A 72089-nucleotide genomic window follows, 5' to 3' on the forward strand; every position below is an offset into this window, starting at 1 on the left:
CACACGTACATGTACATTTTGTACCCCGAGAAAAGATTCGTCACTCAGACTGTGTATAGAAACAGGAACCTGTGCAATGTGGAGGCACTTTAGGCAAAAAATACTATTTCAAAATAAAACTTTTAGCAAACATTTTTAGTTTACTATTAAAGGTACCGACCATTTTTATTATGCGGGAGGGGGTGGGGTTGGGGGGCTCGCATTTGATGCTAGGCCATACTTTTCTATTTAATGAATGAATGAGAATCACAAAATTTGGAACTCTTTTTTTCAAAAAGACACTACGATCTTACCATCCTCAATTATAAAAATGGTGCCGAACAAAACCTTGTGACGAATTTTAACCAGCTTTCTGGGTGTCATAAGCTCGGAACATAACATGTAGCGTCTTAGCATAAAATTTGCAAAAAAAAACCTGTCATATTTTGAGAATCCATTGGTTATTATAATATTCTACTTTAATCTTAAAATTTGATTTTAAGATACGGTTTCCATATTACGATTGAAATAAAGCTATAGCACAGTACAGGTACAACATGTACGTCCTACATTACCACATTTGATCCACTTTGTTTACATTCACATGTATACGTAATAATGTACATGTACGTGTTCTGTGTCTTCAAGTAGAATTGTAAGTTTAAATAGATCACTTCTGTATGCGACATCGGCGGAAAATGATTTTTACTTTCTAGGAAAAAAAAAGAAACACTTACAATGTTATTAGTATGCACGACCCTTTTTAAAAAGACATCCCAGTTTACCACCAGATAAAGAATTTTTCAAAACTGATCCGTCCAAAGAAATCCTCGTTTAACAAATCTGTCACGCAAACCGCACGATCTACACTTGTTGTTTCCCGTTCACCATACATGTAGAAAGAACTTTGCACAAGTCATATGTTATAAATATGTGAACGTCGTTCATAATTGATCATTTTCCGTATCAGAACCACAAACTGTCTATCGCCGCCATTTCCCCAACAGACGAAATTGGGGATAATTCAACTTGGGTAGGTTTCTGCATGATTTTTAAATTTGTTATTTAAAAATCAAAACTGTCAAAAAGTAGGTCTTCCTCGATGAAAAAAAAAACAAACAAAACACCAAACTATTCGATACAACACTCGCACGTTATGAACTTCCCAAAAACACCATTTATGTTTTGAATAAAATGAATATAGCCGTAAATGCCTAACCGCAGTGACGCTTCATAATTTAAATCCTAGTACAACGACATCTACCGTCGATACAGTGTTTGTTGCCTCTGTCACAGTCTGGACAATCACCTGAACCGGTACATGCTGAAAAATAATCAATGATATGGTTTGATTTTGAAATTTTAAGAAGAAAATAAATTGTTTAACTTATATTTTATAATGCATAAGTGATAGTGTAATGCCATGACATTCTAATTTTTCATTAACCTCCACGAATCAACTTTCATTTATTTCACTTCTGGTTAGTCTTGTAAGTTGTCGGAGCCAAACCACTTGGTACAAGCCAAAAAACGAACATGAACCTGGTTCAAGTGGTTCGAACCGAATAAAGGAAAGGGACACTAGATCAGCCGAAATCAGAATCTAAACTAACATAAACGGGAAAATGCAGGAGAACAGAAAGATATGGAATTTGTTCTTATGAAGTAATACTGGTACATGTATGAGCAAATATAAAAGTTCGGGATAATACATAAGAGACCATGTTAAGAGAATCACATGCAAATGTGTAACGCAGTATTACATGTAAATAAAAACATACGGCTATTGTAATTGAGAAATTAGAGAACCTTTTTTTTATCAATCATGAGGAATAAAAGTAGTGTGACCCCCCCCCCCCCCCAAATACAACCAAACAAACAAACAACCGAGAAAAAAACAAAAATATAAAACTTTTAAGTGTCAGAATATCTGAAACAGGTTAAAAATTTCTTTGTATTTTTAGAAAAGAATCATGAAGACACCCCGAGAACTAAACTAAATAGTATAATTGAATTAAATATAGATTTACACGTACAAGATCCACTATCCTGAGTACATGTGCACTCGTGATTAATGCAGTGAACTGAGTAATTATTACTGGAACAAGTGGTCACTCTACAGTCCCTTGTCTCACGGCATGTTTCACTAATTACCGCTGTAAATTAAAGAAAAGGAGTTAAGTTTTAGTTGTGGAAGAGTATTAAAATTTACTGTTAATATTAGATAGAATTATTTCAATTTTACCATGATGAGGTACAATGACCAATATTTATTTGTATGACAAGATTTTCTGACGCATGTATGTTAAAAGGGTGGATGCTATCTTCCCCAAATATAATTAGGTACACAGTGAAGCAATTCAATATTAGGTACATTATGGTTACATTTCCAACGGCACGTATCAACTACTACAAATTTGTACAGTAAAAGAAACTACATCTGGGTTCAGTACAATGTGAATGAAATACGAACTGTAAATGCACTTTGGAAAATACTTTACTACTAACTGTAACCCCATGGATACATGCATTCAATTATTTCGGTTTAAAAGAAATGTATTTATCCATCAAGTGCTTATATGAGATTTCTTGCTTGCAAAACCAAACAATCAATATAAGATCTAGATAAATTGGGCTCAAGGAGGTGTAATTTTATATTAATTAATTAATTAAACCTGTGTATAAAATATCTTTTTTTATTTCAACCAAGATTAATACTGTATTGTTAAGACACAACGGAAAGGTAATACATTATTCTAATGAATTTTCCTAAATAAAACTCTTTGAATATATTGCGTGCTACAGCTGGGAAGAAAATGCATCAGTTCATATAGAACTTTAGATTCGTTGGTATGAGAAATCCAACATACAATTTTAATATGGAAATTCCGTTCACTTTGGTCTGTAAAACTCAGCAAAACCATCAAAATGCATATCCAATTCGTAATGATAGTTTTCACACTCAAATGATGCTAGCATAATAAATACCCGTCACATTCTACTAGTTTGTAAATGAAGGAATAGATACCAAAAAATAACCTTTTTGTCATACCCATTTAAGAACAGCAACCAAAAAAACCTTGCAGTTGTCAATTTATCTGTTCAGCAAAGAGGCAGTGATCACCAAATTTATAATCTTATGTGCCACACATCGGAAAATATAACATCAATTTCCCCTACCCAAGGCGAGCACGCTATCCCAAGACCACCGTTTCGATCATACAATGAAATGCAAAAAATGTGAAAAAAATATGAAAAGTTAAATATAAATAATGTTTAACCCTACAGCACGATATGTTATCACTTATTATTCTAATGAACAAGTTTACCTCAACATTGTGGCTGCATCATAATTGAACGACAATAGTAATATTGCATCAAAATGGTATCGGTTGAGTTTTTATTTATACCAGAACGTTTGATTAAGAAGACGTTTTATAACTTAGAACTGGTTAATAATTTACAAAATTTCTACACATGGAACGTCGAAAGCTTTAATATTATAAATCCACATATCAAATTGTAACCAAATGCATCCAAATTTTTCAATCATAATGAAAAAAAAATGAAAGAGTAATCAAGGGAACCAAGGTTATAGCGATTATCAAAAGAATGTACTCCAGGGACAAAGACCAGACATGGAAAACAGACATAAACAACAAAGAACATAAAGTAACTAAAATCATACATACAAAGTAACAAAAGCGAATGCGCAACTCGGAAAATTGGGAGCATGGAACCGCCGAGTGTCTCATAAAAAGGCAAGTCCGGGGTAGACAAACGAGGAAAGGAAAACTATTACATTCTTTTGATTACCTCTATAACCTTGGTTCCCTTGATTACTCTTACACCTTTGGAAAGATTTATTTAAAAGGAAATAAAAACATATTACATTATATCAAAACAATATTTCAAATACAAAGAAAACAAAACAAAACTGAAATTGCTGTACCAAGTAAAATGTATACTCATGAGTTAAGTAAAATCTGTATCAAATCACAATATTATTTGAACATCAATAAACAAAAGCATATGTATCACTGGAACAAGTTGCATTGCAATCTGCCAGATATGATGCCAAAAGAAACTTTTACTCACAAAAGGTCATTAATGTAATATTATACAACAGTCATAATAAAAACATTGCTCTTCTATAGCGATAACATCATTAACAATTGATTTTGTTCATACGATCTTTTGAAAATAAAACTTGTTGAGTGATTGCATTTATGGAACTGAATTGTAATACGAAAAGACCATGCATTAAAGTAAGCAGGCAAGCCCAAACCAAACATGATGTAAATCAGCCGAAATCCAAACGTATGCAATTGTACTTACCCACACAGAGAGCCATACAAATAATCAAGGACTTCATTCTGTATATAAATGTTCAAATCACTTTTCAGCGTTGAATTGTAATAAAAATTAGCCCCTTTTATACCCTCAGCCGCGTGACGTACAATTGTAGTTTGTGTATCAGACCAGCGAAGGCTAGTTCTTCGATAGAATTAAACAGTGTCTTGGTATGCGAAATAATTGAACTTTTGCTAGAACAAAAGGTCATATCCACTAATCTTGACATGCTTAAGCCATGATCTCTAGACATGATGGGGTGATGCAATCACAATTATGCATTTCTAATGTGGACATGCTTGCCATATTAAGATGACTTGACAATATGTATGAAATAAAGCCTTTTATATATTTTACCTGTATCAAACTAGAATAAAACAAAAAACAAAACAAAACAAAACAAGTCTAAGGAGACAGACCTAGGGAAAAGGACATAACTCTGACAAATCATTGGAACGTTTGTATTTAGCATTTGACATCAATCGCACGTAAGCATCAAAGTAACTTGGATTGATTTCATTCTTTTTCAAATGGAAGCTTGATAGACTTAGGTGAAATATGATACAAACATATCACTGATTTTAAGAGTTGGGTCCATTCCCTAATATACTTTCTTAAAGGAAAATAAAACTTGGTAGAAAAGTTCATACATATCAAGTGAAAATGTCAAAGCAATATCGAGAGAATTGAAAACAATTACAATGTTTCTGAATTGGTACATTGGGGATGATTGGGTATTTTTGCCTCGATATTCTTTACAGTTATCTTACCCTGAAATATTTATTTGCAGCATATTTTGATATAATTATAACTTATTTGCAAAATGATATTGAATTTGTACTTATCCATCATTACGATTGTACAAGTAGTAAAATTACACAGACAAAATGGTGGGTAATACTTTTCAATTAAGACAATATTAGACTGTTACGAAGTAATGCTTTCTATCCAGATTATCTACGTTTTAACCAAGTCCTGATAGCCTATGTATGGACTTACAGCTTTTTTATATATTGCACTTTTTGTCCTCCCCATTCTCTATTGCCCCATGTTCATCAACAAATGTAATTTTGCCCACCAATGCTCCATGGCCATCCACCAATGACCCAATGTCCATCCACCAAAAACCCGCACCCTTCAAATAATGCCCCATTGTCCATCCATCAATGGCTAATGCCCATCAACCAATACCCCATTGTTCACCCATCAATGGCCCGAGCCCTTCAACCAATATCTCGCTATCCATCCACCAATTGCACTTGCCGTTCAACCAAAGCCCCGTTGTCCATTCACCAATAACATATGCCCTTCAACTAAGCCGCATTGTCCATCCAGCAATAACCAATTCCCACCAACCAATACCCAATTGTCCATCCGACAATGGGCCGTGCCATCCATCAATGACCCATTGTCCATCCACCAAAAACCCGCACCCTTCAAATAATGCCCCATTGTCCATCCATCAATGGCTAATGCCCATCAACCAATACCCCATTGTTCACCCATCAATGGCCCGAGCCCTTCAACCAATATCTCGTTATCCATCCACCAATTGCACTTGCCGTTCAACCAAAGCCCGGTATCAATTCACCAATAACATATGTCCTTAAACTAAGCCGCATTGTCCATCCAGCAATGACCGATTCACATCAACAAATACCCAATTGTCCATCCGACAATGGCCCGTGCCATTCAGCCAATGCCCCATTGTCCATCCACCAATAACCCGTACCCTTAAACCAATGCCCCTTTGTCGATCCACCAATGGCCCATGCCCATCAATCAATGACCCATTGTCTATTCACCAATGGTCCATGCCCATTCGTTATTCATATCCAATATTGCTCTTTATATGACAAACACAGATTTTAATGATTAGAACTGGTATTAAATAAATTGTAATATTCATTTAGGTAGTACTTCAGTTTAGAATCATGCAAAATGTGATTTAAGGTTGGAAAGGCTACATATTTCCATTTTTAATAATTTGTTTAAAACGTTATACTAAAGAGAAACTAACACGTGGTTTTTTCATATAACTCCCGATCATACGAGATAAATATTATATAGAATGTACTGTAGAATTCAAAATAAAGGGAAATAACTCTGTAAATGATACTAAAATACAGTATAAACCGTTGGGTGTTCAATTTGAATTATCTCCTAAGAGCAGACAGAGTGGAATGCATTGTTATACATTTCATCATATAGACCTATTAAGCAACTTAATAACAAAAATAAAAATATTTAGTCTTTTTTGGGGCGTATCACATATGACGGAATTTGCTTAATTCGACTCAAAACATTATACATCGTTGTTCCAAAAATATGGAACACCTAGATACAAATATATTTTTCTTGGTAGAGATTCCTCATACTTTCATCTGTGGCAACATCCCTTCAGCACCTGCGTATGGAGTGTTCATATCACAACTCATACGTTATGCCAGAGCTTGTCGAGACTACGCAGACTTTTTGTATCGCGCTAGAACTCTAACAAATAGGCTTCTGGAACAAGGTTATGTTGCTACACGATTGAAGTCATCACTACAGAAGTTTTGTGGTCGTCATCATGAACTCGTGGATGGTTATGGTGTATCCATCTGCACCACGAATACTGATTTTTCAACGGGTCATAGTTTTCCTTTCCTCGTTTGTCGACCCCGGACTTGCCTTTTAGAGCAACTCGGTGGGTGTTTCTAGAAAAGCAGAGGACGCTTACCCTACCGGCGCACCTGGTGCATGCTCCCAGGTTTTAGTGGAGTCCGAGTTGCTCATTTGCTTTTGTTACTTTGTATGAATTATTTCACTTACTTTATGTTCTTTGTTGTGTATGTGTGGAAGAATGAATTTTATAATGAATATACAGATAATTTTATTTTCAGAATTTCCATGATTTAAGATGAGAGATTTATTAATAAAATATTATTTGAAAATCATAATTTGACTTGATCTTTTTAATTATTGAACAATCAGAACTCATTCAGAAATAAAATCAGTCAGTTACCTTGTGTTTATATTTTTTACATTTAAATTAAGTATATGACTTAAGTTCATGAATATGACCATGGATTGTTACCTTATTTGGAATTTCAGTAGTATTGATTATTTGAATTATTTGATATTTAATTGGAAGAAAGTCACATGCACTTTTGGAGGGAAATCATTTTGTTCTTGTTGTCACTCTCTATACATTTAAAGTCTCAGATGGCAGACATTTTTGTAACTCAGTAAAAACTACTGGAATATCCTGGGATATTAATTTTGATGGAAGTCTGATTGTCTACTTTATGTCTATGTCACCATTATTGACTTCTTCTACTTTAAAATGTATTTATTAGTAATAATCTTGCTAATTGTCCCAAAATAACATTTTGAGTGATTTGAGCTGAATGAATGGATGACTGACTTATCAACTTATAAAACAGTAAAATGATATAAGAATAAAGTTAAATAAAATGATAAATGAGTTAATATAAATCAGTAATAAATATAATAAAGTCTAAATGATCAAAATATTATTATTTTGATAAAACATAAATTTTATAAAGTTGATTTAGTAAGTGTTTTATTTGTGTTATGCGTTACATGTAATTGTGCGCATTTTGAAGCACAATAGTTATTATTGTAATCTTGTATTCAGATGTTTTTAACTGATTTTTGTTGCTTTTTTAGACATTTCATGCTAAATTTCATTGCATTTCATTGTGTTTGAAACATATATAGATTTGGAATATTGTACATGAGATTCATGCGCAACAGACAAATACATTATTCTAAGAAAATGCATTATATGAGAACTATCATATTGCCTATAGAATTTATCTATGCTATCAGGGTTATCTTTCTTTACCCAAGTCTTATGAATTGATGTATCGTTATTGCAGGGTCTTTTTGTTTATCCATATAACTGCAATAAATATTGAAACCTAACGATTTGTTGTGGTATATTTTCCCTTGGAGAACTGGCCGGACAACATATGTTTATTTTCCATGTCTGGTCTTTGTCCCTGGATTACATTCTTTTGATTACCCTAGAACCTTGATTCATTTGATTTCTTTTTCAAATTGTCAACTCTTAACCCTTAAAAGAATCTTTACAAATAAATGAATGAAACAACAATAACGCCCATATTCGACATGATTCGCGTACCATCTTAGTGTGTCTTCCAAAGTGCACTGTTTAAGTCAAATTACCCAATATAATGATCGTGTGCCTCATAATTAAAATAGATGTGTGGATAATATTCGAAACTGGAAGTCATTGGTTGAATTTACCCACTTTGATCCTTCAGCTACTAGTATCTTTCACATGTAATTAAGAAACGTGGCAGAAAAGGAAAGAAACTAACCAATAATTATTTGAAATCGTGCTAAGATTAAATAACAAAGTATGCTTTATTGAAGTTCTTAGGTATTGTGTAGCTGCATGTACTTTTGCATTCATAATTTATTTCAGTATCAGATAATAACACATTTTGATCTATAAACGTCGCTAAATATTTTGCTTTTAGGTATTCGTGCAAATAAAAAAAATAAACTGCGACTACTGCTAAACAAATGAATATTCCCGAAATAAACATACATGTAAGGTCCAAACCATCTCCCCACCGTTTGCTGTCTGGAGTATTGTTTACATAATATTCTGAATCTGCATTTTCTACTTCTGATCATTGTAACCAACAAATCATCCATTCCATTATGTACACACACATGTATACATGCATATACTTAAAAAAGAAATGAATTCAATTTCTATAAGCAGTGATTATGTATTTTCCCCTCTTTTCACTAAAATTCAGAATAGAAAAAAAAGTTTATATCGCATAGAAACAAGTACTACAATGAAACTCCCAGTCTAAGCATAAAGAGACGTCAATTTTACACCTCATGGGGCTTTATAATCCCATGATTGTTTGGTACGACAGATTACTTTCTTCTCAATTAAGAAGCGGGTTCGAATTTTATGTTTATCTCGTTAGAATTGTTTTAGCAGAACTTGAGCCGGATTTGAAAACCTACATTGTTGAGTAACGAGGAAAATATTGACGTATATTTCTTTTTTAGATCTGCCAATGCCCCTCCTCACACCTCTCGTTAATAAGATGATTCGTGCATAAACATATAATATACCATTGTAAGAAGAACACGAGAAAATATTTGCACTTGTTCGTTTTTTATTTTATTATTTTTCAAAAATTTAATTTAAATTCTGGTACAGCAACATCTTTGGTCAGAGTGTGGGCAGTCACCAGATCCTTAACATGGCTGAAAAATTATCAAGTACATTAAAGCGAAGGATTCCTCATATTGTATTTTCGGAATATCATATATTTGCGTACTAACTATATTTGTACAATCTCATGCATAATAAGCAATGAAGTGTGACTAAACCAAGAAATGAATAAACTGAAAACCTGTCAAAAACCAGACAATTTAAAGTAGCACTCCAGCTAAGAATCATGCAAAATGGGATATGTGGATGGAAAACTGGTCCAGCTCTAGGACAATTCTAAAAGTGCCATAGAACAGTTCTAGAGCAAGCTCTTATGATAGTTCTACTAACAGAACCGCCTCTACGAAAACAGTTCTACTACTGGAGCCAGTTCTTCTGACAGTTCCGTTCCGGTAGAACAGAAATTTTAATTGAGCACACATGAAAACATATATATAAATCATAAATCGAACCCCCCTGAAAGTACCAAAAAAAAAATCTGTTTAACCCCTTTTTGAAAGTCCACTTTATTAGTTATATATTCCAAACACTTGTATAAACCGAGTATATTTAAAGCCCAGATGAGTTCGGTTTGGACAAGTTTCATTGTACTAAACGAAATATATTTCAGAAACGTGACCTCTGAGTTACACACATGTTTATTTTGTGAAATTTGTCTCAACTGAAACCTCCTTTGAACCTGATAATTATTTGGTTGAGACAAGTGTTTGATTCATTCAGGTTCATAAATACATTTAAACTGAATGATGATTAAGTGTCAGTCTATGTAAGAATTAGGAAGTGAGTGAAACATGGTCAGGAAAAAAACACCATTTTTAGATGTGGCACCACCAAAAAAAAGAAAGAAAAAAACAACAAGATTCTCCATATCACTCCGGTAAATTGAGTTATAATTTCATTGCAATGCACTGAAAATAAATATTTCAAAAGACCTCATTTTTTAAACATGTATACAACTGTAGCATGAACAATTACAATGAAACCATTTAAGACAAATTCTTTACAAACGGATATACATGTATATCTAAACATAGACTGAATGTCATAGATTTGGTATCTTATGTGTACGAAATCAGGTTATCTTCTCTTATCGAAAATTTACAATACGTCCGGTTTAAGAGAAGTTTTATAATAAGTGTAAATTGTACAATGTATAAAGATACATAAATTAAACGTGCACGCTTTTGTAAATGTTCTTGGTTTTAGATGCGTAACATTAAAAAGTGAATTATGTTACAAATTATCCTCATACATGTATATCTGTTAATAGCACAAATACAGGAGATGATCCATATGTTCAGGGAACAGGAAACTCCCTTTTGGATTAATAGTGTATCAGGGGATCAAAGATTCTGGCGGAAATTAAATGAATAAGACCAGACAGGGTAAACAGACACACACAACGAAGAAATATAAAATAACCAAATTTTTTTTCATTTACTAGCAAATTTTGGCAGAAATAGAGAATGCATCCTTGAGTGAAGTTATATTGTCAGATCGGTGGGGTTTTGACATGCATGTTTCTGATTTTTTCCCAATTGCCTGATTCTAACAAATACTTAGACTTAATGCAAAAAAAAAACAATACCCAATAATTTCATGTTATGATATCTATAGATAGAAGTGTTTTATGGAATGTTCCCAGTGTGTGTATTAAGACAAAACACTCATTTAAAAACGTTTACGCGGTGATTAAACGACCGAGAGGTTATCTAATTGAAATCAATGTTATAAATACACACATTTAACACATACGATGACATAAATATACATATTTAATCCAACTTTCATACGTGGGAGGTTAAACGGAATAGCCGTTATTTTGGCTACACCTGGGGAAATATTTGTCACACTGATTTCCGTATTTGTCATATTAGAAATGAAATAGGTCCTTCCGTGGGTAGATTTGAACTAATTTTAACGTAGGTATTTTACACCGAGCGACAGCGAATTATTTCTTAAATAGCTTACTTGGACCAATTGTATGGTCTTGGGTACATGCGCACTCCTGGTTGATACACTGGACGGAGTAGCTGTTGTCGGAACATGTTGTACGCTGGCAGTCACCGCTGTCATTGCATGTTTCACCCATCACAACTAAAGTGTACAATATAAGACCATAATAAAAATGTTTTTTACAATTCACGACGAAATTGTTAATTCATCTGTTCGATTTTTTTTCCATTCCCGAGCAAAACAAAAAACAAAAACAAAAACAAAAACAAACAAACAAACAGAAAAAAAAAACAAGTATATGTACTTCCAGTAGGAGGCATTTAGATGTATCAGCAGTCAACAAATTGTAATTTGTACATAGTAAAAAAAATTATATTTTCCTTAAAATACTGTGCTTAATGATTTTATCTTTCAACTATAAATGTGCCACGAACTATAATCACATGTTTCACCATAAGACATCATCGATACCGTTACATGTATGCTATTATCAGCATTGTTTTACCTCTTTGGGTCACACATATCAAAATATGAAACACTGGTGTTTATTCCGTCGTTTAAAAAAATATACGATTGATATTTCAAAACAAGCGAATTTCCACTCCCGAAGAAAAATAATCTTAGCACCATTATAGATAGCCAATTATTGAATTGTTAGCCTTGTTAGACTTGAATGCACTTTGAATCCTTGAAAACAAAATACAGTATAAATGCATCAAATTAACTTACATGTACGTGTAAGTCATTTTTAGACTGCTTTGTGGGTATTATTGAAGATTTAAGCAGATCATTATGATGCTAACAAAAGAGTATGTCATAAGCTGAAACAATATTTCTGTACATTCCCCCGTTTCTTACATTGAATGCTTTCATTTTATGCTGAACAAACATTTTTCACATGTACATGTAGTGGCGGATCCAGAATGAAGAGTTGGAATGGTGGAACCCCCTTTTTTATTGAAAAAATGGTAAAATTGACAAACCCTTGCAATCATGTTTTGGTTACCGGTTACTGGGAAGGCTCATGGTAACACAAGGCATGAGTAATAAACTGAAACAATTTCATTTCCCCGTCCTTTCGAAATCCGTCGATTCCGTATATTTTCATAAGCCTGTCCAAGCGTTAAGCTTGTCAACTGAAACTGTTTGTTCAAGCTGATTTGAAATAAATATTTTAAACTTTCTTTGTTTTCAACTCTATATGAATTACTACATTTATTATATACATGTACAGATGAGATCAGTTCTAACAAAACTGTCATAGAACTACCAGTTCTAGAGCCAGCTCTTCTGGCAATTCTTACAGAGCTGACTCAACAGGTAGAAATGATTTCAAAGCCATGGCTCTAATAGCAGAACTGTTTGTGTAGATCCGGATCTGGCTGTAGTAGTAGAACTGTTTTCCTCGATCCAGTTCTGCTAGTAGAACATAGCTTGCTCTTTTGTTATATTTTCTGAATACAAGCTTGTATATTGTATAATGTATAATCATGGACGGATCCAACGAGAGAGATCCGGGAATTTGAAACCTTCCTATATTTGTTCGAAAATGTATATACAAATTAATTGTGTGCTTGATTTAAGCAGAAATTATCTTCTAACTTATGAATACATACCAACACAGAGTGCCAAACACAGAACTAAGATTTTCATAATTAATGTATTGTTCAGTTGTAAACTATACACTTGTGCATGTCTACATGTAGTTCTTTTTATACTTGTAGCGTCGTGACAAGATATGTATACTTTTTGACCCAGACATGACTAAAAGTATCCCTATAAAACAAGATACGGACCGAAACATAACAAGACGAAATCATGAAAAGGGACGGAGACTCCAGACCATTACAATATTCGACCGAACTATCTAAACTTTGCACGGATTAAACATATTTTTTTTAACAAAAGGGGATGCGGTTCTCTTCCACCGGACCTCCTATCCCTTAACCACCACCACTACCTCCACAACCGATCCACAATTGCAAAATCCTCTTTTCACTATAATAATGAATAAGACAATAATATTGATGATAATGCAGATATAATAATATGATAACGACAAAAGGGGGTTGTGGTTCTATTCACCCCCCTCACCCCAAAGAAAACTCCATTGTAAAATCCTCTGTTGACTATGATAATGATTTTGACAATAATAATTATGACAATGATAAAATAAATATAATAACAAAACAAAACAAAACACAAAGCCTCAAATTATAGTAAGACCCTAAAGTACACCGTATATTGTTACTAATATTCCTAGTACATAGATTGTTTTTTCAAGAACATTGACATACATGTACGTATTTAAAAACAAATAAAATGTGTGAAAAAACAGCTCAAACGGTCTCAGTATCTCAGTAGTATATAAACGCCTAGGTAGACAGATTTTTTAATCAACATTTCTCTTTTTTCATTCATGTTCTGTTTCGTTTCATGGTTACACGTTCAAGGCACTAGTTGTACAAGGTTCAACACAGACTTGTAAATTCAATCAGTCTGCAAATTGTGAAACTTTGCTTATGTGAAAGCTTGGCAAGAGAATTATCATGCACCAGCCACGTTGGATATGTGAGGTTTGTAGCATGATTATTGTTAATATATCAATTTGTATTTACCGATATTTTGGATTAGACTTTCTACTTTTTTAACTTACAGGTAGCTTCACATTAATTTATGCAATACGATTCTCAATAGATATGTATTCAATATACATATGTTTTTTATGTGTAGCACTACGAAATCATGTATTTTCTTTTAATGTAAAAAAGCAAGCAATAAAATGAATAAAGAACAAAGAAACAAAAAATAAAAAAAGACGTCCTTTCACATTTATTTCGTTCGGAAATTCGTTCAGGACAAGCTTTGCATTACATCAAGGTCAACTAGTTTTAACAGGCGTTTTTTCGGAGACATTGCAATCAGAGTTTAGACGACAAGAATATTGAATTCCTGAAATAATTAGTTATATGATACATTATTATAGAACCATTTCAGATGTTTTTAGGTTTGGAAACTTAATTCCACGTGGTTATTTATGGTCTTGTTCTATTCAAATATTTTTTTTTATTTTGGTCTCTGTTACAACCGTAAACCAGTTTCGCCAAATTGGAAATAAATTGCAAATGTGAATGTCGTCTATAGCATCGAGTTTAGTCAGCACCATACTTGAGTTAATTTCGGAACTGTCTTCCGTTATAAAAAATATAATATAAAAAAAAACTTATACCAAATATCGTTCTATTTTTTCTTCTTAGTAATTCTTAGAGTCTAAAAGTCTTATTAACTTATAAAAAGGTTATTGCTTTAAGGCAACTGCTGCATAAGGTAGCAAATTTTCATAAGTATCAATAGGAAAACCAATATAGTGAATATTACAACTATATTGAAGTAAGTGTATCCTGTAAGACGACGAAAATGCATATGTTTATGCCGTTCACAGTTTTACTATGATCTTTTTTCACAATTTGACGGAATTTTGTTTGGACATTATTTTGTTAAAGATACAAAACTGATAATGATCCTTGCCCTGTTTTACTCTTTGTTACATATTACCTTCCTGTTCGACTGAAATCGCGTTCTCGGTGCTTTTTGGTTATTGGTAAAATTAATATTTATTACTGTTAAGAGGACGTCATCTTCTGATATCAGACCAAAAAACCTAGGTCTTTGATTTCATGAAAATTCCTTTCAAAGTTTGAATATTATGACGTTACAAACACAAATTAAGAAGCAGCCTTCACTAATATCATAAAAAATACCGAAGTGTGAACAAATGGAGAATTCAAATTCGTCAATATTCAAATGGATGGCTCGAACGTGAAAATAGGAAACAAGTACGAAGTACATTTGTACATGTACATATACAATGCAGTAATACGAATACAATAGATACCTATAAAAACTGAGGATAAGGAAAGCAAAACGTGACGCATTAAACTTAAAAAACCGGGAGTGACATCACATGCTTCAAATGAGTATGCATGTCCTGCTCTGCCAACGGTACCATTCATATTGCAAGTGTGTGTTGTCCGGTATTAGTATAGCAACAATCCAGCTCCTTGTCACGAGTCACAAAAGGGTTCCATACACTAAATTACATGTTGGAGGTATCATTCAATTCAACAATTTACGTATGTCAATAATGCAGAATTGGAGAAAAGTTGCCCAAATATCGGCAACAAATATGCTGAAGCGTCTGCAGTGGGATGATTCAAATAAGTCAAACTCATTACCAAACGTGAACTCATGAAACAGAGACGACCTACATACACAATGTAGCGAACCAAATCAAGATAAGTTAAATAAGTCGTAGCCAAAAAACTACCATCTTCAATATGAAATACCACAAAAAAAACAAAAACAAAAACAAAAACAAAACAACAAAAAAAACACAAAAAAAAAACGTGACATCAGGTTTCCCGGAAGGGCAAGTATGTCCTGCTCAGCCAGCGACACCCTCAATATTGTTATAGTGTATATAATCCAAAAATCCAGCAACAAAAATGCAAGTCCGCGCCTTTTATACAAAGACGATATCACTGATTTTTCACTAAGTATCATGATGTGAACGTAATAGATAACTTGGAAGTAGTGAAAAATATCAAAAATTGAAGAAAAAAAATAAATTAAACTATCAAGCAATAAGTCATTTAAAATAATTTATTTCTTAAAACCGCCGGTTTGATTTTGTACTTGATATTAGAAAGCAATAAAGCAATACAAATTAACATGCGGCTTCGAGTTAACTTAGGATTTCAAAGAAATAAAATGTATATCCCTCTGAACGTTCTAACACGATAATACGACGTTTCTTAAGAGTAGTCAAGGGAACCCAAGATTCTAGTTGAATTCAAGAGAATGCAATCCAGGGACAAAGATCAGACATGGAAAACAGTCTAACACAACAAAGAACATATAGCAACTAAAATAATATCCACAAAGTAACATCAGTAAATGAGCAACTCAGACTCCACCAAAAACTAGGAGCATGGACCAGGTGTACCGGTAAGGTAAGCGTCCTCTACTTTTCTAGGAACACCTGACAAGTTGCTCATAAAAAGTCAAGTTTGGCACGTGGTTGATGCACAAACAAAAACATATAGATCGTGTAGGAAACATTTATTATCTTGGTTTGGTTGATTTAAGTGGGAGATCGACTATGTTTAAGGAAAGAACATGGCAGTTGAAGATAAAGCATCATTTGTTCAGTGATTTATTTTGCCTCTTGAATTACATGTACCTCTATAATATTATTGGCCTTGCCTTAATTTTATATGGTTTAGTACTAAGTGTAAATGGTTGTAAGAATCAGGCAAAATGAGAAAAGTCAGAAGCATGCATGTCAAAAACCATCCGATCTGATAATGTAATATCATTCAAGGATACTTTCTCTATTTGAAAATATCACTATTTATTATCATCGTCACTGGCTTTGCTCAGAAATTTTTCAATAGAAAGTTGAAAAAAAATAAGGTTTTTGACAGAGTTATCTGTCCTTGAAATGTTCATTTTCAGTGCAATTAATGACATTATAAGTGAATGGTCCAGCACGAAATGGAAAATCTTATCTGTTTTCCATGATTCTAATGGTGCAAATAGTCAAATTACACTATCAAAATGAAGGTTTTTTTTATACCATGTTTCACTCACTGCCTAATTCTTACAGAGACTAACACTTAAGTATAATATTCTCCAATTTCTAAATATAGGCAAAAATATGGAAGCGTTCGCATTGGGAATCATGTTGTTTATTGTGGTTGCTAATGACCTTAAATACTTTAAGACAAAAAAGTTATTATTTTCATTTTAAATTAGGAATATTGTTAGTAAACATTAAATTATCACAAAAACTCTATAGAAAATTTGTGAGATCTTACCTTGAAGGGATTTTTTTTCAATAGAAAACTGTTAAAGCAATTACACTCTTACGTGCATTCAGTGTATAAGATGCGGCACCGAGAAAACATCTCGATGGCGACATTACTTTAGTTGTTCAGAGGACTACGCGACATTCTTCCAAAATCCCCAATACAAACCTTATTTTACTCTGTTATAAAATTTCAGGAAGATCAACCCAGTATGGGGTAGATCTGAATCTTTCTGTATAGCAGAAAACATGCAACTTTGTCTTCCGTAATAAATTTTTTGTATATATATATATATATATACATTGTATATTATCATAGTACATGTCGCAGTTATATATATATATATATATATATATATATATATATATATATATATATATATATATATATATTTACAAACTGTTAGCTATTTTAACTAAATATATGCAATACATGTGCATACTATTTTCATTAATACAGTCGGTGCAAATGTTATTTTACAGAGAAAATACAGATAAGAGTGATTGAACACCTAATGTCGGATTGGATCAACATGTGTTTCTACCTAGACGAAAAGCATTAGAAGGAACACATTTATCAAATGTGTGAAGAAGTCAACAACTGTATAAAACGAAAAATGTTTAAAAAACAAAACTAATTCAGTATTATCATACTGCTTTTTCTATGAATTCCACAATGATCCTGGTTATATTACTGTCAACAAAATAAAATATTTAGAGTTGAATCAAACGTGAATGTTGAGTTAATACTTTCCCAAATGATTGAGGGTCCTTTCTCGGCGGTCGTATCAAACGTCAAACCGAGAAGCTGTTCATCCCCTAAAGAATTTGTATTGGTTACTAAATGTGCTTAAGGTAGCATTATACTTGTAAATAAGATACACAACATATACTTTCTACATTACCTTATTTGATCCACTTCGTTTACATTCACATGTATACGTAACAATGTATGTTTTTAAGTAGAATTGTAAGTTTAAATAGATCACTTCTATATGCGACATCGGCGGGAAATGATTTTTGCTTTCTAGGAAACAAGGAACACCTACAATGTTATTAATATGCACGACCAAATTTAAAAACACGGCACCCAAGTTTACCACCAGATAAAGAATTTTCCAAAACTGATCCGTCCAAAGAAATCCTCGTTAAACAAATCTGTCACGCAAACCTAACGATCTACACTTGTTGTTTCCCGTTCACCATACATGTAGAAAGAACTTTCCACAAGTCATATGTTATAAACATGTGAATGTCGTTCATATTCGAACACCAAACTATTAGATGCAGCCCTTGCACGTTATAAACTTCCCAAATACACCATATAACATACCCAATCCCTATTGAAAATTCCCCATTCCCATCTCCCATAAATCACCATTGTATATGTTTTATCAAATATTAATATTATCAATTTCAATTGTACAATATTGTTTTATTTTGTCCTAAACACCTCAACTGTAATTTTAATAAAGTTTAACACATGTTTGCATACCTATGGATTCCTTAGAAACTAATTACCCCATCATTCCCATTCAAAATCATCTACTACATGCGCAAACGTACACTTTCCCTTTCCCCAATCCTTCGTATACCAAAGAAAGGAAAGTTTTCCCCATACAAGTACTGTAATTGACACCTATCATTTTTCATTAAATAGGAATAAAGATTTTACTCCTTCTTTCGTGACTAAGATTCTTTTAAAATTATAATTTAATATATATATATAGGTTTTTTTTTTGTTTTTTGTTTTGTTTTTGTTTAGAAAAAAAACTTGTCGATACAAGTGTAATGCAAATACAAATAAATGAATCTTTGTAGAATGTTTTATTCCACAACAAATTGAAAAAAAATTTAAAAAAAATCATAATTTAAATTCTGGTACAACGACATCTACCGTCGATACAGTGTTTGTTGCCTCTATCACAGTCTGGACAATCACCTGAACCGGTACATGCTGAAAAAAAATCAATGGAATGGTTTGATTTTGAAAATTTAAGAAGAAAATAAATTCAATAGCTTATATTTTATAATGCATAAGTGATAGTGTGACGCCATGACATCTAATTTTTCATTAACCGGCACGAATCAACTTTCATTTATTTCACTTCTGGTTAGTCTTGTAAGTTGTCGGAGACAAACCCACTTGCTAAAAACCAAAAAAAACGAACATGAACCTGGTTCAAGTGGACAGAACCGAATAAAGGAAAGCGACACTAGATCTGCCGAAATCAGAATCTAAACTAACATAAAAGGGAAAATGCAGAAGAACAGAAAGAAATGGAATTCTTATGAAATAATACTGGTACATGTATAAGCAAATATAAAAGGTCGGGATATGATATAAGGGATCATGTTAAGAGAATCACATGCAAATGAATAACGCAGTATTACATGTAAATAAAAAAATACGACTATTGTATTTGAGAAATTAGAGAACCTTTTTTTATCAATCATGAGGACTAAAAGTAGTGTGACCACCCCCCTAAATACAACCAAACAAACAAACAACCGAAAACAAAACAAAAAAATAAAACTTTTAAGTGTCAGAGTATCTGAAACAGGTTAAAAATTTCTTTGTAATTTTAGAAAAGAATCACGAAGACACCCCGAGAACTAAATTGAATAGTATAATTGAATTATATATAGTTTTACACGTACAAGATCCACTATCCTGAGTACATGTGCACTCGTGATTAATGCAGTGAACTGAGTAATTATTACTGGAACAAGTAGTCACTCTACAGTCCCTTGTCTCACGGCATGTTTCACTCATTACCGCTGTAAATTAGAGAAAGGAGTTAAGTTTTAGTTGTGGAAGAGTGTTAATATTAAGTAGAATTATTTCAATTTAACCATGATGAGGTACAATTGCAATATTTACATATATGACAAGATTTTGTGATACGTATATGTTAAAAGAGTGGATGCTATTTTTCCCAAGTATAATTAGGGACACAGTGAAGCAATTCAATATTAGGTAAATTGTGGTTATATTTCCAACGGCATGTATCAACTACTACAATTGTACAGTAAAAAGAAACTACATCTGGGTTCAGTACAATGTGAATGAAATACGAACTGTAAATGCACTTTGGAAAATACTTTACTACTAATTGTAACCCCATGGATACATGCATTCAATTCTTTCGGTTTGAAGGAAATGTCTTTATCCATGAAGTGCTTATATGAGATTTCTTGCTTGCCAAACCAAACAATCAATATAAGATCCAGATAAATTGGGCTCACGGAGGTTTAATTTTATATTAATTAACTAATTAAACCTATGTATAAAATATCTCTTTATTTAAACGAAGATTAATACAGAATTGTTAAAACACAACGGAAAGGGAATATTTTATTCTAATGAATTTTCCTAAATGAAACTCTTTAAATACATTGCGTGCTACAGCTATGGAGAAAATTCATCAGTTCATATAGAACTTAATATTCGTTGGTATAAAAATCCAACATACAGTTTTAATATGGGAATATAAAACTCACCAAAACCATCAAAATGGATGCTCAATTCGTAATGATAGTTTTCACACTCAAATGATGCTAGCATAATAAATACCCGTCACATTCTACTAGTTTGTAAATTAAGGAATAGATACCAAAAGAATAACTTTTTGCCGTACCCATTTAAGGAGAGCAACCCGAAACAACCATGCAGTTGTCAATGTATCTGTTCAGCGAAGAGGCAGTGGTCACCAAATTTATGATCGTATGTGTTAGACATCGGAAAATTTAATATACAATGTCCCACACCCGAGGCGAGTACGCTATCCCAAGACCACTGTATCGGTCATACAATGAAATCCAAAAAATATGAAAAAAAATATGAAAAGTTAAATATTAATAACGTTTAACCCTACAGCACGATATGTTATCTCTTATTATTCTAATCAACCAGTTCACCTAAACCTTGTGGTTGCATCATAATTGAACGACAAGAAGAGGACGCTTACCCTATGGATGCAACTGGTCCATGGTCTCAGTTTTTAAGTGGGGTCCGAGTTGTTCTTTTTACTTTTGTTACTTTGTATGTATGATTTTAGTCTTTGTCCCTGGATTACATTCTTTTGATTACCTCTATAAGCTTGGTTCCCTTGATTACTCTTATACCTTTGGAAAGATTTATTTAAAAGGAAATAAAAGCATATTATATTATATCAAAACAATATCTGAAATACAGACAAAACAATTCAAAACTGAAATTGCTGTACCAAGTAAAAAGTATACTCATAAGTTGAATTAAATCTGTATCAAATCACAATTTTATTTGAACATCAATAAACAAAAGCATATGTATCACTGAAACAAGTTGCATTGCAATCTGCCAAATATGATGCCAAAAGAAACTTTTACTCACAAAAGGTCATTAATGTAATATTATACAACAGTCATAATAAAAACATCGCTCTTCTACAGCGACAACATCATTATCAATTGATTTTGTACGTACGATCTTTTGAAAATAAAATTTGTTGAGTGATTGCATTTATGGAACTGAATTGTAATACGAAAAGGCCATGCATTAAAGTAAGCAGACAAAATCAAACCAAACATGATGTAAATCAGCCGAAATCCAAACGTATGCAATTGTACTTACCCACACAGAGAGCCATACAAATAATCAAGGACTTCATTCTGTATGTAAATGTTCCAATCACTTTTGAATTGTAATAAAAATAAGCCCCTTTTATACACTCGGTCTCGTGACGTACAATTGTAGTTCGTGTTTCAGACCAGCAAAGACTAGTTCTTCGATAAAATTAAACATTGTCTTGGTATGTGAATTAATTGAACCTTTTCTGGAACAAAAGGTCATATTCACTAATCTTGACATGCCTAAGTTATGATCTCTAGACATGAGGAGCTGATGCAATCACAAATATGCATTTCTAATATGGACATGCCTGCCATCTTAAGCTGACTTGACAATATGTATGAAATATAGCCTTTTTCATATATTATACCTATATCAAACTTGAATAAAAACAAAAAACAAAACAAAAACAAAAACAAAAAACAAAAACAAAACAAATCTAAGGAGATAGACCTAGGGAAAAGAACATAACTCTGACAAATCATTGGAACGTTTGTATTTAGCATTTGACATCAATCGCATATGAGCATCAAAGTAACTTAGATTGATTTCATTCTTTTTCAAATGAAAGCTTGATAGGCTTAGATGAAATTAAATATGATACAAATATATCACTGATTTCAAGAGTTGTGTCCCTTTCCCTAATATACTTCCTTAAAGAAAAATAAAACTAGGTAGAAAAGTTCGTATACATCAAGTGAAAATATCAAGGCAATATCGGGAGAATTGCAAACAATTGCAGTGCTTCTGAATTGGTACATTTGATCTCTGCATCATTGGGGATGTTTGGGTATTTTTGACTCGATACTCTTTACAATTATCTTACACTGAAATATGTATTTGCAGTATATTTTGATATAATTATAACTTATTTGCAAAATGACATTGAATTTGTACTTATCCATTATTACGATTGTACAAGTAGTAAAATAACACAGACAAAATGGTGGGTAATACTTTTCAATTAAGACAATATTAGACTGTTACGAAGTAATGCTTTCTACCCAGATTATCTTCGTTTTAACCGAGTTTTGATTGCCTATATATGAATTTACAGCGTTTTATATATTGCACTTTCTGTCCTCCCCATTCTCTATTGCCCCATGTTCATCAACCAATGTAACTTTGCCAACCAATGCCCCATGTCAATCCACCAATTACCCATTGTCCATCCACCAAAAACCCGCACCTTCAAACAATGCCCCATTGTCCATCCATCAATGGCTAATGCCCATCACCAATACCCCATTGTTCACCCATCAATGGCCCGTGCCCTTCAACCAATACCTCGTTATCCATCCACCAATTGCACTTGCCGTTCAACCAAAGTCCCGTTGTCCATTCACCAATAACCCGTACCCTTAAACCAATGCCTCATTGTCGATCCACCAATGGCCCATGCCCATCAACCAATGCCCCATTGGTCATCCAAAAATGGCCCATGCCCATCAATCAATGACCCATTGTCTATTCACCAATGGTCCATACCCATTCGTCATTCATATCCAATATTGCTCTTTATACGACAAACACAGATTTTAATGATTAGAACTGGTATTAAATAAATGGTAATATTCATTTAGGTAGTAGAATCATGCAAAATGTGATTCAAAGTTTGAAAGGCTACATATTTCTATTTTTAATATTTTGTTTAAAACGTTATACTAAAGAGAAACTAACACGTGCTTTTTCATAAAACTCCCGATCATAAGAGATAAAAAATTATAAAAAATGGACTGTAGAATTCAAAATTAAGAGAAATAACTCGGAAAGTGATACTAAAATACAGTATAAACCATTGGGTGTTCAATTTGAATTATCTCCTAAGAGCAGACAGAGTGGAATACATTGTTGTACATTTCATCATATAGATCTATTAAGCAACTTAACAAAAATAAAAAAAAATTGTCTATTTTGGGGCGTATCACATATGACGGAGTTTGCTTAATTCGACTCAAAAACATTATACATCGTTGTTCCAAAAATGTGGAACACCTAGATACAAATATATAGTTCTTGGCAGAGATTCCTCATGCTTTCATCTGTGGCAACATCCCTTCAGTACCTGCATATGGAGTGTTTATATTACAACTCATACGTTATGCCAGAGCTTGTCGAGACGCAGACTTTTTGTATAGCGATAGAATTCAAACAAATAAGCTTCTGGAGCAGGGATATGTTGCTACAAGATTGAAATCGTCAATACAAAAGTTTTAAGGTCGTCACCATGACCTCTATGATCGTTATGGTATATTCATCTGCGCTTTGAAAACTGATTTGTTCAACGTGTCATAGTTTTTCTTTCCTCTTTCGTCTACCCCGGACGCTTACCCTACCGGTGCACCTGGTCCTTGTTCCCAGTATGTATGATTTTAGTTACTTTATGTTCTGTGTTGTGTATGTCTGTTTTCCATGTCTCATGGAATCACAATTCACTTAATTTACACTCAAATATTCTTATGTCATACCAGATTTATACATGTAATATAGTATTACTGCGTAAGGTTTTCCATATTGGATTAGTTAATGGTCCGAGGCTAGCCATATTGGACTGAAGCGTAGACGAAATCTTATATTTCTAGCCGAGGACCAATAACTCAGTCAATATGAAAAAAAAACCCTAAGGAAATATACCTTTACCGACTAACTAGTCCAATACAATAGGCCAATATGGACTTTAACCAGTCCAGTATGACGTATTGCATGGGGACGGCTTAATCCCGAATTTGACGGTTAGACCCCGATTGCCGCACTTTTTTATTTTGTATTGTATGGCCAGTTTTAATCATATTTAGCTAATATTCGAACTTATTTCTTTTTTTCCTTGAATGTACTAAAACTTAATCTACATTTACTTCAAAGAATTCTACAAGTATTCATCGCTTAAAATTACGCATATATTGTACACATCAACAGGATGTCAACGGCCCCCGGACCCAGAGATTCCTAAATGGGAGGTGATCTTTCGAAGGGGTTCAACTTTATATATATAACAACAAGATTAGCTTTTTTAACTGCCATCCATTCGGACGATTTTGAAACCAAAAAAAATAGTTGTCTTATTTTACTAAACAAGATGGGTAAAATTACATGACTCTTATACATTCTATAGATTTTTGCATGCACATATTATGGCTGCAAGTCGTATTTAATGATATTATTTTTCATTTGGTATTTACCTATTACATTACATGTCACTGTAGTATCATAGGTCTATAGTTGCAGATCTATGGTTGTATAGTACAAAAGAAAACTATAATATTCAACTATGAATGAATGAATGAATGAATGAATGAATATTTATTGCATAAGCAACATGATTGCTATAGCACAATACATATATTACATATACAACAAATGGCAGAGAACAAACAAAGCTGAATACTAACTATAGTAGCTGTAACAATGCAGTTCTTTGTTTCCAAGCTATTTTTAGATACAAACATAATTTTCTTGTCAAGTTGTCAGATTTGGCAGTAATCAAAGTTTTAAGCTTATAGGCATTTGGCCAAGAGCAAAAATGCTGGACAAAATAATATAAAGTGGTATTCGTTCTCAAGGGAGTTCATATTACAAAATTTACAAATACGATTGACTCTTTCTATATTTTCATAACGACCAACCTCTAACTGTAGCTTCAAAGTATCACTTCGTAACTTACATAGTAAAGAGGTATCAAAATCATAATTCAGATATGGTTCAAATTCAAAACAATATTTGTAAGACATATATAGACAGAGTTTTTTTTTTGCTATCAGCAATATTAGCACTCCAAGTTTGATAATATTGGTCTACAATACGACACTTGAAGTACTCATATGATACATTTATATTTTCTTGGTTCAACCATATATAATTCAAACCTAGGTCAAACAGTAAATCACGAACATTTGAAGCCCAGTTTCTATTACCAATATTTACATCGTTTAGTAATAAAATGTAAACATTATTCACTATATTAGGTCTATCATTTAACAAATGTAACCAATATTTAATTATCTTTAATCTTCGTACAATAAACATGGGTAAATGACCTAGTTCTCCATATAAAACAGATATAGGAGCATTTCTACTAAGTTTGAATGCATATCGACAAAATCGACTATGTACTAGTTCCACATCACGTGCTCTGTGAAAACCCCAAATCTCTGAGGAGTAACTCAAAACTGTGCTAATCATAGTGTCGAAAAGGAAACACTTACGATTTGTATTGATAAATAAGTTTTTAAGCGAGTTCATTAGAGACGATAACGCTCGTCCTTGCTGAGATGCTCGTTTCTGTGTGTGAGCGAACTTCCCATTGTAATGTAATAACATTCCAAGGTAAATATAGGAGTCAACTAATTCCAATTCGCTTCCTTCAAAATTAAAACGATTTTCTACCCGTCGCCATCCATTTCGGAAAACAACAACTTCTGTTTTGTCAGAATTCACAAATTTATTCCATTGTCGGAGCTTGTAAAGTATCGGGAGATTTTGCGATGTCGTCAGTGGACAGAATTAAGTATATCAAATACCCATTTAAAACAATGGCATCATTTGCTGCTGTTTGAATATCGTTAGCAATGTCATTTATGAAAAAAATAAGAATAACAGAGGAGAGAGTGGTTCCCCTTGTTTGACACCCGGAAAATTGTTGAAAGCATCGGAAAGTCCTCCTTCTGTCCGGATTGGCAAGCGTACAGACGCATAGGCGGCTTTGATCATTGTTAAGAATTTATTACTCAAGCCACATTTTAAAAGATTATACCACAGGAGTCGTCTCAAGACCTTGTCGAAATCCATGCGGAAGTCGACAAATACACTATATATTTGCTGTTTGTTTTGGAGAACGTGAGAAATTATCCCATGTAAAACAAATATCGCATCTATTGTCGAACTGCCCGGTAAAACTGAGCTACGGAGAGTCCCATAGATCTGGACGACTTATAATTACACTTTACATTCTGACATTAACTTTACGGAGCATATACTCAAACAAATATTACATTTTTATTAAAAAAATATTTTGTATATAGTGAGAGTGTGTGAATGCATGCAGTATTAACATTTATTAGATTAACATGAGACTTGCTTCATATTGAATGTAAGTCTTTGAAAGCGTAAGAAGAAATGTCTTCCCTGTCAATAATACGTTATTTCCACTATTCTTAGACGTTTATGGGGGAAATACACATGCAGTCTTCATCGGGGAATAATTCATGGAACTTTAATGTGTTCAATCCAGTGTGCTTGCTTATAATCACAATATCCTCTGTAATTTTGCTCGATACTTTGTTTGATTTTATATGTAAGAATTAGTACAAACTCGTACAAGTACATGTATGTAAGCGCTCATACTATAACAATTGTACTGCTTTACAAATTCAATATAATCACATTTTGCCGATTTTGTGCAAATAATGGCATATCTTGGCATGGACTGATTTGCAGAACATATTACGCTAAAAATACTGAACATCCTAAATGTAATACACGAAGATTGTACATTGGACGACTAAATCTAGCAAACTTGTAAGTCACAAATTTTGAATAACAAAATGAAATAACCGATTCGCATTATAGATGGTTTTTTTTTTTTCTAACCTGGACCTTAGTATCAGTATTTGATTTTGGATTTATCAGTGTTTCAAATTTGATACTTAAAATTGCAATCTGCAATTTAAGGCCCGGGCATTTTACGGTCGGTTGAATCCATAGTTCTTTGAGTCCAGGTGCACAGGTAGAGATCAAAAGAATGCCCAATTACGTAATATTGACACCTGAGGCGGTAACGTTTAGTTATTACCTGCACAACCTACAGATAGACAAACTTGCCGTTCGTTTAATGATACCCTGCAGTGTATTGAATGAATAGCTCGTTACGGGTTCATAGAAATATCCAAGAATACCACAGAATACCCAAAAATATTATAGAATAATCATGATAATTATGGAAAACATATATTGTCTATTGAGACGTGATAATTTTTAATGGAAATTAAACTATATGTATATATATATATATGTATATATATATATATTAAAACAGTTAAACTGGTGGGTTCCGACAGACGGAATGTCAATACGACAGACGGGTTAAATGCATCCAGCACGGATTCGCTTGACCGAACATTTTAACCTGACCATGACATCAAAGGATAATGCAGCACGTGGCCAGCGCTGTTGTTACTTATTTAAATGTTAAACATTTTCTTGAATACTTCGATTAATTGATATATCACCGTGATCTAAGTCAACATACATCAAAGAAAACAAATCGATTATCATGCATAATTAGCATTGCGTAACTGGTCACATTGATAAATATATTATAGATTATTTTGGTAAAGAGGTATATATGAAATAAGATACAATGTCATGTTATGTGATGTCAAATAATAGATTTTGAAATATTAGTCATTGCTATAAATCGTCTTATATTTTCCCCAAAATTTAAATAAGATAAATGTTAAAAGAAGACATTTGGTGTACAGAGAGGCATGTTACTTATCGTGACGTGGTAAATCTTTATGAAATAATACGACCAGGTACCATACCACCGACGGAGGACTGAGAATTCAGGGATCTGAAAGTCTTACATGTACATGTTGGGTGTTTGGGTGTTAGAATGGGTCAACATGCTCGATTTAAAGGCGACACTCATGAAAGTAGATGCAACTTAAGAAAATGTAGTTTTATTTTCAATTTAAAAAAAACTAAATATCTTAAAAATAATAATTGTCACTATAAAATTAAGTTACAAGTGTCATATTACCTAATTCGTCTCATCTCGTACAACTATGGTCGAACCCAATTAAGACCCAGTGTGAAATATGATATGTAACCCCACCCCCTAGAATATTTACGACTACTGAAGCGCGTGTTTCGATGCCAGTACATGTACCTTATAAACAAATACATGTCCAATGTTTAGGTAAAGGATTATTGATACATGTTAAGGTGAATAAATGACTGCAAACTAATTCAACTTTAAAACGACTCATATGTAATATTACATTATTTTCAATGATAAAAAGTATAAGAACACGACAATTGTCTAGAACATTACATGTATGTGAGTTTGAGAATAAAGCCTTTTAATATCAGTAACTTGTTGGATGTTTGCCTTGCGAGACCCAAGACTTGTGGTTCTACTAGACATTTTGAGTTTTAAAAAAGTCGACGACGAGCAGTTGCTTTGTATAATTTAATTCACGACATTCATTCAATATTGTCTTTTAAATTCAGGGTATATTTAAATTTAAATTTTATATAGGGTAGAGGAAACGTTCGTTCTCCCGTTTTATTGAAAAAAATGTATAGTTTAGCACGAAATCTTTATTTTTAACAAATTTAACCCCCCAATCAATTGCATCATACCGCTCCGCATTAAGGCCAACTAGCCTGAACAATTCGCCGCCTTGTTCAACTTGTAAAAAATTTTCGAGTTCTGATTCGATCTTTAATGTAAACTTTATTTATGTGAAAATGGGTGGTTCCGATCAAAAACTTCAAAGGGGGCGGGGTCAGACTTTTATTGCTTAATTCTGCTCTAATTTTCTAGCATATCAAAGCTATTTCAACAGAAACTAGCCTTTGGTGTCCGCTACCTTTACTTGCATTTCTGAACGGCAGAATTTATGAAAATATGGAAAATTTCTTTGTATCAATCTGATATGCAATGCAGAGTAAGATTATTAATAATATTCAAACGGTGTTCTTCCTACACCCCTGTAAACGAAACAAAAAAAAAACAAACAAACAAACAGATGGGTTTCTGATCTTAATCAAGTCTTTAAAAAAATATTTCACGATTCCTACCTAGTAACATTAGAGAAAGATGAGAGTGATTTTGTAAAAGGTTAGATAATGCATCTCTGGAATGGTGACAATCTGTGATCTAGTGTTATAATTGTCGAAACTTCAGTTACAGCTCTTAGGAAAATGCATGCGTTTTCAAAATTAGATATACATGTATTAAAGATAATACTTGTGATGATAGAGCTGTGTTTTAAAGGATTCATTGTGTATGAGACGATACGTAACATAGAAGCTATATATTTGTAAGAAATAGATGAGATTAATTGAGAGGTACATGTAGGTCAAAGACTGTACATATCTTAAGTTATATAATTTGGTTCATTATTTGACTTAGTTTGCACGATTTCAAACTGTAGAAACCAGATAAGACTAACGCAAATAGTTCATTTAAACTGGTTATCGAACAGGGTCAGTAAACTGACAATATTTTGGGTTAGATTTTTTTTAAAGATACATATATTGCCATTTCTAAAGATGTTCGAATTAAGGTATATTTGAGGTATTTACTGCCAGCATATATGTACACAGTGTGATGTATGGACTATTATTGTCATCCCACAGGGATCGCTGATGCAAATGTATAATAAAGCAATATTGTATGTATGCTACTATAAGGAAGTTTACCCTTTATATGTGTACAATGGCGGATCTAAAATACGGGTTTCGGGATGGTGTGGGGCGATCATTGACTTGACGGATTGCCTCCACATGGATCTGACTACGGTTTACATGCATGCATTTTGCGAGAGGTTCCTGGAATTTTACTATTTAGCTATATTGTACCTATGCTCTAAGGCGATATGCCACGCCGGCGTGGATACAGCTTTACATTGACTAACTACATCGATGGATGGCGTTTAAATTGTACTAAAAAAGGAGTATTTTATGATATCGAACTTCAGTTAAAGGGAGAGTTGAATGATTAATAGTAATGATGGGAAAATAATAATTTAGATTGATTGATTGATTTTTGGGGTTTAACGTCCGAGCAGCAATATTTCATCTATATTCAGACAATGTGCATGTGAAGAATGATACAATGAATATGAAATTATGATGAGATGAAAAAAAAGGGATGGGACACAAGGATAATATGGTCGAAAAATTGTGATTGCCACTAGAAAAAGGGAGGGATGGGTAAGGTCGGGCGATTTAGCCTCCTGTGGTGGAACGCAAAGGTTCCTACTCCTATCGAATACCATAACGGGGTTCTTTAACGTGCGAGGAACGCGACACCTTTCCTAACACGATGCACCGCCATGGTTTGCGGCCATGTTTTCCGTATTATAGCCTGACAACCCCAGCGTGTAACATGCCAAGGGTACCCCATTCCACCACCTGGGGCACACATCCCAGTTATTCTGTGGGCAGAGCGCCTAGCCCCCGGCAAGGTTTCTGAGCAATATTTAGTCGACAAGCTTAGCGCTGCTACAAGCCTATTCTTTTAACACCCGGACCTGCACGGGGCTAATAACTTAAAATACATGATGTATTGTTAAGTGAATCTTGAAAGTATGAATCAATTACTTGTATTGCTTATATGAAGCTCTTTTGATTAGATGGTCGCATGTGTTTCTACTGAAGAGAAATCATTATGTCTATACGCAATATTCCCCCGCTGAAACGACAAATTTAGGCTCACCATTGGTCCAAAGCACAAATAAATATAAGGCCAGCATTATGCCTATCCGACTAAAATTTATACATACCAACCAGTTACGAATGTTGGCCAAGCGGAAACAAGCTGTTTGCAATAATTCACACCAAGTTTCTCAAACCTGGTTAAATTGCAGGCATAACAGATACATTGTATATCTTAACTTGCGGTTTTATGTCCATTACTTCAAATATCCAATATTTTTTTATGAACATTCTTCCTATTGCCTACTGAACACTACAAATTGTTGTTTATGCACAACCGAATAATAAACTTTTCATAGCAAAATGACATGTACAGACAACATTCATTTTTATACAGAGACGAAACTGTCAAAAAACTGAGCTTAATGCAAAAGTAATGATATTTGGAATTACCTATGCCATGACAAATGCGCCACTAAATGCTTGTGTACACGATGAAGCCATTGCTGTTATAATCTACGCGTTTTTTTTCAGCATGCACTGGTACCAGTGACTGCCCAGACTATGACATAAAATACACAAGGTAGATGTTTCTGCACTAGGTTTTTGGAAAAAGGAAAGTTATGAGCGACATGTCAGATAATATCATTAAATTAAATGCATTATGTTATAACGTTCACACATTTTTAAAAATAGCTAGATTAGCCAACCCAGAGGATATCCGTCATCCATTACAACGAATGAATGAATGAATGAATGAATGATCTTTATTTGCATAAAACATGCTATTGCAACAAAATTGGCATAGATTTATTGGCGAAGAAAAGACAGAAGACAATATTATCAGATTGATGTTTTTCCAAAGTTTCATTGGAAGAAATATGTTTGAAGCTTGACTCGGTCTGTAAAACTTATATTTATTAGAGCATGAACAATAAAATTCAAAAATTGTATACAAAAGTAAATGAGTAACTCGGACTCACAGCATGAACTAGTTGTACCGATAGGATAAGCATCCTCTGCTTTTTTAGAAACACCCGCCGAATTGCTCATAAAAAGTCGTCCGGGCTTAGACGAAAGAGGAAAAGAACACTGTAATACGTTGAACCAATCATTTTTCATGGTGCAAATGGATACACAGTAACAACCCACGAGTTCATGATGACGACCATAAAACCTCTTTAGTCATGACTTCAGTCTTGTAGCAAAATAACCCTGTTCCAGAAGCCTAATTGTAAGAAGTCTAGAGCGATACAAAAAGTCTGCGTAGTTACGGCAAGTTCTGGAATAACGTATGGCTGATGAAGGGATGTTGCCACAGATGACAATGAAAAGTCAGCACGTTTGTCTTTAAGTTTGTTCAATAGTTTTCCTTTACCATCGATCCTTAAGTGTAGGTCAAGATACGAGACGGATTTTACAGTGTTGTATCTTTTATCTCAAGTTCTTTGGGGGTAGATGCGATGTATCAAGTCCCCGAAACTACGATTATTTAAAGATAATACGTCATCTATATAGCGGAAACTGAGATCAAAGGACCTAGCTAAACGATATTCTTTCTTTCGGATCAGGTCAGCTATAAAGTCAGCCTCATAAGAGTAAAGGGATAGACCACACAAGTATTTAAGAACAAACACCTAAATATTGTTTGACGGGTGACCTAGGTCTTTTACTTATGTATATTGTAAGAAAGCAAAATATTGTGAAATACTGGATCAATATTGTTGCTAATAGGCCAGTCATTGTGTATGATATTTATAAGATTCTTCTGACCGATTGTAATAATGGTAAAGTAAACTGGGTTATGTATGTTCGTAATTTACTTTTTGAAATCGGTTTCAATAATTTTTGGAAAGATCAAGATGCTGCAGTAATAAACTTTGATATTGTAAATGAACGTCTTCTTGATCAATTTTATCAAAATTGGCATAGGTCTGTAGACAACTGTGAAAAGCTAGTATTATACAAGAGTTTAAAAACAGACTGTGAGTTAGAATTATATTTGTTGAACAATTTTAATGTACAATTCACAGCATGTCTAAGATTCGGCGTTTTTAAACTCAATGTTGAGAAGGGTTGTTTTATTTTCTTGCCTCGTGCTGAACGTGTAAATGTTGTAATATGTTATGTGTAGATAATGAATACCATTTTGTTATGATTTGTCCAACTTATAGACAACTTAGACTACAATATCTACCAAGGTACTATTGTTCATGGCCAAATATGAATAAATTCATATCATTTTTTAAATGTACACGAAAGTCAATTGTTTATAATATTGTTAATTTTTTGAAAGATGATTGGTAACTTAGATATTTTGTTACGTCGGATAATTAACATAATGTTGTGATTGAACTCTGCTATGATTTGTCTTAAAATGTCATGCTGTTTATAAATGATTCATTGTATAACTGCTATAGCATTAATGTGCTTCTGCAATAAAATATTATCTTATATTAACTAAGTAGAGGAGCACAATCAGTTCTCATTGAAATGCTGACCGTTTGTTGAAAAACGCGTTCACTACACTGGACCAATTTGTTGTCTATAAACAATTCCAGTATTTTGAAAATATCTTCTTCATTTGAAAGATGATTTGGAATTATTTTTTACAAAGTATGAGGAATCTCTACCAAGAATAATTTTATCTAGGTGTGTCATTTTGTTAAGAAACTACGATATATTATGTTTTTGAGTCGGGATTTTAACTGAGTATTGGGAATAGAAGCGTTTTATGTTGAAAAATCATAGGTTTTAATGCTACTATATTCCAATAATGATCTCGAATTGAGGGTCTCCAGACGACCTTTCGAATTTTTCAGAATCCACATTGAAGTAATACTACTACGGGAGTAAGAAGTGTTGTAGTAGGAGTTGAGATCCCCTTTAACAGCTGTGAGTATAGTAGTTAAAAGTTTTGAAAGAGATTTGGTGGTAAATTTTGCAGATCTAGCTATGTTACGTTGTTTGTATGGATTGTTGTGGAGTTAAGGAATCCAGTACATATATGGTAAATACAAAAGACCAAAAGAGGATGGCATAGATTAATGGTTTTCCACTATCTCTTCGTTGGAGAGTGAAGTGGCGGTATAGGTCTTATCACTGCTATTATTTTCTACATCTACTTCTGATAATAAACATTGGGTGTAACACTTTTGCAGGCAAAATCAATGTTATTTTGTGCTGTGTCGGCTGGAAAGACAAATGTTTGTCATGTATAGTAGACAATGTTTTTGTACATCGAGGTCTTGTCTTCGGAAACTGATGTAGCATTTCAACTCATTAACCTACTTAAAACCTTCATTCGTTTCAAAATGCAAGCCCTTACGGCCTCTAACCACTCTGGAAGAATCAATGTCTTTTTGTTATCGTTTTATCCATTTACTTGCGTAGTCCTCCACGGCATCCATACGAATTTTGAAGTTATTATTCAAACTTATGGAGCGAAGTTCGTGTTACTTTTGACCTTAGGAAAGGACCTTACGCAGAAATGCGTTTTCTCAAATCTCCCGTAACGACCTGGCCGGAAGGATCATATTTGAATGGAGAGTTTGTGCAAGAACAGTCAGGTGGTTTAGTATTGACGTCCTAAATATCGAGGTTCTTAATTAGCCTTTTATAATTGAATAGTTTGGATGCAAAAGGTGAAGTATTGGAATATGAAATAATCGGTATTGATTTGTCGTTGAAATGTGGGGGAACTTTCTTTGTGATGTTTTTGTAATAGATGATTTTCGCCAAAGAGACTGGGGAAATCAATATCTAATATGATAGCAATAAGTCTGTATAATGATAAGGTAAGGTCAGAAACAGGAGTGTCAAGACTTGTTTTGTAAAGGGAGTGTAGTAGAGTGAGAGGTATAGAATAAATGTTATTTAGAATGTGATGAAGTCCAAGAGATTTTTGTGTGAAAGAAACAAAAACATCAATGGAAACATCGTGTATCTTAGATGACGTGTAGTGGCAATGGCCATGACTCCTTTTTGTCAAATAAGTTTATTACTTTTATGCTATTGTTATAATGGCTTAAAAGATTTTCTGTACGTTTCAATGTTGTCATTACACCCGTCAGGTATTGCAGTACCTAGTCTGCATATCCAGTATTCCTCTCTTTTCCTACGATAGTTTTTACTTAGGACGAGACTGATCATTGGATGGTAATTTCTTTTTCGAGAATACAAACATTGATAGAGAGGATTGAATGATCTTGTTGATTGATATGTTGAAAAACTGTCGGGAATTTGTTGGTAGTAATTCCCGAACGAAGACCACACATTCGTTCATTTAATCGTTCTTGTTATTCACTGACATATATTAGACTACATAAGTTGCATTCTATCCATATATTAAGTTTGTCGATTTGCAGCTTGAGTCATCGTAACTCCTTGTGTGAAAGGTTTCGTTTATAAGGGAACAAGTTATGACAGAGTCGGTTATTAGAATATTATATGCTTTGCAAATTTTAATACCAGGTTTTAAGAACGACCAATTTCAATATTTACCTCAATGTGTCACCTCGTAATACAGTTAGTGAAAGAACATTATAATAAAAATTTGAATAATTTTGAAGACAAAATGAAAATTTTAAATTACAATAAACACGTAGTTTGCTTCTTTCGCGGATGGACGATAGGCGAAAACAAATGCTGTACAATTGGACCATTAATACGATTCTTAATTATTTCAAAGTCGACACTAGACACTGTTGGATTCTAGAAGTAGCTATGCATGATTTAAACTAAGACTGCTTAAGAGGTCTCGTACATTTGAAACTCAATTTTATCACACCCTTCATTACATCATTATATAAAAGTTTATAAGAATAAAAAACAAGATTTTCATACCCAGCCTTAAAGAAAAAGATAAAACATCTCTTACCTTATTAAATCCCCATATTTCTGATGCATAAGATGAAACTGAACCAATATTGTCAAATTATGATTTGTTGTTCAGGGATCAAACATATCTTTTAGGTGAGTTCATAAAAAAAGCCATTTGTCTAGACCACTACTGAGAAAAACACTTTTTAATATACACAAAATTTCCTTTAAAATGTAATTACATATCAGTTAAACATGTTAAATACTACAAAAAATTGTCATCGACGAAAATGTACCACTAACCCCAGGGTTAATCAATTATAAAAAAAAATTCATTCATCAACTTTATCGAACGCTTTACGGAAGTCTACGAAACCTCAATACAGTTTTGACATTTCATGAAGAGTAATAATTTCATGGAGGGTGAATACTGCATCAACTGTTGCCCGCCGGTCGGGAATCCAAATGGATTACCTCAAAGTAAGTTTTCTTTATCTGTCCACCGTAGAAGCATGTTTGTTCAAATACTTGTGAATAGTTCAGAAAGTACACCAACCAAAACGATTGGTCTATAGTTATTTGGATTTAATAAGTCTCTACCTTTCGGAACTGGAACAAGGAACGCTGTTAATTTACTAGGGTATATACCCAATATCAAAATGAAATTAAACAAAGCTTTCAAAATTGCAATGAAAAAGTCTGCACTTGAGGTAAACTTTTCTCCAACGATTTCGTCACTTCCTGCTTTTTTCCCTGATTTCATTTTTTTCACCCTACCGGTGCAACTGGTCCATGCTCCCAGTTTTTAGTGGAGTCCGAGTTGCTCATTTACTTTTGTAACTTTGTATGTATGATTTTAGTTACTTTATGTGCTTTGTTGTGTATGTCTGTTTTCCATGTCTGGTCTTTGTCCCTGGATCATTTTCTTATGATTACCGCTATAACCTTGGTTCCCTTGATCAATCTTTCAAAAGTTTTTTTGTAATTTCATCTTCTGACATTTCGGCATCCAGCAAGTCTATCGAATCAACCCTAACATTACTATTGTCTATAAGGTATAATACTGATATATTCGTAACAAAGACACCGCCAAGCAGTTTTATGAAATGAAGAAAAAAATTGTTTTTATCAACTAAACAGATTGAGTTAGATCACTGCTTTACAGTTCTCCGAAACGGTTTTAAGTCAGTTGTAGCAAATAGTCCTATTTCCTTTTCCCTTGAAAATTCAGATGAGGCTTTTCGTTAAATTCGGTTATAGTTGTTTCTCACAGAGACAAATTCCACGCGATTGGCATCGGACTGGTGGCGTAAAACGATATTTCATTTAACATGAAAACTGTCCCGCGCTTTTTAACATTTTTCATCAAACCATTCATTGTCTGGTCTATCGGTATGAGTTTTCCTGTCATAAGCCATAACACAACGACCGAATAAATCAAAGGCATTTTCATGAAGAGTTTTATTTATCTCCCCTACCACGTCATTTAAGTCTGATTCTGATGTGCTTTCACTTGATGACGAGTAGAGTCTGTTTCTATGTTGCTATTAAAGGTATTGTATCAGGTAAATACCGAATTCGTGGTATACAGTGAATTGGGAAAGTGCATTTTGTATTTTGAAATGGTATATTTTAAGGGAGAAAATTGGCGTCATATGTTCCATTACTTCCAAATTTTTTCAGGTTTTATTGAAAGGAATAATTCAAATATTGCATATTATACATTTTATGTTACTTTTCACATTATCTTTTGGTTTTACTGTCCTATTCAAAACTGAGCAATAAATGCCGTTTATTGTCAAATATATCTTTATTACATAATTTATATTCTAGAATTCTTCAAAAAGTTTGTTCTTGCCAAAAGAAAACATTTCAGTGTAAGTGTGTGTAAGGATCAGGCAAAATGGGAAAAATCAGAAACATGCATGCCAAAACCCAACCAATCTGACCATGTAATATCACTCAAGGATACTTTCTCTATTTGAAAAGACCGTTATTTGATCTTTGCACCACTGGCATTGCGCAGATTTTTTTTTTCAAAAGAATCTGAGAAAAATGAGGTTTTTGACAGAGTTGTCTGCCCTTGAAATGTTCATTGTCAGTACACTGCAATGAAATAGAGACTCATTGATTCTGATATTGAATACAGTCAAATTCCACTATCAAAATGAGGGTTTTTTTCATCTGTTCATACGTTTCAATTACAGCATGATTCTTACAGGGACTGACACTTAAGCATCGCACGAATATTTTGAAATTTCCGACGTTTCAAATTGACGAGACAATGTACATATAACTTACATTAAATTATTTATCATTCAACATTCTTTCTCTACGTATTTACTATCGATATTGAGCTTTTCAAACTCTTAATGCTTATAAGAATATGTGATTAAGATATAAAAAAAACCCGCAAATACATATCCTTCAAAACTTGTATCGAACCATGGTTTTCTACTTACTCCTTCACGTATGTACATGTATATATACAGCATTATATGGTAATGAAATGGAACAACTAATTTTCATTTTGATTCACCTTATTGGACTTTAAGCCAATTTATTTTAAAAGAGTTTTTGTTTTTAATCTGAAATTTGTCACATAAGAATTAATCTGACATGAGATAATATTATCTGTAAAATGTAAGGAGGTTGCTTATTACATCTCAGTTTGAATCTTTTCACAAATTCCTTATAAATTTTAATTTTTCAAAATGATTACTTTTAAGCCATTCTCTCATCGGTTTTGATGGAAAGTTTAATGGCAGAGATATATAAAGCAGACGTGATAAAATGAAATGACTTAATAATGAACAATAAGTTGAATTCGATAGAAAAAAAAATTATTTTAACAGAACAACGTCCATTACGTTATTTTTTATCATCATTGGTATTTTTTTAAATGCTAAAATTTGGTAACAATTTATCTTCCATATATTTCCTGTTAATAGAAAGATACCCCATCACTTTTGTAACGGCAACACGTTTTGTTTGGGAAAAAAATTGTAAAGCTTCTATGGAAAGCATTGAAAAGGCCACATGGACCGACAGTGAGTTCTGTTTACCAACGGACCATGCGTCAAACCTTTAAACAATACTTTTGAGAGACAACAAAAGGGCATCAGGACATTTTTCAACATTATCTATCTATCTATCTATCTATCTATCTATCTATCTATCTATCTATCTATTTATCTACCTATCTATGTACTTAAAACATACTAAAACAATTTTTTAGCATGTCTTTCATTACTACCCCATGCAAGAATAGAAATTCTAAGACACTTCGTGATAAGATGTCAATGTGTTTAACGTTGAAAAAAAATCATTTAAGACCTATAACTATAAATCTTGGGTGTCTTAGATTTCTACATTTTGCTCTCCGGAATGTACAATAACCTCTGTAGACATGAATGAAACTCCCAATATATTATGTACTAATTCTTAATTCGAAAACTAACTATAGAACTATATCTGCCTTTTGTGTCGTAGAACATTCACAAGACACTCTTTCCTAAAATATTTGAAGCACACAAGAGATGAAACGTGGTGCTGGGTAAAATATGTGAAACTAATTTACTGATATGATAAACTCTAGGCAACAGTCAAAAGGAAAGTTCATAACAAAATGCAAGATCAAGGCAAAAAGCAGAAAGTCGGAACAAAAATGGGGATGGTCCTTATTTGATACAGGCATGTCCGATAGAATTAAACAAGGGTTTATAGCGAAAAACGTCGGCTTTAATTATTGTTAATTGTATATTGCAAGACAAATAGATAGAACAAATTGGCTTGGGGAAAATGGGTAAAATCGGTAGGCAAAAGAGTACAAAAGATATATTGATCATGGTATGGTAATCTTGGGAGACAATATTTATTTTAGGAACACATCCTTTTTTTCGTACAAAATGGGAAAAAAATGACAAATAATCGCGACAATAAGCAGTGCGATATCCTCTCGCTCACAGAACTGAAATTGTGTACATTGATTTGCTAAAGAATGTTTAAATTTGTGTGTCCGAATAGAATGTTTTACTTGTCACGACGGAATCCTTTATACTCGAATATTCGTACGCAGATCCGGCTGAAATAAATATTGATATTTTTATTAAACGTATTCTATCTATTATTTGGAAACGTTATGTTACCGTGTACGTAAGTTCAGAGAGATTTACATTTTATTTCCCTTGAAATCGTCAAGTACATTTTGACCTTTTCTTAAATTATATCGAGTGATTTATGGCTTTGTGAAATCAAGTTCAAGTTCTGCCAGTTTAAAAAGTTATTGAAAATGGCTTTGTTTTATGGAAATTCTTTTGTTACCTTAATCCTTAGCCAATTTTGTCAATTTCAGATATGTTTCCAATACTTCATAGTGATTTACTACGTTTGTATCATGATTCGTAGTTAAAATGTAAGATTTCGACCTAGGGTGAATAGTGTTTGTTACGTGTCGAGGAGCAACGTTATTATCGGATACTCTTAACATGTAATATGGTATATGGTTGGGACCGCTAGTGGGGCAGGACACGCTTGCCTGACGTTGTTCGTAGGCGTTCATATTGATACATTTAGTGCTTTAGTTATTATTATTTTCTTTTTATCATGTGACGTTTTGTTTCCCTTATCTTTATTTGTTTATGTGTAATCTTTTAGATCGTACTTGTTTCATGTGTTAAAATTTATTCCATAGTCTTGGAATTTTGTGCATTTGCATAGTTTTCCTTTCCTCGTTTTTCTACCCCGGACTTTACTTTTTATGAGCAACTCGGCGGGTGTTCCTAGAAAAACAGAGGACGCTTACTCTTTTGGTGCACCTGGTCCATGCTCCCAGTTTTTAATGGAATCCGAGTTGCTCATTTGCTTTGTTACTTTGTATGTATGATTTTAGTTACTTTATGTTTCTGGTTGTGTGAGTTTTTTTATGTCTGGTCTTTGTCCCTGGATTACATTATTTTGATTACTTCTGTAACCTTGGTTCCCTTGATTACTCTTTGAAATAATCCCACTGCCGACGCTTTTATATTGTTATATATTGTGCATTTTCCCCCCAAATAATGTTCTTTTACATGGATAAATTCAATATATAACCAAATTAAACATTTGAAGAAAGAATACAACCATGTTTATTGCAATGTTCCAAGTTGAGCTAAAATTAAAATCTGGTGCAACGACATCTGCTGTCGATACAATGTTTGTTGCCTCTGTCACAGTCTGGGCAGTCATCCTTTGATGTGCATCCTGAAAGCAAAAACGAAAATAATAGAACTGATATAAATATACATTAAGTTAAATATGGCGTATTTGAACTGATTAATATTATTTTTTAATATTAATAGCACATTTATTTTAAAATTTCTAGTTACAGATAACATCGAAATTCTAATTATATCCTGATGCTTCCTATTCACTAATTGTTAAAGGAAACAACTAGCTGCACAAGCAATACATAAAACAAAATATATAAAGAATTTTATGCTAGAGGTACGCATCTACAATTCACATAGATCACATAAAAAGTATTATGCATATACCTTCAAAATGTGTTTAAAAATTGCTTCTAGACTTTCAACTTTTTTATTATCTGATTTTACTCTAATTCTTTGATTAAATTCCTTCACAAAAAATTTAAATGTGTCAGTTGTGTCGCCCAGAGAAAAAAACTATCTTGTCGAAACTACAACTGTTCTGTCGAGATGATAAATTCACCAAACATGAACTCACCACTTCCTGAATCTTGGGTACATGTACAGTGACCACTGATACAATGTACACTCCAGCCGTTAGTGGCACATGTTTCGTGATCACAATCGCCGTCATCTCTGCATACTTCGCACATGGCAACTGAAATTATTGATAAAAGGTGAAAATGAAATATAAAAACTGTTCATAGTGACACCTTGCGAGACCACTAAAAACTACAACGCTATAAGGTTAAAAATACCTCAAGTATACTTGGACCTAGGAGTGATATGTATATCAGTAAGGCTTCACCAGCTTATAACCTAGCCTAGTCATATATAGTACTTGACTTGTTTTTATAAATATGTTCTCGAAGTACATTGTTCGGTAGTTGGGATGTCCCTTTTGTTTTAGTTGTGTCTCAACTGCCTAGTAGGTGTTGTTTTACACAAATGTGTTAGCATCAGGTAAGGTGCCGATACCAGCTTTCGATTAAAAGCGAGTCTTACTCTATGTTAAAAAGTAAACCAAATCATTATGATCAATTTAAATTGAACAACTTACAGGTGGAACTTTTGAACAATTTTCCCTGTATCTATGCTGCTCTATTGTCAATAATATCAATATCTGATAATTTTTTGTTTTATTTAGGTATTCCCTTTGAAGATAAGTGTATTGTACATTCTTCAAATATGATTATAAAAAAACAAAACAGCCGGATTATATATTTTCAAATTTGTCAATTTGATGTCATTTAACGATATGTTTTCAGCCCACAAATTATTCTTATTTGACATTTGGAATAGGCATCCATTACCCTACATTGACATTTGGTATATGTTTTACTATGAAATTTTAAAACAGCTATGTTAGACTAGAGAAATTCAAAATTATGTTTCAGTTGTCATTCACGTGTTGGTTATTGGGCCATCGGTCGGACATCCTTTATTTTGTTACACAGTTTTTGTTACAGTTCATCACATCATAAACTTTAATTCCAGTTAAAAATTAAACAAAAAAAAAACGATCGAATTTTACACTATTGGAGAAAAACCAGAGAGTAAAAAAAAATCAGAACACAATGATAATTAATCGTCGAAATTACAATTATAAATACATATAATACTTTAAAATATATTGTTACCAACTTACCAGCAACGAGAGCAGCTAAAATGATGACAACCTTCATGATTATTTCTTTCTCTTGTCTGACACTTTCAGAAACGACAAATAATCTTTGTGATAAGAGCAGTTTCCATAGGTCATTTATACAGATAGCCGAAATGTAACATCACGATTTTGAACTAGGCAATCATGATTCATAAACATAAGCATGTTAATAATCGGATAACGACGAAGTGCTCCGAAAAGTACCGAGTCTTAGCTTTATCATGCTCTGTTGGGATCAAGTATGAACTGGTTTAAAAGAAAATGTGAACGAAAAAATAAAATGTACCTTTCACTAAGTAATATGTGTTCTGAAAGACTACTCTAGGCCAGACTGCAAAGTAGGCAAATGAAAACAAGAACAAAATTCTTACATAGGAAAAAGTAAATTTTCATAGTGAATATGGAAGATATGACTTGTGTATCTTGTTTCTGTTTAAGTATGTTTAACAAAATATTAATTAACCATTTAATAAAATCGGCTTTTCAAATATTACGTGTGAACATATCTCCCCTGGGTTAATCATGGTTTTCACTCTGTAAGTTAAAATGTACCTTTTATGAAGTATGTTTCGTTTGGTGCGCACCCTGATACAATACTTTTTACCTGGTCTATGTTCCCAGTTTTTAGTGGAGTCCGATTTGCTCATTTGCTTTTGTATGTATGATTTTAGTTACTTTATGTTCTTTGATGTGTATGTCTGTTTTCTATGTCTGGCCTTTTCCCCTGGATTATATTCTTTTGATTACCGTTACAAAATTGGTTCCCTTGATTACTCTTTTATCGCATCAAACCCTAACTCACTATCCTCTACGAAACCTCCTTTTTTTTCTTTTCACACAATGAACCCTCCATATTCTTAGCTTAAAATATCATAGTAAAGAAATAGAACAAATTAGGCACAGTCTACCAGCGAGCATCGCACTTATACATTTTTTTTCGTTTGCAAAATTATAAAAAAAAAGGGGACTGAAAAGGAAAGGCAAACAATTAATAATAAGAAAAATAATTATGCATATCGGATTTAGATGCCATCAAGTATTCTGTTTTTTTTTTAAATTATTTTGTCTTTGTTTTTTTTAAATCTTTCTTTTTCCAATTTAAAGGCTACTTTCACTTTGAATTTACTTCCCTGATCCAATTATGGGAGCCTTTCTGATGCCGTTTACTGTTTGACTGAATATCTATCGTAAGCCTCGTGTGCGATACTCGACATAAAAGTTACAATTCCAAACCTTCTTCAACATTTCTACTTCATGTGAACAATCTTATAATGCTTGCCAGAAAACTACCGGTCTGCCAATATACTATTTTTGTTCTATCTAAAATACCCACAGTATGAATATTTTCCCGTAACAATATAAAAAATATTGATATTTTCAACAAAATCAAATGGACAGTTGTGTCTTCACTCTTATTTATGATGGTATATATAGTCAATTTACACTATCGAAAGGAATTTCTTCCTACAATGTGAAACCGATTCTCTGATTCTTCCAAACGCTTAAATATAAATACCATTTCCTATCTTAGTTTTTTCATCGTTTTCCCTACCGGATCGGTGCACCTGGTTCATGCTCCCAGTTTTTTAGTGGAGTCCGAGTTGCTCATTTACTTTTGTTACTTTGTATATATGATTTTAGTTACTTTATGTTCGTTGTTGTGTATGTCTGTTTTCCATGTCTGGTCTTTGTCCCTGGATTACATTCTTTTGATTACCGCTATAACCTTGGTTCCCTTGATTACTTTTTCGAAAACAGACAAACACAACAAAGAACACAAATCAAAACAATACATACAGAGTATGTATAAATAAATGGACACTTTAGACTCCACTAAAAACTTATAAAAGCCTAATTGTAAAAAGTCTGGCGCGATACAAAAAGTCTGCAAAATACGACAAGCTCTGGCACAGTTTAAGCTAAAATTAACATTTATATACATTTTTGTCTTGCATACAATGCACACAATTGCAGATATTAGTACAAAAACACTTTTTAACATGTTTTTTTTTAATTCCAGTAAATTTCCTGGGTTCCCTTGATTACTCTTTCATACCATCTGTGCGTAACACACACAACTGAACTTTTGACAAATGACAACAACCGCTAACTCGGGATCCATTTCCCATATTAATGATATTATCTTGTTTTTGAGATATATAGACGCAATTTCCAACTCTTAATTTCACATTGCTTACAAATAAACACAGTCCGTCCTTACCATTTGAAAAAAAGCACTCATTTTTTAGCTAGTTGGCCGTAGATAAAAAGTATTTAGCATGATGAGATCTATCTGTGGTCAAATTTTGGTGAAAATCTGTTGACCCATGTTGGAATAATATCCCTGTTTAGACGGCTTTTTTTCTGTTTTTGATGTTATTACTTTCAAAAATCATCTCCTCAAAAACAACTATATAGAATTAAATGAAAGTTGTTATTTTTGTTTTGTAGGGTATCCTTAACACAATGACCTTTTGGATTCATGGTCGTCATTAATGAAAATAGAACATAGGGGTCGTACAGTAGTTTTTTTTTGCATATATCTCCAAAACCGTTAAGTTTGGCCAATATATTTTATTTGCTTAAATATCCTTAATAAAAGGCATACAAAACGCTCCAGGGATCAAAGTTATCAGACGACTCCATGCAAGGGTTATTGCCCTTGAGAGATGAAAAATGACTTTTTTTTTACAGTTTTCAGCCTATATCTGGTAAACTATGATAGATAGAATGAAACTTTCAATTGCTGAAATGATTCTTATTATAAGGCCTACAAAAGTCTCCGTCTTATTATAAGGCCTACAAAAGTCTCCGGGATCAAAGTTGTCACACGACTCCGTATAAGAGTTATTGCCCTTGAAAAGCAAAAAAAAAGGTTTTTTGCAGTTTTCAGTCAATATCTTGAAAATTATACTACATAGAATAAAACTTTTGTTTGATGAAATTTTCCTCATGATAAGTCCTACCAAAGTTTTCATGGAGTCAAAATTGTCGGATAATTCCTTACTAGAGGTATTGCCATTGAAAAGCAAACATTTAACCAGGTGAGTGATTCAGGCTCCAGAAAGCCTCTTGTTTTGTTCCAGAAAACCAAACATCTCGATTCCAAACCTTAATTTCTCATCTCATTTTTTTATTTACACACTTAAAACCCAAATGCACATTTTTAACAGATATGATTCAAGTGTTACGTTTTAATATAAACACACTGTTCATAACCAGTTTTAAATATCAATGTTTTGATATATTTGACAGAATATAGAGCACATTATCTGTACAGTATATGGATTATGTTCACATTGTTTGTTGTTATAAGCAAAGGTAGTTTTGACCTATATTTTGTTAGTACTCCGATCAGCATATATGTTGTATTGATTATATTTTTTTTACCACTGTGAAATCTGTCTGAACTGAACTTTAATGAACTTTAAAATTGATTTTGTTTACCGAGATTAATAGTACATTTGAATTAAATACAAAAGGACTTCATGAAATGAATGTTTAGACAGGTTTTCGTGATATCCAAGGCTAGAATTAATATGGTTTAATTACACTTTTCCTCAATGGACGATTATTGTTTGATTAAAATCTAGCATATTTATAAAACTTATTCACGTTCCGAAATTTTGACAATAAAACTCCTGTTGGTTTCACATAAAGTTTCGCAATATCATTCCAAAACATGACATTACTGTCCTCGATCTGTGTGGTTGTTTATTCTCCCGTTAAGTTCAGACATGATTGACTTTTTTTCAGGACAGAATTATTTATGGATTTGATACGAAACTCCCGTTCTAGGATTGTATATTGTTCCCATTTACACAATACACCATAACAGTCCATGTTTCCCATTGCCCTATCTCCATTTCTTATTTTAATTACGATTAGAATCATCAGTGTTTATATTCATATGTGTACTATAAAATGTTGTTTCTAAAACTTTAATGTAGTTCCATTATGGAACGAAACTTGATTAAGTAATATTTAAACAAACTTTAAGTGAAACCCTCAATAAAAACCAACAGAATGATTTTCATTTTCAGGATTTCATTTAACTTGCTTTACTCTATGTATATTTAGTGCTACTTCAGGTCTTTGTCCCTGGATTACAATCTTTTGTTGTTCGCTAGAATCTTGGTTCCCTTGATCAATCTTTCAAATGGATTCACAAATCTTTAATTATTACTTTGTCGTATCATGGTTGTGACATTTTACCGATATCTGTAAAACGGACATGGTTCACACATATGTACTTGTATTGTTCGTAATTGATAAACATGTACCTGTTACATACTGCATGCTTTCATTTCAGTCTTAATATATATAATGTAAATTTTTCACTAACTTCTTAATTTGAATATTCGAAATGAATGACATGCATGACATGACGTTATTGAACTTTTGTCAGTTTTAAATGTTTTTCATTACCTCCGAATTGAATTTTTTGCCGCACATGTATGTGATATAGCACTTGAGTGGTACACATTTTCCATTTCACCATTTCCTTCGCACATTCCCCATTCTTTTGTTAAAAATTCCATAGAGAATTTTGTATTTTATAACCCCATATAACATTCATGGCATTTTAATTTAATATATTATTAAATGATTGTGATTGTGAATAGTGTTATCACATGAACAACGTTAATATAAGTTTCAGATTCCTCAACTTTGATCATTATTATTATTATTATTATTATTATTATTATTATTATTTTGTTTTGTTTCTTGTTTGTTTGGTTTTTTTTATAAAGTTCAATTTGTAAACTAATTACCCATTTTCCAGGTTGAAAATCTCCACCCGCTATACGATATTCAAATATCCCATCCCTGTTCTCTTACTTACTACATGCATATAATCAGATGTACAAGTATTATACTCTTTAAGATCAAGAATTGCTCTTTCTTAAATTGTTTTACTTGAAATATTGTATTTACATTAGTATATTCATATGTTTGATTTTAAATTATAAATGTATTCTATAACCACTCTCGCCTTTTATTCAGGGCAACATTTGTTTTCCAAACATTGGTGTATGCTATTGAAAAAATCATGTACTGGTATTAGCTGGTATACTCATTATGGCAGTACATTAGCGATTGAACATTCAACAATAGGCAACAAATATAACCATTTACAAAAGACGGACATCCACAAAAGAATCAGATTCTTTTCTCCGTCTTTGCGAGAGGTATATGGTAATTATGGTGTCCGTCTGTTCGTAAGTTCATTTTATCGCGCAAAATGTTTTGTTACATTTCCCCTTGATTGCTCTTACAGCTACTCTGAAACTATTTACCAAAGCAATCTGATATTTTGCTTGATGCTTTTTTTTTATTGAATTCCAAAACATAGAATGCAACTGTAAACTAGAGCAATAATCAAGTTTCATTTGAAGATAGTTATAGTTTGAAAATATGGTTACTGAAATTGGATGCAAGGGTATCCTACGATGCTCTACCTAAATGGCTATTATTGGCCAAAAAGAGACGTCCGGAGTTGTTATGATTACGTTTGAATATAAATGTCATCTTTATCATCGGACGAAGTTTGAAAAACTTCCTTCCAGCTTAATAACAACAAATTAGTCTGTCAAATTTGATTGCTCACGGAAGATTAAATGCCTTTTTTATACGTGATGGATGATTATTGTAGTGTCACGGAAAAAAAACAACAAGCAGAAGGAAACAAATCTTTTTTGTTGGGGATGAAATTTTCCATAAATTTGCATGAAACGATTTCAATACTATACCAAAGGTGTCTTCTCAATGGGTGTTTTTACTGTCAAATTTGATTGAGATCAAGTATTAGAAAATTAAATGCAAAATCTGAATGAAAACGGTTAAAATATAACAGTATCACAAATAAGCTGATATAAATATCTTTGGCTACGATTACTCTTGGTAGCACATGGTTTATGGCACCAGTTATTGACTTTTAAAAGTTTACCGGTTACTAATAGTTGTTATATCATCTAAAATCTAACCAATCATGACCCAATCTATACACTATTTCCAACAACATCAATCCCAAAGTCTACACTTTAAAATGCACCAAGAAATAAAATCAAGTAAACTACGAGCAGCAGCAAAAGAAAACTGTATGAAGAGACTGTCGAGGAGAAAATAATTGAAATAATGACTAATATTCTGACGTCAATCTTGAACAAATTAAACAACCATGTAAAAATAGTAACCATGCACGTCTGAACCTCTTACCTTTTTAAGTAATACTATCAGATTATTTTTTTCAACGAAGGGGAGTCTGTTATGCTTATCTCTTCGAGCGGTTAAATTAATTTGTTAACCGCTGTTTTGCTTAAGTGTAAGTGGTTAGTTTTCTTTTATCTTAGGTTTTCCTAACGTAAATATGTAAGTTTTATAAGCGCTTCAAAGTTTTCTTTTGGGACTTTTTTTTCGGCGGAGTGTTACGTGACGTCACGTATGTTGTGGAACTATATGATAATTTTCATTCTAATTCGTCTGGCGTGAGATTGAAAACACACACATTATGTACCAAAAAGATGTCTGAAATGAGAATTTCGGTAAAATAAGCCCCGTGCAGTTCCGGGTTTTAAAACAATAGGCCTGCAGCAGCGCTAAGCTTGTCGTATAAGGCGACTGAATAGTGCTCAGAAACCTAGCCGGGGGTTAGGCGCTCTGCCCACAGAGCAACTGGGATGTGTGCCCCAGGTGGTGGAATGGGGTACCCCTGGCGTGTTACATGCTGGGGTTTTCAGGCTATAATACGGAAAACCTGACCGCAAACCATAGTGGTGCACCGTGTTGGGAAAGATGCCACGTTCCTCGCACGTTAAAGAACCCTGCTGTGGCATTCGATAGGAGTAGGAATCTTTGCGCTCCGCCACAGGAGGCTAAATTGCCCGACCTTACCCATCCCCCTTTTTCCAGTGGCAATCAAAATTTGTAGAACCTATTGTCCTTGTGACCCATCCTTTTTTTTTCATTTCATGTTCATTTTATTATCCATTTCATGTTCATTGTCTGAATATAGCTGAAATATTGCTGCTCGGACGTTAAACCCCAATAAACAAACAAACGGTTAAAATATCGGACCGATGAAATTAATTTGTTGTCATTCTAGATTTGCATAATTTTCCTTGAAAAATTCAAATTCATGAAACACACCATTTAATTTCATCAAATGATTACTTAATAATTATTGCAATTACTGAAACAGCATTAGTCATTGATATGTATTCAGCAAACTTAGATAGTTTAGAACTCCAGAATGATATACATCTGGTTGTAGGAATTATCAGCCAGTTAAATGTCTTACGCCAGAAGAGTTATTATTTATGGATAAAAACGTACAAGGATTACAGTTGAACAATTTTAGGGAACTTCTTCTTTAATCTGTAACAAGGAGCTAAAATTATTATTTCCATGGATAATCTCAATCGGGGGAAACATGGCTGTAAGCAAACCATAACAAGTACATGGAAATTGAAATCATTGAATTAAAAATGCGGGGGCGGGGTGATATAAAATTGAAGGACTTGTATCGTAGAGTTACACAACATGCAATTTTCTGAGCAAAACTTGAAAGGTTGTTATACATATATATTTCGGGATTGTGCATCATGTGATAATAAAATCAACCACGATGGCCCTTAAACGTACGTGAACATTGCATCCCCAAATAAAAAAAACTTACACGCTACATGAAAGTATACTATGGTATAGATAATGATACAATTTGCATGACTGTAACGTTTATCTTTGGAACAACATGACATGATTCAAATAGAAAATAAAAATTAACCCCCCATACCATTATAAATTTGTTTTCGGTATTTTGGAGCGTTCCATTTTGATTCTGTTTAACTTGCTGAAGGTACGCTTATAGATTGCTAATGGCGTTTATAAACATTAAATTAATTTGACAAAGTGAATGAATTTTTCTTTACTTCAGCTGACTCCTGCGGTCATTTTGTTTGAGAGACTTAGAATACGGGTAACAAAATTACGGAACACTAATCCGATCCATAATCAAGTCAAGTCCAAAATAAATCTGACAAAATAGACATTATGTCTCCGGAGATAATGGTACTGAATAGGTACGGGCATTTCAGATGAAATGACGGGTGAAATCTAGGTTTTCAGGGCACCAAACCACCTTTTCCATTACGGGGTGAATATGCAAATGGTGATTAAATAGCTGTGCATGCTATAGTGTCATAATTGGTTAATCAGTGATCTTATTCGTACAATGAACAATTTACAAAAAAAAGCAAAACAAACAAACAAAAACAATCATTACTCATTATTTTGAAGTAAACTGAGTATTTGTCCACATAGGGCTGATATATGAAAAAGACTTCAAATGATTGCAACAGTCTTTGTCGATATTTAAGAATATATGAACAAAAAATGGTCCACTTAATGTATATGCAATAAAAGATAAGAAACATTGTAAAGTCAAAAGGCATATACATTACGTTGGTTGTTGCGTAACTTTAAACATGCGCAGTTGTCCATATAAAGACAAGGATACCATAATTACCCGGTTTCTACCACTATGAAGTTTGCTTTTCTTTTCTTAGTCTTAATTGTTGGTATGTATGTCAAGTTTTTGTTGTTGTTGATGTTTTTTTTTGTTTTTTTGTTTTGTTTTTATTATTATTATTAATTATCACTTTCGTGAAATATGTCAAATCAAAATATAAGATTTTTTTTATCGCTTTTGCGTAGGACTTTGAGGAATTATTCCTTAAACTGTGCATCGTAGAACCTCTGAATGTTATGTTTTCTTTCTACTTCGATAGTTTGTGTTTTGAGTACTTCTTTTATACAATTGACTTTTAGATCAGATCTACCTATATATTCGATTCTAATGCTCATGGTGAGAAGTTTCTTCTTGATACACTGTATGTCAACTTGATAAATTTACAAATTTCAATTCATCATGGTCAAAGAAACATTATGTTTATCCAGCTGCTCTTACGCCATTAACACTATAACCACACTATTATTTACTCACTAAAAGTAGTGACGGTAAACAACTAAAGTCTTTTATATCTCATTTCTCTTTTTACAGCCACTTGGCAAAAATACAGGGATAGTTTGCTTCGTCTTAATTGGTGTAGTAGTGAGAAAATCCGTTTAATTGTTTGTTCAACAATTATTTCGATATTTTAATCGAAAACACGGCCTAATAATAATAATGTCATTTTTTCCTAACTTGCACAGTAATTAAACAATATTATAACAACAATGTTGATAACTTTTTGGATTAAAAAAAAATAGAACTGCAATATATATTTATATTGTTTTTATTACTATCTGAATTTAGCCGTTTCTGCTGAAGACTGCAGGGTCCAAGGCGACTGTACAGTGACGTCATGTGACGTCGGTTGGGACCTGCATTGCATCGATACTATCTGTACCTGTACCACTAACCTAGGCATAAGTATGGAATATTTGGATTTTTTTTAATTTTATCCTGGCAACACTGGGGCAATTGCGGGGGCGGTGTGAAGTGTAGTTCTTCTAACTTAAGCAGAGTTTGTTTCAAGCATTGATAAAAAAGTATTTGTATTCGTGCTCCTATTACGTTTTAAAGAGAGGGGGTAATTGTAAAGTTAATTTTTAATCTATTAAATAAGTATATTCGCGAATACTTATTTTGTACCCTCAAATATATTTAACATCAACCAAAGATTTTCTGCGAAAATTAGTCAAAGGCGAACTCAATACATTTACAGTAATATTAACCATTGCAAAACGATGCTTAGAAGTATTTGCTTATATTATGGTTAACTATGCTTTTAAGCATTGCCTTTCTTCTAAAATACCAAGTGTCCTTTGAAAGCACTGGGATTTACTTCCAATTATTTTTAACTGATAAAGACTAAATTGTTTTATCTTTTCATTTTCAGTTTGCCATAATAAAGATGAATGTGACTGTAAAATAGGTCGTCCACATTGTATACATGGCCATTGTCACTGTACTGGGCATTAGTCTGTCCACATTGCAGACATGGCTATTATCATTGTACTGGACATTTAAATTTGGATTGAAATTAAATTTGAAGGGAAATGAATGCTTTTTGTTTATTTCTGTAGTCCCTTTTTAAAATAAACACAGTAAATGCGAATTTATTTCGATGTCCAGAAAAACATACAACATGTTGTTTAAAGACCCTTTAAAGTCAATTTCTTGGCAAGTACAAGTGAAACATATTTTTATAAATAAAAGTTCATGAAATCAAATTAGAATGACAATTTCGTATGCAATACATTGTAAATGTAGCAAAATAAAAATAATAATGATAATAATAATAATGATAATAATGATAACATGTATTATGTAATACGAACAAATATCTAACATGCCGTGCTATAATGTGACCCATTTCATTGCTTGTGTTTATTAGGAGCTTATATTTGTTTTGAGAGGAAATCCAAATTTCTTCGATAGGCTTTTATATGCCATATCAGCTGATGTTTAAAAAACACCCCGTGCAGGGCGGAAAGACAGTTGCTGCAAACCTATGGAAAATTGACAATTCGAATTGAAAATGTCATAACGCTTATCGTATTGTTATAAATGAATTTTCCTCCTTCGTCTATTTCCTACTGAAAGTCATGATATAAGGCAGACTTTGCCAGTATCTGAAGTGTGATTTTTTTCAAACCACAAAATTCCATACCGCAAATGTAATCCAGCCCAAAATTAAATGTTCTTACCAAAAACATGAACTCATAAAAAATCACATGCTTTGTGTTCCTTGTGTGTAAGACTTTATGTTGCATTGGCTTGTACATTGATTTCTTGTATACTTTAAAAATGACAATAGAGGTTATATTATATAGTTAAGCGTCGTATCTTTAACGGACTTTTATTATTAAATGAACTAGGGAAGTGCATTTCTTTTAATTGAAAAGGAAAAAAAAAACCTCTTATGAAAGATGCTCATGAAAGTGAAGTAAATGATCAGCAAGAGTAGTCAAGGGAACAAAGGTTCTAGCAGAAATCATAAGAAAGTAATTCAGGGAGAAAGACTAAACATGGAAAACAGAGATATACAACAAAGAACATCAAGGAACTAAAATAATACATACTAAGTAACAAAAGCAAATGAGTAACTCGGACTCCACTAGACACTGGGACCATAGACCAAGAGCACCGGTAGGGTAATCGTCCTCCAAAAGGGTCTCCAAAAGATCTTTCGAATTGTTTAGGATCCAAATTGAATTGATACTACTACGGGAGTAACAAAAGTTAACGATTAAATTTGTATCGAAACATAAATAAAAAGGATCCAATAAAGGGCAGTACAACTGGAATGTAAGGATTGTATGTGGTATACAATACAGAAAAAACAAAGAATCTTTAAAAATGCCCGTTTTAAAAGAATCAATCCATATGTTTCAAACAACTGAAACTGATTCCTGAAAATAATGTGCATACCCACTGCCTTTATGAATCAAAGTGCTTTATTCATATTTGCATTTGAAAACTGTTTATTTTCCCTTGCAACATCAAGGTTCATTGAACGGATGAAGGAATTGCTTCCATAACTCCGGAACTAAAGACCATAAAACAAACACTTCAATTGAATATATAATTCAAATAATATAAAAAAATAATTCCAATATAATTAGTTTGCCTATTTATGCATTATGATTGGTTGTTCACCTTTTACGACCTCAGCAATGCCAGTTCTTACAACAGTGTAAATGCAATGCACATATCGTTAACATGTGTACCATCGCTTTGTCAAATATTAGAGCCGTTTAGAGGCTTCAACCGGTATAATCTGATATGTTCCATTCATTTTCGGCATTGTATATTTATTTTTTTAAGGATACAGTTATCAGTGGCTCTTAAATACTTTGAGTATTGAAACTGACATCCATATTACTTTGTCGGTAAACTGCCATCATTTGTAATGTCCATTTAGGGTGTCCACTGAATGATAGTTTTCAATATACTACTAATATATTTCAGATAGTAAGGGATAGGAATTATAAGAATTAAATTCTGTTTGTTTGTTTGTTTTTTTTTTTTTCAGAATTTGTCGATGTGGAAAATCGGACCATTCTCACACAAACTTGACATGAAAGTCCTTTGGACTTTTATTTGTTTTGTGAGTGAACGGTCCGATTTCACACATCGCTAAATTCTGAAAAAAAAAGGTTTAATCCTATTATGCATATAGAAACCTAACAAACGAAAATATGCAACCCAAAAACAACCAATAAATGGGAGAGCAATCCCGGTTAACTGATGTATATTTAATTTCAGAAGTAAAACGGTTTCTGATTAGATAAAAAAAATCGGTTATCATTTCACAGACCAAATTTTGTTATGACTGTGATGTCACCAAACTTTTGCCAATGATTTACTAGTTGAATTTGGTGAATAAATCAAATTATTAAGAATGATTGTTATATATGTTCGCTCTATTTGAAATAACCTCTATGCACACCACACATTCAAGAGTTTCTGCTACGCAGATTATTTAGTGTGCACCACTTGATTGGGGTTATTTCATCATAGACAGAAAAATATAACAGTCATTCCTTATATATTTCACAGTTCCTTAATTAATGTAGAAAACCTTCACAGAAGGAAATGCTATAGTAATTCAAATACGCTTCTTTTTTCTTTTGAGGGTACTCGTATATACAATTTGTGTAACTCCTTAAACTTCATACAGTACAAACTGTCCTATGTAATCCTTGAATGATCCGAACATCTGCTTAAAGAGACACTTTTCAGAGTTGCCTTTAAATATTTATCTTAAATCTATGAATATCTGTCTAAAACGGACCAACCGTAAAGTTTTAAAAAGGGTTCAGATTAGACAAATTTTACTCTACTGTTATATATGTATTTTATTTTGGTTCACTTGAACATAAGTAAAGATTCAGCAGATTAACTCATGAGGTACGTACAGCTCTACATATTTTGCAATATATGATAAAATCAACATTTACGGAAGACAAGAGAAAACGATGGTAATTGGTAGAACCCATTTTGATTAACAATTTTGATTATATATTTTCTATTGATAGAAACAAATCAGGTTTAAAGAAATGTTATATTACAAGAATATATTACATGACAATGAAAATCTCTTTCTACTACAGTACCAATTATTGAACAAAACAATTGTAAAAGACATATTAGTATTAATGTATGGTCTAAAGGATACGCGCAGTAGTTAAACATTGTTAACTGACCTTATGATATGGATAATGATGAATAAGAGCGTTTCAATACATTTAAAGGATCATAAATAATTTTGATCAAATTGGTGTTATGCACAATGTACTTTAACTTGATTCACATGCCTAATCTGGACCAGAATTATCGTCCTAGACATTGTATTTCTTACATATCGGAATACATGATTCACCGTTCATAGATATCACGAACAGCATGACTATTGTCGTAAAAGGTCTTCATTCCCTAATGGCAAGTTTTATCAGGTAATATCTAGTTAATTTAGGTTCACAAAATGTGACTTTACACTCGTTGCATTTGTCCTTGTCCAATTATCAGTTAAAACAACATTGGGTTCAAATAACGTCACTACACGCTTATTCCGTGTTCCTTAAAGTTTAGCCTGCACAATTTTGTTCGGGAATCGGGATAAACTATTTAGTGGAGTCATTGGCCTGTGGAATTGGCATTTGGAAAAGGAGTTGCACATCGGATTTAAGTAGCTATCTTTGTAAGAATCATGCAAAATCTGAAAAATGTGATACACCCCAAAAAAAGGCTGCATATTTTTTATTTTTGTAAATAAGTTGTTTTATGGGTCTATACTATGAAATGTGTAATTCTTTATTCAAATTTTCCTGCTCTTAAGAGATAATCCACATTGTAAATCCAGTAGATTATTGTATTTGAGTGTCATTTACAGAGTTATTTCCTTTAATTTTGAAATCTACAGTGCATTCTATATAATTTTTATCTCCTATGAACATGGGTTATATGAAAAACCACATGTAACTTTAAGTTTACTTTGACATTTCAAACAAAATATCAAAAATAAAAATATGAAGGCTTTACAACCATGAATCACATATTGCATGATTCTTATGTGGAGTGCTACTTAATTAGAAACATATTAAAGAAAACACAGATTTGTACTTCAATTTGTTTATTTAACAATACAAAATGAGATAAATGATGATAATAATAATCAACTGATTTTTGTTCCATGCAGTATCCGTGTTCTATATGTTACGGGCGGTTTTGAATATAACCTGGAAATGAGACATTGGAATTAATTATCAAGGAAACCAGGATTCGAACAAAAACAAAAGAATGTAATCCAGGAACAAGGACCAGACAAGGAAAACATACAAACAAAATAAAGAAAATAAAATAACCAAATTAACACATAAAAAATAACAAAAAAGTAAATAAGCTACTCGGACTCCCCTAAAAACATCCGCCGAGTTGCTCATAAAAAGCCAAGCCCCAGATAGACGAAAGTGGAAAGGAAAACTATGACACGTTGAACAAATCATTCTTCAAGATGCAGATGGATACACCGTAACGATCCACGAGCACAAGTCTAGCACAATACATAAAGCCTGCGTAGTAACGGCAAGCTCTGGCTGAACGTATGAATTGTGAATTGAAAACTTTATATGTAGGTGCTAAAGGGATGCTGCCACAAGTGAAAGGAAGTTGACAATACGGAATTAAAAGTCGAATACTATTTTTTTAATTTTAACACGAAAGAAGTAATCTCACAACTAAATCGTCAAACAAAACTCCTGTAGAGCATCAGTAAGCATATATGGAAACATGTTTTAATTGATTGCATTGGCCGGTGAAACTATTTCTTTTAATATATGAATTATATAGTAAAATACCTGTCATATAAATATTTCAAATTCCGATAGTTTGTACATGAGCTTTGTGGAGTAATCTCTTGTCAGCAGCATTTGAATCAAATAGATCAAGAGGATTGAAGTGTATACAAGAAGTATTCAAAGGTACATCTGTATCTTAGATGCCAAGTCCAGTAAAAAGAGGTTCAAAGATGAGCAATACGAAATAAATCGTTAAATATTTAATATATTAATTTTTTTTTAATCTGTACATACAAGCAAATGTTACAGAAAAATATACGCTTTAATTCGTGGAAAATTCTATTTGGTCGACCATGACGGAGGCGTTTCGTAGATTTGCCATCTGATGGAATACAAATAAGAAGATGTTGCACTATTAATGTGTGAAATATTCTTATCCATTTGTGTTACATACAACAATATAGTACATGTTAACTCCTTTTCCTATTTAAGGAGCAGTCTCTATAAAAATCAGACAGGAGGTGATTTATGCATGTGAAACCTCTCCCAATTCAGTTTTATTTCTTGTTCATAGACCGTTTTAGAATACATAACCAGTCCTGGTCTTTTTTTTTTTTTTTTTTTTTTTTTTTTTTTTTTTTTTTTTTTTTTTTTTTTACAGTCGGGGGTTGCTCTTTTGAGATGGAGTTTACATGTATATAGATTGTAGATGAAATTGACACTTTGCAAGAGCTATTGTACTGTATTTGGTTTCATTTGGCTTTTTTAAGTAGAGAATAAATGTATGATTTTAAAAAAGTGCAGATCTAAATGCAGAAATGATTATCGATAAGTAAAATAATAGTATATATAGACTGAAAAAAGCATAATTTGTTGGGTAGTTTTTTCTCTACCATAAATCAATCGTTCTTGATTTGGTTTAATTTGGTTGAATTTAGTAGGAGATTAAAGTGTAGTTTTCTAAAATGTACAGATCTAGCATGGACCATGTGCACCGGTAGGGTAAGCATCCTCTGCTTTTCTAGAAACACCCGCCGAGTTGCTCATAAAAAGTCAAGTCCGGGGTAGATAAACGAGGAAAGGAAAACTATGACCCGTTGAATAAATCAGTTTTCATGGCGCAGATGGATATACCATAACGATCCACGAGTTCATGATGACGACCATAAAACTTCTGTATTGATGACTTCAATCTTGTATCAACATAACCCTGTTCCAGAAGCCTATTTGTTAGAGTTCTAGCGCGATATAAAAGGTCTGCGTAGTTTCGGCAACCTCTGGCATAACGTATGATTTGTGATATGAACACGCCATATGCAGGTGCCGAAGGGATGTTGCCACAGATGAAATGAAAGTTGACAAGTCATCACGTTTGTCGTAAAGTTTTGTCAATAGTTTTCCTTTACCATCGATTTCTAAGTGAAGGTCAAGATATGAGGCTGACTTCGCAGTGTCTGTAGTATCCTTTATCTCAAGTTCTTTTGGGTAGATTCGATGTATCAAATCCCCGAAATTAGGATTGTTAAAAAATAATACGTCATCTATATAGCGGAAACTGAGTTGGAGGATCTAGCCAAACGATATTCTTTCTTTCTGATCAGATCAGGTATAAATTCAGCCTCATAAGTGTGAAGAAATAGATCAGCAAGTAAAGGAGCACAATTTGTTCCCATTGGAATGTCGACAGTTTGTTGAAAAACACGTCCACCACACTAGACAAATATGTTGTCGATTAAAAATTCCAGCATTTTGTAAACATCTTCCTCTGTATATTTGGAAGATGATTTGGAATTATTTCCTACAAAGTATGAGGAATCTCTACCAAGAACTATACATTTCTATCTAGGTGTACCATCTTTTTTGGAAAAATACAACGATGTATAATGTTTTTAAGTCGGTATTTAACTGAGTATGGGGAATAGAAGTATACAGTGTTGAAAAATCATAGGTCTTGAACTGATGTAAATGTTCATTTGACAAACGCATTGCCCTATACTTTCTCCCAATGCATGAATGAATCAAATTCTTAGCAGAAAGGCGGGACTTTTCATGGAAGAGATGAAAAGGTCGAATTAAAAGTTTCGGTTTTGAAATGTAAATAAAAACTACAATGTAATTGAATATAAGCAATATGTTCAATATTAAAATCTTAAAATATGCTATTGTTGTCATATATATGTAATTCTATAATAACGGAATGTAATGTGGATTGTATGGGGAAGGGGGATTTTTAAATGATACATTGAGAAATGTTAATGGAAAGTGTAGCTCGAAAAGGTTTACTGTAATATTTTTTTCTGTCTCGAATTCTAATCTTCTGTACTTTTTTTAAATTATAACCAGGTCGAATTCTAGACCAAAGTTTATTTTGGTTTCTTCGAGGTATAACATGATAAGGGCTATTTTAAGTACGGTTAATTTCGTAAATGTAGAATAACGTCGTCATTTACTCATGAAAATTTACTTATATAAAGAATACATACTACCAAACTTGTATAGTGTTCTGTACTGTTAACACCAAAATGAAGTTTGTTTTTCTTTGTTTGGCCTTAGTTGTTGGTATGTATTATATATACATTTAATTATTGTGTTAATTCTACTTTTTAATACATAACATTAAAGTTTTAAGGGTATAGATTATTTATGTTAAAAAATACTTCATGCTTTTTTTATATTGGTTAGTAAGTAGAAGCTTACGCTTCTCTTTTGATGTAAAAAAGATCGTGAACAATCAAAACATCTTAAAACAATTAATGAGCAACTCGGCGGGTGTTTCTAGAAAAGTAGAGGACGCTTACCCTACCGGTGCACCTGGTCCATGCTCCCAGTTTTTAGTGGGGTCCGAGGTGCTCACTTGCTTTTTTTACTTTGTATGTTTGATTGTAGTTACTTTATGTTCTTTGTTGTGTACGTTTGTTTCCCATGTCTGGTCTTTGTCCCTGGATTGCATTCTTTTGATTACCGCTATAAACCCGGTTCCCTTGATTTCTCCTTAACAAACTGAACATAATGACACAATGAAAGTACATAAGTTTACCTTTACATAATTCTGATGCTTTGAAATCGTATATAAAATTTATATTTTAGTTCCCCAACGTCAATTTGTAGTTGGGTACATGTTTTACTCACTTGTTTTATTATTGCTCATTCTTCTAATTTATGTCTTGTCCACGAGTGTTCTCAGATATGGCTTAATGTATCAGAAACAAACTTGACACATAATAAACCATTATATCAACATATACAAAAACAGGTTTTGAAATGCGGACGCCATTTAAAATGGACCACCGTTAAATATTTTAAACAATCGTCTCAAAGAACAAAAACTGTACAAGAAAGGTTAATGGACAATGGTAAAATGTTTAAAATAGCAAACACCGATTTGACGATAACCGGTATACAAAGTGGCAAAAACAAAACTTTCATAAAAATTTTGTGTCCATAATACAAATATATTTTTAAAGCTATGCTATATAAACAAAGTATTTTTTTTTATATTTTATGTAGCCATCTCTGCTGAATCATGTAATAACCAAAACGATTGTACTGTGACTAAATGCCAAGATGGCTGGAATCTCCATTGCATTGATAGTGCTTGTACCTGCACAAGTCATCAAGGCACCAGTAAGAAAATTAAAGAGCATTCAATACGCGTATGCCCGACATTTGACGAACGTGCTACATACAATGTAATATAGTTGTCCGTTTTTCTTTCAAAAATACACGTAACATATTAATTAAATATTTATCTTTTTTTTTCATTAAATACAGGACGTATCTGCCATTGAACTTAAACAAATATAAATCAATCAATCAATTTCATGTCAAACAATTTGTAGGAGAATCATACTGATAAATAATCTACACCAAAACGACACTTTTAATTTTCCTATTCAAAAACATGCAAATTAATTTGACTTTAATCTAAATTAGGAGGTGCGCGCTGGAAATAGATAATACGGAATGTGTGAAAAATAAAATCTATTACATTTCATTCAGTATTGTAAGAGGAGTACTGGATGAGAGATGGGTACACCTCTGCATAATGGAAGGAAAGAAGTAAGAACGAAATAAAAAATGGGCGGAAAGAATGAAAGAATGGAGGACTGACACCTATATCACTATATACCCACAGTCAAAGGGTTTTACAGAAAACTTATTACAAATTTGATTAAGTCCCATGATATCTTATTAACTGGAACTGATATTGCAATATATATGATTGTAGTTTTTTAAACATAGAAAAATCTTTTTCATCTGTTTTGTATTTTAGCGTGCAGACATCAAGATGATTGTTCATGCAACCATGGACGTCCACATTGTATCAACGGCCATTGCCACTGCACAGGACATTAAATTTGCCACTCAATAAAATAAGCATCTGTTTGATTTTGTCTGTGTTTCTGCTAGTTAAGGGCGAATACAATCCAATAACCTAGCCTATATATCGTCACCTGTATCTGCATTCATACATCTACGCTCGTAATTTCACACTTACCTTCCACAGGTTGTGAACTTGGTTTGACAATTCTTCAACCTATGTACTAGCGGTCGGGTTTCGAATACAAGTTAATCGAGAGTTCATAAATCGAAAAAAAGTTTGTAATATTTGGTTTTCTTACAACCATGTAAGTACAAGTGATGGCATCTCATTTCATATGTATTGCCTCTGAACATTTCAAAGGCAGATATCCCTGTCAAATACCTCAATATCTTGCTTGAAGTTTTTAGTGGAGTCTGGATTGCAGTTGTTTCTTTGTCTGTTGAATTTTAGTTATTCCATGTTCATTGTTGTTTGTGTCTTTTTCCTCCCATTTGCTATCCTTGGATTTTATTTTTTTATTTCAAATTGAACCCTTGTTCTGTTGATTTACATACAGTGTTGCAGAGATAAAATAGTGATCATTTCAAAGTAATGAAAAGACAACTAAATTTCTAAATGACGGCGCATATTTTTATCATGACATGGACGGGTTTGCAACAATCGTTATCAAGAGGGTCAGAACGATTTGGGAACATGTGGACGATTTTCAGTCATATAATAAAAAAAATGTGCATGTCCTAGTGCCGAGATTATGAGCATGTCGAGGCAAAGGGGATGATTTCAAATGAATTATGTAATGATACATTATACATGTTACCAAGTGAGTATAAACCGGTAATAATCTAGCAATAAAGATGCAAATCCGCGAAACGTGTCAATCACTATTGTAAACATTGTTAAACATGACGATGAATTCTATTCCACTGTAAAATAAGACAAAAGATTTGAGAAATTTAAGGGAAAATGAATTTAGGAAATTGATAAATTGTCAGTAAATTTGTAATTCATAATTTGTCACAGTTTTACAGTAAAAGTATTTGCCACTTTTTTGCTCCTTCGGAGTATTTCTTGCATTGTGAACATTTGAAGCATTTCACTATTACAATCAAAAGAAAGACTAAATGTTTGGACAGATGTACAAATTAAGAAAAAAAAAAAGTAAATAGAATTGTAGATCCTGTTCTAAATGTGTGACTGTATGTATGTATTTTTGGTATTAACCTAATGTATGTGTTTAATGCAACTTGTGCAAAAACGTATGATTTTTTTCACGCGTTGCGGGCAATTATTAAGAAAATACTTATGACAATAGAATAGGTACAGTATATGTATTATTTAAATTTCGAATTCATTGACATAAGTGGGGATGGAGAACGGGAAGATGGGGAATGGGCGATGGGAAATTGTGATAGTGTATAGTGGTGTGCGAATTGTGAATGAATTTTTTAAACTGTTATACCTTTTGAAAATTGTATTGCATTTAATTAGAATAAGCAGTTTATATGTTATAAATATGTTTGATTGAACATGATAAAGTAGAGTAGGTGTTTATGGGTCTTATTGGCCTAAAATACTACTGAAAATTATTTATAAAGTGTTAAAAGATTTATTTTTGAATTTAGAGATATAAATCCATTACAAATCATAAAACTTTAAGACTTCGGATAATTCCTGTATTAAATGGACAAAATGATTGTTTGAATTTAACAATGCTTTCAATTTTGTACTCTTTTGGTCAGGAAACAGATTTATATAAAGTCAATGTATTCATCAGTACATAGTTTATCATATTTGAATATATAAAATTGCTACAATAAGTACATACATGTATGACCGAAAAAAATCTGTATTTGTTCAATAACGTATAATTGTGGCTCCATTTTGAGTTCATTACATAATAAGTTTCCTTATATCTATATTTGTTTCTATGTTATGAATAATTACTATCTTATTACATACAACAAAGCAGATATTTTTAGGCAATGTTCATAACTTAATGCTCCTACACGTTTGTTGACGTAATAATTTGATAAAGATGAATGCGATAGAGGTTTCGTTGGGAATCTATGGGAAAAGGGGATGGGGACAATGGAAAAGCGTTTAAGGGTTTAACAGGGAAGTTAATACAATCCTACAGCTGTAATAAGGCAGCTTAAAATATATAAATAAGATCAAAAGAATGTAATCCAGGGACAAAGACCAGACATGGGAAACATACATATACAACAAAGAACATAAAGTAACTAAAATCACACATACAAAGTAACAAAAGCAAATGAGCAACTCGGACTCCACTAAAAACTGGGAGCATGGACCATGTGCACCGGTTGGGTAAGCGTCCTCTGCTTTTCAAGAAACATCCGCCGAGTTGCTTATAGAAAAGTCAAGTCCGGGGTAGACGAAAGAGGAAAGGAAAAATATGACACATTGAACGAACCAGTTTTCTCATGGCGCAGATGGATACACCGTAACGATCCAGGAGTTCATGATGACGACTATAAAACCTCTGTAGTGATGACTTAAATCTTGTAGCAACATAACCTTGTCCCAAAAGCCTATTTGTTAGGATACTAGCGCGATAAAAAAAAGTTTGCGTAGTTTTGGCAAGTTCTGGTATAATTTTTAGGCAATATTCATAGCCTAGTGACATATAATTGTAACTCCATTTTGATTTATAACTTTGAATATTCTATCAGGCTTCAATTTAAAAAGATGTGTAAATACGATTATAAAATTAGGGCGCAGAACTATTTAAGAATTATACAAAAAAAACAAAATTCCGACAACTATGTACCAAGGCTTCAACATATTTTACATTCTAAAACCTCTCGCAAATACCTGTTATGACACGATCCAACATCTAATAATCTGTAATTAGGACGATATGAAATTTCTGGACAGGTGTATGGGAAATCAAAATGTGTTCACTGATTACGACATTTTCACGTCACCTTCATGGCATTATATAATGAACCTATAGTTACATTCTGTGTATTTTTTTCAAAATTTGTGAAGGCTTGCAGACCATAATCATGAAGCTTATCATATTTTGTCTTACACTAATTGTTTGTGAGTATTTTGTTTACTTTTTTAATTTTGTTTACTATTAATTTTTATTTTTAAATTGCCATAGTTAAAAAAATTATTTAACAGAAAAACTTGTCCGACTGGTATGTACATCAATTTTAGCAACTGTTTTACATATTTTGTTAGGCATAAGCGCTGAAAAATGTAATATGAAGACTGACTGTACGGTTACAGCATGTTCTGCTCAATTTGAACTTCACTGTATTGACAACGCTTGTACCTGTACCAGTAACGAGGGAAACAGTGAGTATCGATACTTTCCGACGCCTTTTTTTTCGAAAAAAGTTTCAAACTGAACATTCCCCTACAAAATATACGTAGAAACTAGCCTTTGTCAGATTTGATCAATATCATCAAAAACAAAGGCATCAGAAAACGCTTCTGTATATGACAAGAACAAGGCGAAACAAAAAAACACATAGCTGATAAACATGTGCAATGCAGATAACTAAATAGAGCGTGAAATCATATCAAACACATCCAGTGGATGGTGTTGATTCATGTAAAATAAATTGGACTATGTGACCAGAAATGATTCGAGAGTGAATATCATCTACTTAAAATTCCTGGACTTCTAATAAATTATTAAAATATTCTTTAACTAATATTTACAAGAAAAAATAAAAGTTTTATTAAACATAAAGTTGAAAACGCAAACGAAATGTGAAATTTTCATTTAAACACGAGCATTTTCTGATAGAAATCGTCGAATATAAAACTTGTTAATTGTAAACTTTGACCCCAGAATATTTAACATATTATTTATTATGTTTAGAATCTTCACATCATTAGCATATAAAGAAATTGAATTGATCCTTGGAAGATCTTGCAAATTAACCTTTAATACTGTCTTGTTTTACTTGCAGCATGCACTTCTCAGAACGATTGCTCATGTGATCATGGCAACCCACATTGTGTTGACGGAGCCTGTCATTGTTCTCATCATCATAATCATAATCAGGGTAACTGAAAAAAATAAAATTATGTTATGAAAATGTGGTGTTCTAGATTATTTTGTGCAGCAACAGCAGAAATTAACAAAAAAGCGATAAAGATGAGGATGCTTATACACATATTCGGAAAAGGGAGTCCAAAAAAAGGTTCCATCGCCGAAACCGTCACTTCACTAAAACTAGTCCTTAACACAGTTGGATTCATCAATAAATCATATCAGATATATGTTTTACGTTGTTCTAACAAAAACACCAAAAAACAAAACAAAACAAAACAAAACAAAACACAAAAAACAAAAACAAACAAAAAAAAAGCTAAAAATTATCAGATAATTGGCATAGAAGACAAAGAAACTGTATAATAGTATTTTACATATATACAGTTTTAAGTCTAATTTAGCTACTGCTCTCAGGTAGAAAATAAGAGTAACAACAAAGTATCGAGCATTAATCCGTTCCATAGTCAAGTCCAAAACTAATCCGACACTTAAACAAGATACTTTACGGCTTAAGCAGCCGGAACCGCAATGGTACTGACTTGGTATAAACATGTCATACGAAATGGTGGGTTGAATTTAGATTTTACGGCATGATTATACCGATGCAGATTAATTAGCATGTGCATATTATTGCGTCACAACAGATTAATTAGCGGTCATATCAGAGCAGAAATTGTAAAAAAAAAGAATAAGGGTTTTGTAAATTTATGTCAAGAATGTTTTATGATCCGGGCTTTCTTTAGTTGAAAATACTGAAAACCGAAAACCTGCATTAATATTTTGTACGGTTGCTAATTTTGAAATAACTACGTCTCATTTCTTGTATTGCACGTGGTAGACCCCATCGGTGATAGATTTGGCACCCTATCTCGATAGTGTTGGTTTTAAGAACTTCTCGTATACAGTTAGATTTTTTATTAAGATCTTACTATATATTTAATTCTAATACTACTGCTGTTGAAAAGAGTTTTTATATTTTACTTAAGTAGCAGTCCGCCTAAGAATCATGCAGTGGGTGATTTGTCAATGTCAGATATTTTATCCAAATTGACTTTAAATTAATGGGATATATTGGAAAAACACTAAATAGAATGAAAAATAAATATTATGTAATTGTATATATCCAATGGTGCACATTTGTCAAACTACATACTTATATTAATAAATTGTGACTTCCGGAAAACAATTTACAATAAAGTACAAAGCAACCTGGTTGGTTTAGATCTAGTTACCATAGCAACCAAAATTCTTAATTTTTGACATTTTGAAATATACGGAATTAGGCTATGTTCAGACTTGTTTTGCCAGCACTAAAAATATTATATTACCCATATGTATGCATTGATCTATGGCTAGACCTCTCCACTGAAACATATCAAAAATAAAAATACGTAACCTATATTTGTTTTTTTTTTTTTTTGTTTTTTTGTTTTTTGTTTTTTTTTTTTGCTCATCTGGACCAATAAAGACTTTTTTTTCTTAATGCTTTTCATACTAACATTGTTCTCAGATCATAACTTTTTTGTTTTTCTTAGTCTTCTAATATTTGGTATGTTGGTACACCCTCTTAGTGCAGAGTGTTACGTACCAATATTGGTGACCCTTTTTCTTGACCTTTCACCTCAAGGTCATATAATATAAAGTATTTAGCAAAATACCATGCAAAACTTTGTCTTGGCCATAACGTTTTTTTGTCTTTTTCCCCAAATATCTGATATTTAGTATGTAAGTAAATCAAATTAAGGTAGAGTGTAATGTTCTAGATAGGATGACCTTTGACCTTAACCTCTGAATACAAGTTCAGATGACATACAAAATTTTGGCCAAATACCATACAAAATTTTGTCTGGGCCATATTTTTTTTACCTAGACTTCTAATATTTGATATGATGATAACATACTAATTCATGACTTATTGTTAATGAGGACGGATGTCGTATGACTGATACTTTTTTTTATTAATTAATTTCTGTATATTGAGAGAATTCAATTAGACCTCAGAATAATATTTCTTGTTGTTTGTTGATCTTCTTTTGACATGATATCCTATTTCCATTTGTTATAGTTCATGTTTGACTGAAATGCACATCTTCTTATCAAAATGTCTCAGATTACATTCTTTTGATTTCCGCTAGAATCTTGGTTCCATTGATCAATCTTATAAATATGAACATGTAGATTATTTTTTATAGAACATTTAAAAATGGTCTATAATTGTGTTGTTTAACATAATGTCACAATACTGTGACTTACTCAACATGGAATTTAGTGGCAGAAATTTAGATAAGAACAATTGAAAAATCAACATTTATAAATATATGATAGGAATATTATACATGGATAACTAGAGACTCAAGAGAGCCTGAATCGGTCACTTGGTTTACAATTTGCTTATTAGAAAAACTTGACAATGAGACAGGCTAAGTTAAAATTAACTGAATAGTCAAAATGCTGGAAATGCTTTTGAAGGCCTTTTATGACCTGAACCAGACTTTTGCTGAAGGCAACAGTTTTTTTAATTATTAAACAAAACTGTCTGTCGACCCCTATGTTCCGTTTTTAGTATAGGCAGCCATATATATTCATGGATTAAAAATAACAAGTCATTTCGATCACAAATACACTAAAGAACTAATAATCCTTATTTCCATTAAATGATCTTAAATGATTTTTCAAAGTTGTACATGTCATGCGAAAAAAATAGAATTGTTTCAGGTAAAATAACTCCTACATTAGTATACGAATCGTTTCGAAAATTTCAAAATTGGTCTTTCTTATGATGCTGAACAATATCACTCCTACAATTTTTTAATTATTTGCAAAAAATGCCTTCTGACTTCCATTTTCAATTTTTAGTAATGGTAGTCATGTTTTTCTCATGGATTAAAAGTACCAACAGTCATATTATGTGGGATATCCTAAGGAACAAATACTTCAACTTCCATTGAATAATGTACAATGGTTTTAGAGAGGATTTACGAAGTTCCTCATGCAAAAACTGGCAAAAACTGTTTAAGGGGCTTTAACTTCTGAATCAAATGATAAATTGTTTTGAAAGTTCGGCATAGGTCTGTCTCATTAGGCTGAACGATATTACTCTGCAAGAATTTTGCTAAGGGCAACAACCTTTGAGTTGTTTGCAAAAATTTTCTTCTGACTCCTATGTTATATTTTTAGTAACAAAGATTATGTTTTTTTCATGGATCAAAAATCCCAATTGTCATTTTGTGTGGAATACCCTACGAAACAGTTATGCAAACTCTAATTGAATTCACTACAATGTTTTTTTTTTTTTTTGAAGATTATTTTCAAAGATGTACATAAAAAGAATGCCACAAAATCTGTTTCAGGGGTCATAACTCCTTCATCGGTTGTCAATACCGTTTTCAGAATTTCGGCACAGGTCTGTCTCTTGATGCTGAACAATATTATCTCCAATCAGAATTTCGCTAAACGCAACGGTTTTTGAATTATCTGCGCAAAATGCCTTTAGACCCATATTTTCTATTTTAGTAACGATGGCTATGTTTTTTCACGGTTCCCAACGGTCATTTTGTGAATAATTCTCTAGAGGTGTAGATTTTCGAAAATTCGTCGACGATAAAGGATGCCAAGTGATGGCTAAAGCTTACTTGGCTTTTGGCATTTAAGAATCAATTTTATAATTAGAAAATGCGAACTACTTTTTTACAATATAGTCAACAAGTTTCTACTTATCATTGCTCATACATGAGATCTGAAGTAAATTTTAACAAAGTAAAAGAAATATAGATACTGCCCTTTCATTTGGATGCTGATTCGCTATCCTTAATGCATTAGTATATAACTTTAGTTATATGATCATGCCTTTTATATTGATTGAGGTACATGTATGATACGAGAAGCACTAAATTTTGATGAAATTTTGTAACGGTGAAAACACATCGTAAACGTTTATAGAAGTATTTTAAATCGGTAACCCTTGGTTCTAAAGCTTTCCTGTGAGGAATTTGTTGTGTAAAATAAAATCTGACAGTTTATTACAAATACGAGCTAAACAGATCAGTTATAAATGTTAATGCCGTATGAGGGTGCTCTGGGAATATCACAGTCTAGAAAATAAACAATATGAAAGTTGATATTGTCTTGTCTGTTTGTATATATCAGAACTTAGGATAATACTTATACCCTAATCCCATTGAAATATATTTGAATAGCATTCAAAAACCATTTTATTTGTGAACATTTATTTCCCATTTAAGGAAACTAGCACGAGAACTGGCTTAATTTGTGCATACAATAACATGCCGTTTATATGATAAACACAATATAAAGAATTAGGTTATTGTGACCTATATTTTTTGCCTTAGCAAATCTGTTCAGATACTTTGGTTTAGTCTTAATTCTTATGTATCAGAAATGTATTACAATTGATACCTGGTCAGTCAATAGATCTTAGTAATCACAACCAGGTTCACTATGAATTTGACTATCTTCGGATTAGGAAGTTGATGAAGAAGTGATGGAAAATCTACGTGCATGTTTATATCTGTGTTCCACCCTAGTTGAATAGATAAAAATATATAGAGGAATATGTCAAAGAAAACAAAAATCTAATTCTTTGGTAACAATATCATGATTTAGTACTTTTGGTATCATACCTCATTAAATATAAAAGGTAGGATCGTATAACTTAAGTTATGTACTGATGCATCAAGGATCGTGAATTATCTTCCAGGCAAAAGTGAACTATCTGCAACCTCTATTTTACATTTCATTGACTATGTTCAAGTTTACATCTGACCTCATGTTTGGGCAATAAATAAGTAGAAGGATAATGTAACTGTATCATATCTTGTAAAGCTCATATTGTCTATATTGCAATTGATTCTAATGTGCCACTACGAGATGAAATATGTAATTGTTGATTTCTACTAGAATTCTAGTTCCATTGATTACTCTTTCCTATGGTTTATTCATAGTTTCTGAAATGCTACACACCAAAATACACTACTCCACGCATCACCATGTTGGATACTCGAGTGAATTTGTTCGTAAGATAAATACATGTAGAAGGATCCAAATAAAAAAGAAATTAGAGTGTTAAATCAGGCAATAGAAAATATTGCAACAAAGTTAAATTTAAAAAGATGTATTTGAAATGATTTGTCAGGTGTAAGAAAAGATTGCAACAAAATAAAATTTAAAAAAAGATTTTTGAAAATTATTTTTCAGGCATTAAAAAAGACTGTGACAAAGTAAAATTAAAAAAAATATTTTTTTGAGAAAAGTAACAATAACAACAGATGCCTACAAAAGACACAAAGTGATGGCACTAGCTTACACTGACCTATGTCTCAGGTGAGCTTAAAATATACTACAAGAAAAGAAACCTCTATCTTCTAACTAAATTCTGATCAAGAATGGTAGTTTCAAACTCCAAACTTTAATTTCTTTAAGTTTTAATTAATCTAAAATAAAAATCATCTGAGTGGAACGAAACGTAAACTTGACTTGTAACTTATCATGGTGAACTTAAACCCAAAATTTATGTCAATATCTGCAACTGCTTCAAAAAAAGTCCGGAAAACTGAAGATGAACTGATGGACAGACGGACGGGTTAAAAGTATACCCTGCGCAACTTCGAAGCTCACCAGAGTTCTTCTCCTTTAAAATTTAGAGAACATATTGTTTATAACAGAATGATGTTTAAATAATTATTAACCCTGCTACTTGGGGTTAAGCATAATAAGGTAATAAAGGACAAGTGCTTCTTTACATTTATGACATACTACGAGGTGAAATAGTGCATGAAATGAATCATTAACCTAAGCCAAAATTTTGCATGTCATTTGACAATAAGGTCAAAGGTCATGTTC

General features: G+C 32.7%; 5 protein-coding genes, 2 long non-coding RNA genes and 1 pseudogene across 8 annotated transcripts; 3 read left to right on the forward strand and 5 right to left on the reverse strand.

The window, feature by feature from the left end:
* Positions 1-730: 730 nt before the first annotated feature.
* LOC148598247 (serine protease inhibitor Cvsi-2-like) lies at positions 731-9056 on the reverse strand. 2 transcript variants are annotated; one of them, XM_088561351.1, is made up of 4 exons: positions 5332-5719; positions 4318-4355; positions 2016-2135; positions 731-1303 (listed from the first exon to the last, which is right to left on the reverse strand). In XM_088561351.1, the coding sequence occupies exons 2-4, from the start codon at positions 4352-4354 to the stop codon at positions 1218-1220; spliced, it is 243 nt and encodes an 80-aa protein (XP_088417477.1). In that variant the 5' UTR covers position 4355; positions 5332-5719; the 3' UTR covers positions 731-1217. The 2 variants fall into 2 exon arrangements, with proteins under 2 accessions (XP_088417477.1, XP_088417476.1); XM_088561350.1 differs by lacking the exon at positions 5332-5719 and adding an exon at positions 8918-9056 and having other exon boundaries at positions 732-1303.
* Positions 9057-9491: 435 nt separating this feature from the next.
* LOC148598248 (uncharacterized) lies at positions 9492-13249 on the reverse strand. The gene is made up of 3 exons (XR_015918526.1): positions 13141-13249; positions 11540-11665; positions 9492-9600 (listed from the first exon to the last, which is right to left on the reverse strand). It is a non-coding gene; the product is annotated as an uncharacterized LOC148598248 (long non-coding RNA).
* A 5956-nt stretch (positions 13250-19205) lies between these two features.
* On the reverse strand, positions 19206-22167 carry LOC148598249 (uncharacterized). Its single transcript, XM_088561568.1, has 3 exons — positions 22009-22167; positions 20055-20174; positions 19206-19350 (listed from the first exon to the last, which is right to left on the reverse strand). Exons 1-3 carry the CDS (start codon positions 22043-22045, stop codon positions 19265-19267), a joined length of 243 nt encoding a protein of 80 aa, XP_088417694.1. The 5' UTR covers positions 22046-22167; the 3' UTR covers positions 19206-19264.
* A 3332-nt stretch (positions 22168-25499) lies between these two features.
* Positions 25500-26712, reverse strand: LOC148598250 (uncharacterized; annotated as a pseudogene).
* Positions 26713-41318: 14606 nt separating this feature from the next.
* LOC148598251 (serine protease inhibitor Cvsi-2-like) lies at positions 41319-43204 on the reverse strand. The gene is made up of 3 exons (XM_088562079.1): positions 43045-43204; positions 41935-42054; positions 41319-41451 (listed from the first exon to the last, which is right to left on the reverse strand). Exons 1-3 carry the CDS (start codon positions 43079-43081, stop codon positions 41366-41368), a joined length of 243 nt encoding a protein of 80 aa, XP_088418205.1. The 5' UTR covers positions 43082-43204; the 3' UTR covers positions 41319-41365.
* An 8279-nt stretch (positions 43205-51483) lies between these two features.
* LOC148598252 (uncharacterized) lies at positions 51484-53129 on the forward strand. The gene is made up of 3 exons (XR_015918707.1): positions 51484-51641; positions 52379-52495; positions 52965-53129. It is a non-coding gene; the product is annotated as an uncharacterized LOC148598252 (long non-coding RNA).
* A 7168-nt stretch (positions 53130-60297) lies between these two features.
* Positions 60298-62256, forward strand: LOC148598253 (uncharacterized). Its single transcript, XM_088561407.1, has 3 exons — positions 60298-60426; positions 61375-61491; positions 62141-62256. The coding sequence occupies exons 1-3, from the start codon at positions 60390-60392 to the stop codon at positions 62221-62223; spliced, it is 237 nt and encodes a 78-aa protein (XP_088417533.1). The 5' UTR covers positions 60298-60389; the 3' UTR covers positions 62224-62256.
* A 2844-nt stretch (positions 62257-65100) lies between these two features.
* Positions 65101-66273, forward strand: LOC148598254 (uncharacterized). The gene is made up of 3 exons (XM_088561309.1): positions 65101-65260; positions 65405-65521; positions 66145-66273. The coding sequence occupies exons 1-3, from the start codon at positions 65224-65226 to the stop codon at positions 66246-66248; spliced, it is 258 nt and encodes an 85-aa protein (XP_088417435.1). The 5' UTR covers positions 65101-65223; the 3' UTR covers positions 66249-66273.
* Positions 66274-72089: the final 5816 nt, after the last annotated feature.

The sequence above is a fragment of the Perna viridis genome, chromosome 14 (assembly GCF_037379345.1).
Source record: "Perna viridis isolate PV_CMFRI_1.1 ecotype Kerala chromosome 14, ASM3737934v1, whole genome shotgun sequence".
Lineage (NCBI taxonomy): Eukaryota > Metazoa > Mollusca > Bivalvia > Mytilida > Mytilidae > Perna > Perna viridis.

Coding starts and splice junctions, on each gene's coding strand:
- LOC148598247 (XM_088561350.1), bottom strand. CDS start 9,027: ATGGATGATTTGTTGGTTACAATGATCAGAAGTAGAAAATGCAGATTC. Junction 4,356..8,917: donor AGATGGTTTGGACCTTACAT/GTATGTTTATTT, acceptor ATTTATATACAG/AATGAAGTCCTTGATTATTT. Junction 1,304..2,015: donor TACTCAGGATAGTGGATCTT/GTACGTGTAAAT, acceptor ATTATTTTTCAG/CATGTACCGGTTCAGGTGAT.
- LOC148598249 (XM_088561568.1), bottom strand. CDS start 22,045: ATGAAGTCCTTGATTATTTGTATGGCTCTCTGTGTGG. Junction 20,175..22,008: donor TTGTATGGCTCTCTGTGTGG/GTAAGTACAATT, acceptor TCTAATTTACAG/CGGTAATGAGTGAAACATGC. Junction 19,351..20,054: donor TACTCAGGATAGTGGATCTT/GTACGTGTAAAA, acceptor ATTTTTTTTCAG/CATGTACCGGTTCAGGTGAT.
- LOC148598251 (XM_088562079.1), bottom strand. CDS start 43,081: ATGAAGGTTGTCATCATTTTAGCTGCTCTCGTTGCTG. Junction 42,055..43,044: donor TTTAGCTGCTCTCGTTGCTG/GTAAGTTGGTAA, acceptor CAATAATTTCAG/TTGCCATGTGCGAAGTATGC. Junction 41,452..41,934: donor TACCCAAGATTCAGGAAGTG/GTGAGTTCATGT, acceptor TTTTGCTTTCAG/GATGCACATCAAAGGATGAC.
- LOC148598253 (XM_088561407.1), top strand. CDS start 60,390: ATGAAGTTTGTTTTTCTTTGTTTGGCCTTAGTTGTTG. Junction 60,427..61,374: donor TTGTTTGGCCTTAGTTGTTG/GTATGTATTATA, acceptor TATTTTATGTAG/CCATCTCTGCTGAATCATGT. Junction 61,492..62,140: donor CACAAGTCATCAAGGCACCA/GTAAGAAAATTA, acceptor TTTGTATTTTAG/CGTGCAGACATCAAGATGAT.
- LOC148598254 (XM_088561309.1), top strand. CDS start 65,224: ATGAAGCTTATCATATTTTGTCTTACACTAATTGTTT. Junction 65,261..65,404: donor TTGTCTTACACTAATTGTTT/GTGAGTATTTTG, acceptor ATATTTTGTTAG/GCATAAGCGCTGAAAAATGT. Junction 65,522..66,144: donor TACCAGTAACGAGGGAAACA/GTGAGTATCGAT, acceptor TTTTACTTGCAG/CATGCACTTCTCAGAACGAT.